This window comes from Thalassophryne amazonica, chromosome 5, assembly GCF_902500255.1.
Source record: "Thalassophryne amazonica chromosome 5, fThaAma1.1, whole genome shotgun sequence".
NCBI lineage: Eukaryota > Metazoa > Chordata > Actinopteri > Batrachoidiformes > Batrachoididae > Thalassophryne > Thalassophryne amazonica.
Window position 1 is genome coordinate 52,517,056 of NC_047107.1, and position 71,928 is coordinate 52,588,983.

At 41.0% G+C, this 71,928-nt stretch overlaps 4 protein-coding genes across 7 annotated transcripts in view; 3 read left to right on the forward strand and 1 right to left on the reverse strand.

The window, feature by feature from the left end:
* The window catches only part of aldh3b2 (aldehyde dehydrogenase 3 family, member B2), a 3,980-nt gene extending 3,881 nt beyond the window's left edge, over window positions 1–99 (forward strand). Inside the window, exon 9 of one of the 2 annotated variants that reach the window (XM_034170237.1) lies at window positions 1–99. This exon is cut by the window's left edge and continues 550 nt beyond it. The gene's annotated coding sequence lies outside the window, so the exon portion shown is untranslated. The other variant, XM_034170236.1, reaches the window with a different exon arrangement.
* An 8,087-nt stretch (window positions 100–8,186) lies between these two features.
* On the reverse strand, window positions 8,187–10,052 carry mmab (metabolism of cobalamin associated B). Of its 2 annotated transcripts, none has more exons than XM_034170241.1 (9): window positions 9,886–10,052; window positions 9,582–9,640; window positions 9,391–9,484; window positions 9,250–9,307; window positions 9,099–9,171; window positions 8,916–9,013; window positions 8,768–8,832; window positions 8,604–8,663; window positions 8,187–8,495 (listed from the first exon to the last, which is right to left on the reverse strand). In XM_034170241.1, exons 1-9 carry the CDS (start codon window positions 9,987–9,989, stop codon window positions 8,441–8,443), a joined length of 666 nt encoding a protein of 221 aa, XP_034026132.1. In that variant the 5' UTR covers window positions 9,990–10,052; the 3' UTR covers window positions 8,187–8,440. The 2 variants fall into 2 exon arrangements, with proteins under 2 accessions (XP_034026132.1, XP_034026131.1); XM_034170240.1 differs by having other exon boundaries at window positions 8,187–8,525.
* Window positions 10,053–10,168: 116 nt separating this feature from the next.
* Window positions 10,169–50,849, forward strand: mvk (mevalonate kinase). Of its 2 annotated transcripts, XR_004560740.1 has the most exons (11): window positions 10,169–10,498; window positions 34,101–34,248; window positions 35,274–35,418; window positions 38,523–38,678; window positions 41,828–41,931; window positions 42,096–42,141; window positions 42,290–42,380; window positions 44,388–44,507; window positions 44,603–44,756; window positions 49,985–50,212; window positions 50,275–50,849. XR_004560740.1 is itself a non-coding variant. In XM_034170239.1 (10 exons), the coding sequence occupies exons 1-10, from the start codon at window positions 10,421–10,423 to the stop codon at window positions 50,134–50,136; spliced, it is 1,194 nt and encodes a 397-aa protein (XP_034026130.1). In that variant the 5' UTR covers window positions 10,169–10,420; the 3' UTR covers window positions 50,137–50,849. The 2 variants fall into 2 exon arrangements, 1 of the variants encoding a protein (XP_034026130.1); XM_034170239.1 differs by having other exon boundaries at window positions 49,985–50,849.
* On the forward strand, window positions 22,282–25,485 carry si:dkey-56d12.4 (uncharacterized protein LOC799220 homolog). Its single transcript, XM_034170238.1, has 2 exons — window positions 22,282–22,644; window positions 24,228–25,485. The coding sequence occupies exons 1-2, from the start codon at window positions 22,317–22,319 to the stop codon at window positions 25,259–25,261; spliced, it is 1,362 nt and encodes a 453-aa protein (XP_034026129.1). The 5' UTR covers window positions 22,282–22,316; the 3' UTR covers window positions 25,262–25,485.
* Window positions 50,850–71,928: the final 21,079 nt, after the last annotated feature.

The following is a 71,928-nucleotide window of genomic DNA, read 5'->3' on the forward strand; positions in this document are numbered from 1 at the left end:
TATGTTGTGTGTGCTTCTATAAGAGTATATTCCAGTTACACTGGTCAACACGATTTTTTCTTGCATGGAACTTTTCAGTGGATTTTGGATAATTTGGGGGCACTGAATCCGAATCTGGTGTTAGTTTTTGCCAATCACATCACATCTTTGAGATATGAAAACATATTTTTCATATCAAGCATTGATGAAAAAGTCTCGCACACGACCTCGGCATCATAAACGATATTACGGCTGTTGTTCACATTTCGTGAACCTGTTTTAAAAACTATGCTTTTGAAGTTGCTTTTGTGCATGATTAGCAGTGTCAAACTCCTGAGTGAATGAGCAACATTTGCATAATCCATCAAAACAGAACATAGATTGAAACAAAACGCGGTATGACAGAGGAAATCAGAGCTCAGATTCGGATTCAGCACCTCAAAATAATCCTAAATCATTTCTCAAAGTCCATGCAAGAAAAATATTAGTTTTTTTGGCCTGGTGTAATTGATCAATAAAAAGTATTTTGCTGTGTTCAAAATAATAGCAGTGTGTTAAAAAACTGAGTAAAACTCTAAATCTTTATAACAGCTTTTATTTCCATACATGCAAATGTGTTGGGAACACTGTACATTCTATTCCAAATCAAAACATGAAGGAAAATTGATCAAATTATTACTTTACAGAAAGTGAATAAAAAGGACATTAGGCTGTTCAAAAATGGCAGGCTGCATTTTTCTTTCTGTGACCCTTATTACAACCTCACAGGTGGCCCTTATTTAAGGATGAAGGCAGCAAAATGTACTATATGCTGGTTTTAGCACATTTCTCTGAAAATCTTGAGTAAAATGGGTTGTTCCAGGCATTATTCAGAAGACCAGCATACTTTGATTAAAAAGTTGATTGCAGAGGGAAAACATATAAAGAAGTGCAGAAAATGATAGACAGCTCAGCTAAAATGATCTCAAATGCTTTACAATGGCAACCAAAACCATATAAAATGCATCTGTTCCTTTTGTTTGCCACGCCCTCTTCTTGGTTATTCTTCCGCACCTGTGTCTCACTGTCTAATCATAACTCATGTTATTTAAGCCTCATGTTTCTGCCAGATTGTTTGTGCTTCATGCCTGCATTTCCAGGCTTTGTTCATAGTGTCCAAGTTCTGTTGTTAATGTCCTGCCGTGTACCATCTGAAGGGGCGCCGCCAGCGATTTTGGGCCCTATAAAAAGAATTCTTACTGGGCCACTCCCCATATTATTTTGTCAGTATTATAACTGTATTAAGGGCCTCTCTGGGCGCCTAGCATCCTTCTACTTATTCTCCCCTTTTCGGTACCCCTGACTGTCTGATCACTTGTTTTTTGACCTCGCCTTCCGTCTGATGTTTTGGACACTTTTGCGTATCATCGATTGCTGTCCTGTGAACCAAACCCTGCCTGTTAATAAAGTCTTTTGAACTTACCTGTTTGTAGAGTCCTGCCTTTGTGTCCCAGCCAGTTTGTCTGAAACCATGACAATGTGAGCTCTCCACAGTTTGTGTGTGCTTGAAATTGCACAGCTTTTTGTCTTTTCTGCAATCTGCTGTAACCAAGTGCTTTTAATTTGACAGTGACGGTGGTGGAAGACAAACATAATATAACAGTGTATAACTCTTTTTTTTAACTTCTGCGCTGAACATACCTTTTTCTTTCTGTCACATATTTATTTTCTTTTAAATCTTTTAAGACCTTATAGTCTGCATGTGGTTTCCTCAGGTGTAATTTCCACTGAAAGGTGTTAACCCCCAAAATGCTCTGACTAATGTGTGAGGATGTTTGCGTTAGATAATATGATCAGATGTTTTTAATTGGTTTGATTAGTCTTCATCTGAGGGCAATCTGAGGGCTGCTCCACAGCCTGTCTAGTGGATTTTTATTTTATTTTTGCACCGTTGTCGTGCGTTCGCTGTTGCCGTGCGTTACTTGTGCTGCTTCATGGCCTGTCTGGTGCCTTAACTAAAGCACTCCTTCTGCTGAATCACCTCTAAATTATTTACACATTATTCACTTTGAGTGTTTTTAGAAATCCACTAGGTTGCGTAGCTACTAGCTTTTAGCCGATTTAGCATGGCGGCTTCTCCTGTCTCTCCCGCACTTTTCTGCTCTGGGTGTGAAATGTTTAGTTATTCCTCGGCCTCCTTTAGCAGTAACGGTACTTGTAATAAGTGCAGCTTATTCGTAGCTTTGGAGGCCAGGCTGGGCGAATTGGAGACTCGGCTCCGCACCGTGGAAAATTCTACAGCTAGACAGGCCCCTGTGGTCGGTGCGGACCAAGGTGGCTTAGCCACCGTTAGTTCCCCCCTGGCGGATCCCGGGCAGTCGGGAAAGCAGGCCGACTGGGTGACTGTGAGGAGGAAGCGTAGCCCTAAACAGAAGCCCCGTGTACACCGTCAACCCGTGCACATCTCTAACCGTTTTTCCCCACTCGACGATACACTCGCCGAGGATCAAACTCTGGTTATTGGCGACTCTGTTTTGAGAAATGTGAAGTTGGCGACACCAGCAACCATTGTCAATTGTCTTCCAGGGGCCAGAGCAGGCGACATTGAAGGAAATTTGAAATTGCTGGCTAAGGCTAAGCGTAAATTTGGTAAGATTGTAATTCACGTCGGCAGTAATGACACTCGGTTACGCCAATCGGAGGTCACTAAAATTAACATTAAATCGGTGTGTAACTTTGCAAAAACAATGTCGGACTCTGTAGTTTTCTCTGGGCCCCTCCCCAATCAGACCGGGAGTGACATGTTTAGCCGCATGTTCTCCTTGAATTGCTGGCTGTCTGAGTGGTGTCCAAAAAATGAGGTGGGCTTCATTGATAATTGGCAAAGCTTCTGGGGAAAACCTGGTCTTGTTAGGAGAGACGGCATCCATCCCACTTTAGATGGAGCAGCTCTCATTTCTAGAAATCTGGCCAATTTTCTTGGATCCTCCAAACTGTGACTGTCTAGCGTTGGGACCAGGAGGCAGAGCTGTGGTCTTATACACCTCTCTGCAGCTTCTCTCCCCCTGCCATCCCCTCATTACCCCATCCCCGTAGAGACGGTGCCTGCTTCCAGACCACCAATAACCAGCAAAAATCTATTTAAGCAAAAAAATTCAAAAAGAAAAAATAATATAGCACCTTCAACTGCACCACAGACTAAAACAGTTAAATGTGGTCTATTAAACATTAGGTCTCTCTCTTCTAAGTCCCTGTTGGTAAATGATATAATAATTGATCAACGTATTGATTTATTCTGCCTAACAGAAACCTGGTTACAGCAGGATGAATATGTTAGTTTAAATGAGTCAACACCCCCGAGTCACACTAACTGTCAGAATGCTCGTAGTACGGGCCGGGGCGGAGGATTAGCAGCAATCTTCCATTCCAGCTTATTAATTAATCAAAAACCTAGACAGAGCTTTAATTCATTTGAAAGCTTGTCTCTTAGTCTTTTCCATCCAAATTGGAAGTCCCAAAAACCAGTTTTATTTGTTATTATCTATCGTCCACCTGGTCGTTACTGTGAGTTTCTCTGTGAATTTTCAGACCTTCTGTCTGACTTAGTGCTTAGCTCAGATAAGATACTTATAGTGGGCGATTTTAACATCCACACAGATGCTGAGAATGACAGCCTCAACACTGCATTTAATCTATTATTAGACTCTATTGGCTTTGCTCAAAAAGTAAATGAGTCCACCCACCACTTTAATCATATCTTAGATCTTGTTTTGACTTATGGTATGGAAATAGAAGACTTAACAGTATTCCCTGAAAACTCCCTTCTGTCTGATCATTTTTTAATAACATTTACATTTACCCTGATGGACTACCCTGCAGTGGGGAATAAGTTTCATTACACTAGAAGTCTTTCAGAAAGCGCTGTAACTAGGTTTAAGGATATGATTCCTTCTTTATGTTCTCTATTGTCATATACCAACACAGAGCAGAGTAGCTACCTAAACTCTGTAAGGGAGTTAGAGTATCTCGTCAATAGTTTTACATCCTCATTGAAGACAACTTTGGATGCTGTAGCTCCTCTGAAAAAGAGAGCTTTAAATCAGAAGTGTCTGACTCCGTGGTATAACTCTCAAACTCGTAGCTTAAAGCAGATAACCCGTAAGTTGGAGAGGAAATGGCGTCTCACTAATTTAGAAGATCTTCACTTAGCCTGGAAAAAGAGTTTGTTGCTCTATAAAAAAGCCCTCCGTAAAGCTAGGACATCTTTCTACTCATCACTAATTGAAGAAAATAAGAACAACCCCAGGTTTCTTTTCAGCACTGTAGCCAGGCTGACAAAGAGTCAGAGCTCTATTGAGCTGAGTATTCCATTAACTTTAACTAGTAATGACTTCATGACTTTCTTTGCTAACAAAATTTTGACTATTAGAGAAAAAATTACTCATAACCATCCCAAAGATGTATCGTTATCTTTGGCTGCTTTCAGTGATGCCGGTATTTGGTTAGACTGTTTCTCTTCGATTGTTCTGTCTGAGTTATTTTCATTAGTTACTTCATCCAAACCATCAACATGTTTGTTAGACCCCATTCCTGCCAGGCTGCTCAAGGAAGTCCTACCATTATTTAATGCTTCAATCTTAAATATGATCAACTTATCTTTGTTAGTTGGCTATGTACCACAGGCTTTTAAGGTGGCAGTAATTAAACCATTACTTAAAAAGCCATCTCTTGACCCAGCTATTTTAGCTAATTATAGGCCAATCTCCAACCTTCCTTTTCTCTCAAAGATTCTTGAGAGGGTAGTTGTAAAACAGCTAACTGATCACCTGCAGAGGAATGGTCTATTTGAAGAGGTTCAGTCAGGTTTTAGAATTCATCATAGTACAGAAACAGCATTAGTGAAGGTTACAAATGATCTTCTTATGGCTTCGGACAGTGGACTTATGTCTGTGCTTGTTCTGTTGGACCTCAGTGCTGCTTTTGATACTGTTGACCATAAAATTTTATTACAGAGATTAGAGCATGTCATAGGTATTAAAGGCACTGCGCTGCGGTGGTTTGAATCATATTTGTCTAATAGATTACAGTTTGTTCATGTAAATGGGGAATCTTCTTCACAGACTAAAGTTAATTATGGAGTTCCACAAGGTTCTGTGCTAGGACCAATTTTATTCACTTTATACATGCTTCCCTTAGGCAGTATTATTAGACGGTATTGCTTAAATTTTCATTGTTACGCAGATGATACCCAGCTTTATCTATCCATGAAGCCAGAGGACACACACCAATTAGCTAAACTGCAGGATTGTCTTACAGACATAAAGACATGGATGACCTCTAATTTCCTGCTTTTAAACTCAGATAAAACTGAAGTTATTGTACTTGGCCCCACAAATCTTAGAAGCATGGTGTCTAACCAGATCTTTACTCTGGATGGCATTTCCCTGACCTCTAGTAATACTGTGAGAAATCTTGGAGTCATTTTTGATCAGGATATGTCATTCAAAGCGCATATTAAACAAATATGTAGGACTGCTTTTTTGCATTTACGCAATATCTCTAAAATCAGAAAGGTCTTGTCTCAGAGTGATGCTGAAAAACTAATTCATGCATTTATTTCCTCTAGGCTGGACTATTGTAATTCTTTATTATCAGGTTGTCCTAAAAGTTCCCTAAAAAGCCTTCAGTTAATTCAAAATGCTGCAGCTAGAGTACTGACGGGGACTAGCAGGAGAGAGCATATCTCACCCGTGTTGGCCTCTCTTCATTGGCTTCCTGTTAATTCTAGAATAGAATTTAAAATTCTTCTTCTTACTTATAAGGTTTTGAATAATCAGGTCCCATCTTATCTCAGGGACCTCGTAGTACCATATCACCCTAATAGAGCGCTTCGCTCTCAGACTGCAGGCTTACTTGTAGTTCCTAGGGTTTGTAAGAGTAGAATGGGAGGCAGAGCCTTCAGCTTTCAGGCTCCTCTCCTGTGGAACCAGCTCCCAATTCAGATCAGGGAGACAGATACCCTCTCTACTTTTAAGATTAGGCTTAAAACTTTCCTTTTCGCTAAGGCTTATAGTTAGGGCTGGATCGGGTGACCCTGGACTATCCCTTTGTTATGCTGCTTTAGACGTAGACTGTGGGGGGGTTCCCATGATGCACTGTTTCTTTCTCTTTTTGCTCTGTATGCATCACTCCGCATTTAATCATTAGTGATCGATCTCTGCCCCCCTCCACAGCATGTCTTTTTCCTGGTTCTTTCCCTCAGCCACAACCAGTCTCAGCAGAAGACTGCCCCTCCCTGAGCCTGGTTCTGCTGGAGGTTTCTTCCTGTTAAGAGGGAGTTTTTCCTTCCCACTGTTGCCAAGTGCTTGCTCACAGGGGGTCGTTTTGACCGTTGGGGTTTTTCATGATTGTTGTATGGCCTTGCCTTACAATATAAAGCGCCTTGGGGCAACTGTTTGTTGTGATTTGGCGCTATATAAAAAAAAAGTTGATTGATTGATTGATTGAATCAACAATCATGTCAATATTTAGACAGGTGTGTGATATGGAACATGCTGTCTGACAAAGGGCTTCTGCCCGAAACGTTACATTTAATTTCTGTTAAATAAAAAAATTTTGTCTGGGACTGTGGCTGTGCGGATCATTTGTTTTTTTCTTTCTGTATGGTAGAGTGGCCAGATGTAAGCCACTCCTTAGTAAAAGGCACATAGCAGCCCGCTTGGAGTTTGCCAAAAGGCACCTGACGGGCTCTCAGACCATGAGAAACAAAAATTCTATGGTCTGATAAGACAAAGATTGAACTCTTTGGTCGAACTAGGCACCATCCCTACTGTGAAGCATGGTGGTGGCAGCATCATACTGTGGGGATGTTTTTCAGTGACAGGAATTGTAAGGCTAATCAGAATTGAGGGAAAGATGAATGCAGTAATGTACAGAGACCTCCTGGATGAAAACCTGCTCCACAGTGCTCTTAACCTCAGACTGGGGCGACGGTTCAGCTTTCAGCAGGACAATGACCAAAAGCATGCAGCCAAGATATCAACGTAGTGGCTTCCGGACAACTCTGTGAATGTCCTTGAGTGGTCCAGTTAGAGCCCAGACCTGAATCCGACTGAACAACTCGGGGGAAATCTGAAAATGGTTGCGCAGCTATGATAAATTTGCAAAAAATTCAAAAGTTTTTTCATGTTGTCATTATGGGGTGTTGTGAGCAGAATTTGATGGAAAAAAAATAAATTACTTTTTCAAAAAAGGCTGTAACATAGCAAAATGTGGAAAAAGTGAAGGACTGAGTACTTTGTGGATGCACTGCACAAAGTAGGGTTGTCACCCATCCCTTAAAATACAGAATTGTCCTTTATTTGACAATTAATTGCTGCGTCCCGTATTGATTCAAGACGGGACAAATTATTCCGTATTTTCAGAAATGTCCTACACACACTCATCAAAACTGAATAATGAACAAAATAAAACACAGGAAATATTAAGGGTTGCCAATGTCTTCTCTGTACCTCATGTGGGGTCCTGTAGCAAGGACCCCACATGAGGTACAGTGGATAGACCTCAGACTTTCACATCTGGATCTCTGTGTGCTCACCTTTCTGGTCCTGTCACGGGTTGCCTGGCATGTCTACACCCGAGACTCCCCCACATCCAAAGAAGCAAAACGTTTGCAAATGTACAAAAGTGAGTGGGAAGAGTCGAACCCCTGGCTTGACAGTGTTAGTGCCAATGGGTACAAGGCAAACAAGTATTTTTATTTTTTATTTCCTCTTAAAGTAAAAATGTCCTCACTTTAAAGGTTAAAATTATTGGTCTGTTTTCCTTAATATTTATGTTTATTATTGTACACTTCAGTGACTGCAGTTTATCATTAACAGTTTTGTGTTAATAAAGCACTTCAAGCTTTAAGTATGACTAAATGCCTTTTTCAAAATGAAACGTACCACTCCTCGGGTGGTGGTAGTGGCCCTGATGAGCCGTTTTGGGCGTTCTTTATTTTCATTTCTGAAAGGTGGCAACCTAAGCAGAAGGATGTCTGTCTGTAAGTAGGTAAAGGGTGGATTTCAGTGAATATTTCCAAAGGTTACAGTATACTTGGATCATGGAAGTGTGCATGTTTTGAGACACCACCAGATATGACTCAAAATCTTTTCTTTATGCCATTTCAAGAATCAACCTGATGACATCACCAAGCTCTGTTTCTATGATATTACAACACCCACTGCTCTCTTTGGCCAACATTTATTATGTTTGGCTATTATCACTCTGGTTGGTGTCTGTGGTCTTTGAGTACAATTTCTAGTTTTTTCCTGTACAGTAACTTATCTTCATCCAAAGGTTTAGCCTTTAACCACAAAAAGAAGTAAAAAATAAACTAAACACTCACTGACATTTACATAATAACAATAAAGTGATTATAATCTTTGTATGGCCATCTTTACAACAAATGATTTAATTTAATCCTCACATGAGAATCCAGTCATTCAGGTCTTTTGTAGATTTTCTCCTCATTGCCTTCTTTCATGGCTGCATATCTGGCCACAGTGAACAGATAGTCGCTCAGTCTGAGTGAAAATGTTAACATTCATTAGGTGCATAACACAGGCCATGAAACGTGTTACTGATTTTGTAACATGTCCAACCTGTTCAGAAACTTGGCAACATCTGGGTCCACTTCCCCTGAACGGACAATGGAAGCAACACTGTAACAACAACAACGCAGAACTATAATAACCAACTAACATGATGAAGCCACATTATTTAAAATACTTTAAGACAGATGTTACAATCAAGAACAGGAGCTGACCTGCGTTCAGCTCTGCGACAAACTGTCCGAGCTACGTGCAAAGCAGCACTACTCTTTCCGCCAGACTGTGAGAAGAGACACATTAGTACTTCATAAATGACAATATTCACAAAGAACTCCATATTAATGGGTGCATGAATGGGCTTACTGGTAAAATAAAGCTTGTTAGTGGAGGAAGTTCTTCTGTAAATTTGTCTATCCAGCTTTCCAGGTCTGCAATTGGCTGAGTGGAAAATTTAGTCTTCTCTTGTAGGAGAGCAGAAAAGCAAATCAAATCAAAATCAAAGAAAGAGGAAACACTGGACCACATCAGACTTCATCACACACATACTTAGATGACTTTCTCTTGCAGATGATTTAGGAGTGGCAATACTGGAGCCCACGTCTTGCAAAACACATTGTATCTGGAATGGAAAAAGGACTAAATGCATTATTTTGCCAGCGTTAAACAATAATTATTAAATGCAACATGAAAGTCAAACCTTGTCCATCTGATGTATGAATGCATGGCCTTTGTCAAGGCAAAACTCTCTGGCCAACCTATAAAATACAAATGTAACTGACAACGTAAGAATGACTTAAATGAGATCTAAAATGAATTGTAACATCTGAATTGTAAATACCCTATAGCTGATGACAGCTCATCTGTGTTTCCCAACGCTTCAAAGACCTGATCTTCCTTTGGCCTCCTTTCTCCTGTAAATGTGCTTGTGTAACCTGTTAGAGGCAAAAGAAAACAATCAAACTTACTCATACGAGTACATACTGTAATGATTTATTATTATTATTCTTAAGTAAGAATCTGGAAAACAACCTTTGTCTCCAGTTTTGGTGTATATTTTGGGCACCCTTTTTTCTCCTTCTGTGGCACATCTGTCAGAGAAGTGAGAATGTCATTAGAACAGGTTGGCAAAATATGCTCTTATGCATTTAACGTACAACTTGCAAAATGAACTGATAAAATTACTTGATTAAAAGAAAAGTATTGCACAATTATTTCGATAAATAACAGTTTGAGCTGCTTCAATGGAAAGCCAAAATACCAACCTGTTTTACAACAGGGAACATAAACAAGACACTCAGCGCATTAAAACTGAAAACAAAAGACATACTCTTGCCTCTTTTGTAAGCCCGATATTGTCTGTGTCCCATGTTCACTAATAAACCTCCCTGTGCGTCCAACACATCGAAAACGTGCCACTTTCAGGAATAAAGACACCATGTTGTTGCGGGTTACAGCAGCTAAAAGCGGCTGATCGTGCAGTTTGATCCTCAGCGCTGTCCGTAGTTATGGGCGTGGAGGCTCGGTAACGCCATGGAAAACGTACATGCTGATTGGACCATCAAACGTATGCACACCATGCGCCGCGCTGATTGGATACGAATCTGCGTGTCTTTTCAGTTTGTTTTTAGCTTTAGCAATATGTCATTTCGCACCCTGTCAAAATTTCTGTGTTAAATTATAGTTGCGGCACAGTCTGTAAACTATATGAAGTCCTCCCATCGTTTGGCTTTTATGAAAACTATGACGTTTATGCTAGTTTTACTTTCTGCCGGTCCAGACGATGAAAAATGACCAAACTAGGTCGTATGTGAGGGTCAAACATTCCATCAGAGACACATTTTTGGACTGGACAGCGTTGTGTGGCAGAAATGACAGCGATGGAGTGCATTGTGTCTGCACCAGGAAAGGCGATCCTCCACGGGGAACATGCAGTTGTTCACGGAAAGGTAATTATTTTTTTTCTGAAATAAGGGGTGAGTCTGGCTTTTATGGAGCCCGCTTAGGGACATGGTGATTCATTTTTTTGGCCCAGATTATTGCGTTCTCTCGCAATAACCTAATATCATATTAAAGCTTATGCCTATCTAGAGCACACAGTGAGTGGAATCAGGTGGGGGGAGACTGAACGAATACACACACACACACACACACACACACACACACACACACACACACACACACACACACACACACACACACACACACACACACACACACACACACACACACACACACCAGACAGCAGGATTCATGAGAGAATGGGATGCCGTGAGATGAGGGAGTAAGTTGGTACAACTTGCACAGCTGTAAGACTCCGTATGAAATATAGTTTATTTATACAACAGTGATAGTAAGTAGCAACACTCGTGTGCCTTATGAACGTGTTTTTTCTTTTTTTTACCGTCCGTGAATCATGTTGCTGTCTGCTGTGTGTGTGTGTGTGTGTGTGTGTGTGTGTGTGTGCGCGCGCGCGCACAGTCCGATTTCCTCTATTATGCATCTCTGTTGATCCACTGGATGTCATTTATACCAAAATAAATAAATAAAAAAAAGTCAGTCCAATTTACAGTTGTACCCCAATTTCTTTAGTCAAAACCTATATTAATCATCTCCTTGGACGAAAACAATGCCATTTTGACCAAAAATGAATGAATGAATAAATAAATAAATAGATAAACATTTTTTTCAGTTGAATAAGTGTCTGGACCGGATTGGATAGATATTTAGACAGATATTCGCAATTTCAAGCCAATTTCCTATATTATGCATCTCTGAGGATCTACTGGATGTCATTCATACCAAACAAACAAACAAACAAAAAAGCGCAGAAGCAGTGTCTGAATAAGTAACTAGTAACCAACTTCACTCTGGTCCTATTCATCACCACTGACTTTGAGCTTTTCCTAATATCTTTAATGATCTTCTGGCTTCATAGATAAAGTATGAGTAGCAGCCACTCCTCCATCCATTCATCCATTTTCTTCCACTTTATCCGGAGTCGGGTCGCGGGGGCAGCAGCTCAAGCAAAGCCGCCCAGACCTCCCGATCCACACACACCTCCCCCAGCTCCTCCGGGGGAACCCCAAGGCGTTCCCAAGCCAGCCGAGAGACGTAGTCTCTCCAGCGTGTCCTGGGTCTGCCCCGGGGATTCCTCCCGATAGTAGCCACTCCTATTTGAAGCAAATATGAATAAATGTCATTAGAAAATGGCAACATGTTGCTGAATAACATCAACTTGTAGGGACGTGTATAAAAATTATGTCCCATGCCAATATAAAATCTGACTGTTAATTCAGAAAGAATCTGGCCCTAATCAATTCTCATAACTTCCTTATTATCAAGATATCTCCATGAAATTTTCAGGAATGATGGCTTGCCACCTCTTCTTCATTTTAAATGGTATATCATGGTATATTATTTCAACACTGACAGTCACTGGATTTTGGCGATCAACCAGAATCTTTGTGAAACACCCAATCCTTCTGAGTATCAGCAAAAATGAAGAGAAATACTTACTCTTTATTCCCTATACTTTGATTTTTTAAAATCCCTATTCTTCCTTCCTGTAGTTTTAAGTAGAAGTTTAAGTGACTTTGATGAAGCAAAAACAAGAAATCAGGTAACTTCTCTCTCCGATTGCCTGTGACGAAAATTCAAACATGAGGTGGGAGCTTTGTAATTCTTCTACGTCATTGACCTAAAAATAGACCAAGATGTTCCTCAAACAGCCAATAACAACACGAATCGCAGGGGACTCCCTGTGCGACTCCCAGAAATGCGGTCACATACAGTTATGCAGAACCTAATCGAGGCGCTGGCCTACTTTGTCCACATCCCTACATCAACATCTGGCAAATTGAACATCTGTTCCTTTGTGTTGTTACCAGAGATGTTTACCGACCAACCAGTGTGCATCAGTGATATATCATCAGTGTGCATCAGTGATATATCATGTTTCTTCAGGATCATTCATTTTCTGCCACTTACTAAGCAGCCCACCCACACTTCCCTATCCTCAGCCAAATCCTGTTGCTCTTCCCAGGGGATCCCGAAGTGTTCCCAAGCCAGCTGGGAAATGCAATCCATCCAGTGTGTACTGGTTCTTCCCCAGGGCCTCGTCCCAGTTGGTCTTGTTTGGAAGAACTCCTTAGAGATGACCAGGGGGCATCCTCACCAGATGCCCAAACCACCTCAGTTGGCTCCTTCTGATGCAAAGAAGTAGAGGCTTAATTCTCTGGTTATAAATTAAACTGATACAAGTCAGGCTCACTCCCTTTATCATCTTATTTCCTTTACAACCCAACAGGGATGTTTTAGTAGCCCCAAAAATGATATAAATTACTTAGCCACCCTTTCTCCCTTCACATGTAACTCCTGGTTATAATTCATTTTAATCTTTTTGCCTTCCGTTATCCACAGACTGCAGTTCTTCATGGATAAACATGCTTGCAGTTCCTATTGTTCCCAAACAGTCTCTAAGGGCGGTTGCCCATTGCCAATTTTTGGTTTCAATTGGGGAAAGTGGGCCCAGTTTGTTTTTAAAATAGTTTGCAAAGTTTATATTACCTACTATGTAGTGGTGGGCACAGCTAACCAAAAAGTTAGCTTTGATAACAGATAATCAGCTAACTGAAAAGTTATCTTTTATGAAGCTAAACCGATAAACCACCCAAAAAATTATCGGAAGCTACAGCTAACCGATAACTGATAACTTTCAGTATTGTCTCTGGTACACTTGCAACTAACAAGCTGAATCCCTTCTAGTAGCGTCAAAGACGATCACAGACCCAAATAATAAAACAGCATTTCTGTCTTTGTGCGCCCTGCCCACTGTTGGAAGCTCTTGTATCCTGCATACACTCAACAAAAATATAAACGCAACACTTTTGGTTTTGCTCCCATTTTGTATGAGATGAACTCAAAGATCTAAAACTTTTTCCACATACACAATATCACCATTTCCCTCAAATATTGTTCACAAACCAGTCTAAATCTGTGATAGTGAGCACTTCTCCTTTGCTGAGATAATCCATCCCACCTCACAGGTGTGCCATACCAAGATGCTGATTAGACACCATGATTAGTGCACAGGTGTGCCTTAGACTGTCCACAATAAAAGGCCACTCTGAAGGTGCAGTTTTGTTTTATTGGGGGGGGATACCAGTCAGTATCTGGTGTGACCACCATTTGCCTCATGCAGTGCAACACATCTCCTTCGCATAGAGTTGATCAGGTTGTCAATTGTGGCCTGTGGAATGTTGGTCCACTCCTCTTCAATGGCTGTGCGAAGTTGGTGGATATTGGCAGGAACTGGTACATGCTGTCATATACGCCGGTCCAGAGCATCCCAAACATGCTCAATGGGTGACATGTCCGGTGAGTATGCCGGCCATGCAAGAACTGGGACATTTTCAGCTTCCAAGAATTGTGTACAGATCCTTGCAACATGGGGCCGTGCATTATCCTGCTGCAACATGAGGTGATGTTCTTGGATGTATGGCACAACAATGGGCCTCAGGATCTCGTCACGGTGTCTCTGTGCATTCAAAATGCCATCAATAAAATGCACCTGTGTTCTTCGTCCATAACAGACGCCTGCCCATACCATAACCCCACCGCCACCATGGGCCACTCGATCCACAACATTGACATCAGAAAACCGCTCACCCACACGACACCACACACGCTGTCTGCCATCTGCCCTGGACAGTGTGAACCGGGATTCATCCATGAAGAGAACACCTCTCCAACGTGCCAAACGCCAGCGAATGTGAGCATTTGCCCACTCAAGTCGGTTACGATGACGAGCTGGAGTCAGGTCGAGACCCCGATGAGGACGACGAGCATGCAGATGGGCTTCCCTGAGACGGTTTCTGACAGTTTGTGCAGAAATTCTTTGGTTATGCAAACCGATTGTTTCAGCAGCTGTCCGAGTGGCTGGTCTCAGACGATCTTGGAGGTGAACATGCTGGATGTGGAGGTCCTGGGCTGGTGTGGTTACACGTGGTCTGCGGTTGTGAGGCTGGTTGGATGTACTGCCAGATTCTCTGAAACGCCTTTGGAGACGGCTTATGGTAGAGAAATGAACATTCAATACACAAGCAACAGCTCTGGTTGACATTCCTGCTGTCAGCATGCCAGTTGCACGCTCCCTCAAATCTTGCGACATCTGTGGCATTGTGCTGTGTGATAAAACTGCACCTTTCAGAGTGGCCTTTTATTGTGGGCAGTCTAAGGCACACCTGTGCACTAATCATGGTGTCTAATCAGCATCTTGATATGGCACACCTGTGAGGTGGGATGGATTATCTCGGCAAAGGAGAAGTGCTCACTATCACAGATTTAGACTGGTTTGTGAACAATATTTGAGGGAAATGGTGATATTGTGTATGTGGAAAAAGTTTTAGATCTTTGAGTTCATCTCATACAAAATGGGAGCAAAACCAAAAGTGTTGCGTTTATATTTTTGTTGAGTGTAGCTTGCAGCAGTGAAGCAGCTGAGAGGAGCAGCAAAGCTCAACTCTCTGCTCAATAGCAGGGTCGCCGTGAGGTGGAGCGCTTGGAAAATAAAGCAGTGCTGACTTATAGTCTTGATTTATAAATAAAATTTATATGGATAGAATAACTCCATTAATGTCAATTCTTTCATTTGTACAAAGTTAAAATATAACATATATCTTTGAATTTTAAATAATGCACTAATTCTGAAGTTTTGTAACAAACACAGACAGATGCCAAAGGGATTATGGGTAAAATGTGCCTCCGCTAACACTGATTGGTTGACTTATTAATTCTATGTAGATACCAACACATTAATGTGAGGTGTGTGTTGGTGTTTACATATAAATGTGCTTTTGTAAAAATGCCTTTTTTTATTTGTAAAAAAAGGCTTTTGCAAAACAAAGCCAAGTTTTGATAATAGAACACTGTAGAACACTGCCATCTACTGGTGCCCAGACGCTTAGTACTTAGGACGAATACTGCCATGAACACTACTGGCCAGTAGATGGCAGTAGAGACCGTGAAAACTTGGCAACAAAATTCCAGAAAATCCGTATCTGCTATGTTTAAGATGCGTGGAATGTAATAAATGCAAACTGAATTTCAGATATCTTATATATATTACTGTGGAACAAAGATGACAGACAGTGTTTGACATAAATAGGACTCTAAAGAGCAAACAAGAATGGATTGCAATGATTCCAATTGAAAATAATGAGAAGCAACCTGGGCTTCTTCTGGCATTTTTACATAAAACAAACACAATAACAACATCTGTAAACCCAGAGAATATATTCATGAGAGTTTTAGGCACAATATACAAAGAGTTTAATGCTGTTGCTCATGTGGAGCCTGATCAGAGCATCTCAAATGCATTTCTTCTGTCGTGAATGTACTGAGATTACCCATAATGCACCTGGACATAGCATGTCCACACTAAAACCTTCAAAATTAGTGCATTACTTTAAAACTAAAATGTATATCTGATATTTTCACTTTATAAAACTTCAGATGTGACGTTAATTTAAATAACTTGTCCAAAATTAGTTTGGTTAAAATTTTAACCATAAGTTAAAACTGTATACCTCTGGATGACTTGGGTGATATTGCTGGTGTATCAGTATGGGGTCAAAAAGAAATGAGCTTTTTTCTTTTTTGTGACCAGTTGTCCTTTGTCTGCAGAGGATAGAGTGGTTTCTTCTGGAACCAGCTCTCCTTTGTTTGTAGAAGATAGAACTGCACATCTACAACCCCTGGCAAAAATTATGGAATCACCGGCCTTGGAGGATGTTCATTCAGTTGTTTAATTTTGTAGAAAAAAAGCAGATCACAGACATGACACAAACCTAAAGTCATTTCAAATGGCAACTTTCTGGCTTCAAGAAACACTATAAGAAATCATGAAAAAAAATTGTGGCATTCAGTAACGGTTACTTTTTTAGACCAAGCAGAGGAAAAAAATATGGAATCACTCAATTCTGAGGAAAAAATTATGGAATCACCCTGGAAATTTTCATCCCCAAAACTAACACCTGCATCAAATCAGATCTGCTCGTTAGTCTGCATCTAAAAAGGAGTGATCACACCTTGGAGAGCTGTTGCACCAAGTGGACTGACATGAATCATGGCTCCAACACGAGAGATGTCAATTGAAACAAAGGAGAGGATTATCAAACTCTTGAAAGAGGGTAAATCATCACGCAGTGTTGCAAAAGATGTTGGTTGTTCACAGTCAGCTGTGTCTAAACTCTGGACAAAATACAAACAACATGGGAAGGTTGTTAAAGGCAAACATACTGGTAGACCAAGGAAGACATCAAGGCGTCAAGACAAAAAACTTAAAGCAATATGTCTCAGAAATCGAAAATGCACAACAAAACAAATGAGGAACGAATGGGAGGAAACTGGAGTCAATGTCTGTGACCAAAATGTAAGAAACCGCCTAAAGGAAATGGGATTTACATACAGAAAAGCTAAACGAAAGGCATCATTAACACCCAAACAGAAAAAAACAAGGTTACAATGGGCTAAGGAAAAGCAATCGTGGACTGTGGATGACTGAATGAAAGTCATATTCAGTGATGAATCTCGAATCTGCATTGGGCAAGGTGATTATGCTGGAACTTTTGTTTGGCGCCGTTCCAATGAGATTTATAAAGATGACTGCCTGAAGAGAACATGTAAATTTCCACAGTCATTGATGATATGGGGCTGCATGTCAGGTAAAGGCATTGGGGAGATGGCTGTCATTACATCATCAATAAATGCACAAGTTTACGTTGATATTTTGGACACTTTTCTTATCCCATCAATTGAAAGGATGTTTGGGGATGATGAAATCATTTTTCAAGATGATAATGCATCTTGCCATAGAGCAAAAACTGTGAAAACATTCCTTGCAAAAAGACACATAGGGTCAAAAAATAGTCCGGATCTTAATCCAATTGAAAATCTTTGGTGGAAGTTGAAGAAAAAAGTCCATGCCTCAGAGACTGCAAGCTGTTATAAAAGCCAGAGGTGGTGCAACAAAATACTAGTGATGTGTTGGAGCATTCTTTTGTTTTTCATGATTCCATAATTTTTTCCTCAGAATTGAGTGAGTCCATATTTTTTCCCCTCTGCTTGGTCTAAAAAAGTAACCGTTACTGACTGCCACAATTTTTTTCCCGATTTCTTATAGTGTTTCTTAAAGCCAGAAAGTTGCCATTTGAAATGACTTTAGTTTTGTGTCATGTCTGTGATCTGCTTTTTTTCTACAAAATTAAACAACTGAACGAACATCCTCCGAGGCCGGTGATTCCATAATTTTTGCCAGGGGTAGTACTAGAAAACATTTAACAGTTTGATACTCAACGGCAGATGATGTGGTTCTGTTGGGTTTATCACACTGTGACCTCTTATGTGTACTGGGCTGGTTTGGGACAGAGTATTAAGCAACTGGGATGCAGATCAGTGCCTCCAAATTTGAGACCATCGTCCGCTCTGGGTCAGGGTAGAGTTATTGCTCAAGAGGCAGAGTTTTAAGTATCTCATGATCTTATTCAGAAGTTGGTGTTAGTTGGAGGGTGAGATGTGTAGATGGATTGGGGCTGCATCTGATGCTTTGTGGATGCTGTATTGGACCATTGTGCGGAAACAAACAGCTTGGCAAGAAAGCGACTCTCATTTTAAGTTGATTTTTGTTCCTATCATCACCTACAGTCATAAACATTTGGTAGTGACTGAAAGAACAAGTTCACTAATACAAGCAGCTGAAATGAAATTCCTCTGGGTATCTAGGCTTACGCTCAGTAACATGGTGAGAAGCTCAAATATCTGGGAGTGACCTTGAGTAGAGCTACTGCTTCTTCACATGTAAAGGATTCAGCTGAGGTGGTTTGAGAATCTGGTGAGGATGCCCGCTGGACTTCTTCCAGGCATGTCCAACTGGGAGGAGGCTCCGGGGAAGACCCAGGACAGGCTGGAGGAATTATATTTTCCAGCTGACTTTGCAACACCTCACAATTTCCTGAAGAGTGTTAGAGGACTTCGCAGTATGTGTGGTCTAAGTGGTTTGGTCTACTGCCACAGCCGGTGGCAGAAAATGAACGAATGGGAACGTGCTGTACATGCTCATACTTTTCATGTTCATACTTTTCAGTTGGCCAACATTTCTAAAAATCATTTTTTTTGTATTGGTCTTAAGTAATATTCAAATTTTCTGAGATACTGAATTTGGGGTTTTCATTAGTTGTCATTTATAACCATGAAAATTAAATGAAATAAACACTTGAAATATATCAGTCTGTGTGTAATGAATGAATATAATATACAAGTTTCACTTTTTGAATGGAATTACTGAAATAAATGAACTTTTTCATGATATTCTAATTATATGACCACGTATGTACATATATTGCAGAATTGTATTTATAAAACTGGGACACAGAGTCAGAGATTTCTGACCCCTTGCCTATCTGGCTACATGCCTGAACAGTCTCTGAGTAGGATAACAACAGACACAGCAAGCAGAAAAAAATGATGTGGAAATTGCTTCCTGATTGTCCTGTAAAAAGGGCATTCACCTTATCAGGAAGTACTGCCACGTGGTGTCTCTCCTAGATTTTCCATTAACAAAGGCATTAAACAAGGTTGCCCTGTCTCTCCTTCTCTTTTCATCGCTGCAGCAGAGATGTTAGTAATTCTTATAAAAAAATTTAGGTTTTGAGAAACTTCATGTTTTAGGCAAACGGCTAGCCATCACCCAACTAGCAGATGATACGACCATATTCATGAAAGACAGCAATCAGTCAATAGAGTTTTACTCCAGGGCCTCTGGTCTGAAACTAAATCTCAGGAAATGTGAATTATTACCAAAACATGACTCTTCTTCACAGACAGTTATTTACCACATCCCTGTTAAGTCTGTAGTGAAATATCTTGGTGTGCACATTACCAAAGGCACCAGATCAGTGGAAAAATTTAACTTTTGAAAAACTAGATAAGTGTAAGATCAACTTAAATTTGTGGTCTCAGTGTGACATTTCTATTTTTGGTAGAATTTTTCTTACAAAAATGGAATGTCTCTCAATATTCATTTATCCAGCATATTCCATGTCCTTCCCTAAACCCGCAATTAAAGCTATAAACCAAGCTAATTTTAACAATATCTGGAGAAACAAATCACACTATCTTAGAAAAGGAGCAATGATTAGAGTGTGAGAATGGAGGTGTTAAAGCCATAGATTTTGAGTGTTTAGATGGTACAATTAAAATTAATTGTCTTAGATCTTTTCAGAAAAATGAAAAGGGATTTTGTTTTCATATCCCCTCAAATTTTTTTTTATGGATTTAGGCGGTATTAACTTCCTCCTTAAATGTGATTTTGACCCTAAAAACTGCCTATTAAACTTTCTTCCTTTCATCAACAAGTGTTACTTTACTGGAAATTAATATTTAAGCACAATTTTAGCCCCCACAACACCCACTCTGGAACTCCTGATATGTGTTATTTAGAGACAAATCGTTATTTTATAGGAATTGGTTGGCTCGAGGTACAGTGAGGAAAATAAGTATTTGAACACCCTGCGATTTTGCAAGTCCTCCCACTTAGAACTCATGGAGGGGGTCTGAAATTTTTATCTTAGGTGCATGTCCACTATGAGAGACAATCTACAAAAAAAAAAAAAATCCGGAAATCACAATGTATGATTTAAAAAAAAAAAAAAAAAAAAAAAAAAAAAAAAAATTATTTGTATGTTACTGCTGCAAATAAGTATTTGAACACCTACCAACCAGCAAGAATTCTGGCTCACACAGACCTGTTAATTTTTCTTTAAGAAGCCCTCTTTCTCTGCACTCTTTACCTGTGTTAATTGCACCTGTTTGTACTTGTTACCTGTATAAAAGACACCTGTTCACACACTCAATCAATCACACTCCAACCTGTCCACCATAGCCAAGACCAAAGAGCTGTCTAAGGACACCAGGGACAAAACTGTAGACCTGCACAAGGCTGGGATGGACTACAGGACAACAGGCAAGCAGCTTGGTAGAAGACAACAACTGTTATGATTATTTATTAGAAAGTGGAAGAAACACAAGATGACTGTCAATCTCCATCATTCTGGGATTCCATGCAAGATCTCACTTTGTGGGGTAAGGATGATTCTGAGAAAGCTCAGAACTACACAGGAGGACCTGGCCAATGACCTGAAGAAAGCTGGGACCACAGTCACAAAGGTTACATTAGTAACACATGATGCTGTCATGGTTTAAAATCCTGCAGAGCAGCAAGGTCCCCCTGCTCAAGCCAGCACATGTCCAGGCCCGTTTGAAGTTCACCAGTGACCATCTGGATGATCCAGAGGAGGCACGGGAGAAGGTCATGTGATCAGATGAGACCAGAATAGAGCTTTTTGGAATCAACTCCACTTACCATGTTTAGAGGATGAGAACAACCCCAAGAAAACCATCCCAACCATGAAGCATGGGGGTGGAAACATCATACTCTGGGGGTGCTCTTCTACAAAGGGGACAGGATGACTGCACAGTATTGAAGGGAGGATGGATGGGGTCATGTATTGCAAGATTTTGGCAAAAAACCTCCTTCCCTCAGTAAGAGCATTGAAGATGGGTCATGGCTGTGTCTTCCTGCATGACAATGACCCCAAACACACAGCCAGGGCAATTAAGGAGGGGCTCCATAAGAAGCATTTCAAGGTCCTGGAGTGGCCTGGCCAGTCTCCAGACCTGAACTCAATAGAAAATCTTTGGAGAGAGCTGAAACTCCAAACCTGAAAGATCTAGAGAGCTGTATGGAGGAGTGGACCAAAATCCCTGCTGCAGTGTGTGAAAAATTGGTCAAGAACTACAGGAACCATCTGACCTCTGTAACTGCAAACAAAGGCTACTGTTATTTCTACCTGGTTCTTTTTATGTAAAATTCTGCCCCTTACCAAAAAACAACCCATTGTATTCCTCATTTTGAGTTTATTCAAGGTCACATTAGAAACCAGGCCTGGGACACTCACAGACAGTGTCCATCTTGTGAAAGGCCCCTAAAATGAGTCATACAACACTTTTTATACCTTGCAGGTGTTAACGTGTGTGGTTTAGTCTCATATTTCTAATGTTACTGGCTCTCACCAACAGGGGAGCTCTCCCTGTATCTGAAACTTGGACAGATGATAGAGTAAAACTTAACATATTTCTCAGAACTTCCAAACAAATAACACAAATACTTAATAGCTAACATAAAACAAAGAATTAGTATAGCTATTATCGAACACTACTGTACCAAATATTAACATTGATTTTCACAGGTGTTCAAATACTTATTTGCAGCAATAACATACAAATAAATTATTAAAAAAAAATCATACATTGTGATTTCCGGATTTTTTTTTTCTTCTTCTTTCAATCACTTAAATTTATGAAGAAGAAAAATGGTAAAAAATTATATCCTTTTGTTAAAGACTGTAAACTTAATGAAAACCCCTAGAGTACATGTAACTTCTTGTTCCAATTTGTTTTTTTTTTCTATCCCCCCCCCCTCCCAGCGTTTGAAGTTTGCTGTGTGTTTTGTGTATGTCTTTTGTGCTTGAATTGTGTTATCAATGTTATTTTGTTGTTGAATTGTCAATAAAGTTGGCTTAATTAAAAAACAAAACCCTTATTCAGGAAGTCAGGGTGGACGGCTCCATTTTGTCAAGCAACTTCCGGTTTGCCACTGCGTCTGATGATTAGCTTCGTGGCAACACAGTACGCTAGAAGTCTCCAAACATGAGCAGCATTAATTGTTCAGTTCGTGGGTGCCACAACAACTGGAAGAAAAGGAAACTATCGCTTTCACAACGATGTTTTGAGCATGGAAAGGAGAGATCTGAGTGCTGTGGACCAGCATTTAACTTGTTCCCTCCTCCATCGAAAGACGAGGATCTCCGGTGCTGGCTAAAGGCGCTGAATTTGAAAAATCCACCCAAACGTCCCTATGTTTGTTCTTTTCATTTTGTGGAGAAAAAACCCACGCCACTGCATCCTTACCCAGAGAAGTGGTTGGGCTACAACGCTCCGTTGAAGAAGCCACGGGGGATGCTGGTGAGAAAAACGGGTAAGCTGTGTTTGTAGCATTAGCTGCTATCTAATTTACTCATTTTCTGGCGTTTGATGCAACTAAACACTACATGAAATAACACCATACGTATATTAACGTTACGTAATCTTGGCATTACGGTGGTACTACTTGTCGGGTAGTATTTTAACTTGATTCAAGGAGATTAGGCGAGTTATCAAATCAATTCAATTTTATTTATATAGCGCCAAATCACAACAAACAGTTGCTCCAAGGCGCTTTATATTGCAAGGCAAGGCCATACAATAATTAACGGAAAAACCCCAACGGTCAAAACGACCCCCTGTGAGCAAGCACTTGGCAACAGTGGGAGTTAATAAATGAAAAGCTGAAAACAAGTGTTTTTCGTCTAGAAAAGTACCCAGACGACCTACACTCATAACAAGGCCATGAAAGATCTCTATCAGTTGCAAAAAGTGGGTAGGGTGGGTTAACATTATATAACAACGTACATCTGAGTCATTTGGGGTGCATACAGTGCTTAACAAATTTATTAGACCACCTGTATTGTTGAGCTGACATACTGGACATCTTTAACAAGTCAGAAATTTTTCAAGTATATTTGAAAATTAAAACTATTGTTTCAATTTAGGAATGCAAGTAAATAACACAGCTTTTTTTATAAACAGCAAATTAAAAAAGTTAGATAACACAAATTTTATTTTGGCATTAAAATGTCATTTCAGTTAAAGAATATGCACATACAAGAGGATTAACCATTTCAGAAACATTCGCCCTATTGATGTATCCCATAATCCCTTGCACGCCAGAGAGTTGCTGCAGTCAAACAACATAGAGAGAATCCACATGACAATTGTAAATGAATATTATACTACAAAATGTACATTTTTTTTATGCTTTTTGTCACTTTAATAAGAGACTGCATGCATGATACACTGAAAACTTACTAAAGCAATTATAACAAATAACTCGTGTCTGCTACGTTTAATCTGCGAGGAATTTAATAAACGCAAACCTAATTTCTGGCATATATATTAGTCTTATTATAGGACAAACAGGGTTGTAAAGAACAATAATCAAGACGTTAAAGAGCAAACTTCACTTTCCCCCAGAAAGACATGATCAGGAAGCGAGCGTAGCTCACAGCAGCTCCCATTGAAAATAACGGAGAGACAGCCTGTGATTCTCCCATGTTTACATAAAACAAACGCAATAACAACGTCTATAAACCCAGAGAATATATTCATGAGAGTTTTAGGCACAATAGAAAAATAGTTTTATGTTGCGATGTTAATGGTGTTGTCCGTGTGCAGCTGTTAAAGTGCAGCCTGATCAGAGCGTCTCAATGCAATTCTCAATGGTACTGAGATCTCGCAGCGTGGCGACCTGTCTGACGTTTTGCGGGATTTGAAATGTCAGTAGGGCAAATAAAGCTGTTTTTGGTGATCACTAATACTGTTTGTTTATGGTTGCTGTGGCATAAACCTTAAATCAGGTGGTGGTCTAATAAATTTGTTTAAGCACTGGAGATTAGTTTTTCTTTTTTTCATAAAAAATTAATGTATAAATACAATACCTAATTACTGCTCTGTTTTCCTCAGGTGTATCAAACAGTAGTGAAGTGGGAGACACTGACACTCACAAAGAACAAATGTGTGACCCTCTGCTTGTGCCTGAACACAACTATGCTGCCAGCCCATTACTAGACCAGCCCCTTCAGTGTCATAAAGGAACACAGTGTTCAAGTCCAGCCGAAATTCACAGAGAACTGCTACGCACTGACCAACTCAGTCTGCTCTACACTGGTCTTTCATTAAAAGTTTTTTTGTTTATATCTGATCTGCTGACAAAAGACCACATCAGCGCCTTTCAGCTGGATGCCCGTGATCAGGTCCTGATGACGATTATGAAGCTAAGGCTGAACTTGCTGCAGGCCGACCTGGCGGAGAGGTTTCACGTGTCGCAGTCTGAGGTCAGCAGAATAACATCTCACTGGCTTGACATCATGGAGGAAAAGCTGAGGCGTTTCATCCCATGGCTTCCCCGAGACACCATTCTAGCAACAATGCCACAGTGTTTCAAAGATCAATATGCATCAACAACCTGCGTGATCAACTGCTCAGAAACTCCCCTTCAGAAACCGCATAATCTTGACTCTAGGCGTGAGTCATACAGTCATTACGATGGCCAAAACACGATCAAATATTTGGTGGTAATTGCTCCTTGTGGTTTGATAATGTTTATCTCTGCTGCATACGGCGGTAGATGCAGTGACAAATTTATTACTTCAGACTGCGGCTTCCTGGATTACCTGCGGCCAGGTGACGTGGTCATGGCAGACGAGGGTTTTTTAATATCAGATCTGCTGCATGAACGAAGAGTGAAGCTTATCATACCTGCATTCACCAAAAAAGGAATGCAACTTTCTGAGGAGGATAACACCCACACCAGGCGCATTGCAAACGTGAGAGTCCATGTGGAAAGGGTCATCAGGCGTCTGAAGAACTTTAGGATTCTTTCACAAACTGTCCCAATTAACTTGGCAAACAAATTTGATCAAATCCTCAAAATCTGTGCAGCTTTGTCCAACCTGCGTGGGGAGATCATCCATGAAGATGAAAAAGATGATTCGTGAATAGTGTTAATATTGTAAATTGTTTTTAGGTAAAAATTGTGCAACCCTAAAAAACATATAGTTCATTTACAATGCACCAGTGCCATTTTGACAAGGTAATTCCAGCATGTTCTATTGTTTTTTGCACAAGTACTTAGTGTTATTTTTAGATTCAATCAGATTTCTTCAGTTTTTTTGTCCAGTCTTAGTACTTGGTGTACAGTGGTAAAAATTAGAAAAACCTTTTGTAATTGCAGTATTGTATATGTATGTATGTATGTTATCTGAATGCAAGTATGCCACCCAGTGGACAACTTGTATCTGAGAATAAAATGGCTAATTTTTCTGGCAGAATTTTTTTTTTTTATTTTTTTTTTTTTTTAGTTTTTGTGGACATAAAAGTTAACAGCTAGAATAGTTATTTCTCACCTGTAAGATGACCTTCAGATGTTTAGGTTCCTAATGATATGTCTGACTACTAGAAAATAAGACAGCAGATGAAATAAACACTAATACAAGATAAATTTGGCATTAACCATTTAATAAGTTCTAATTTCTTGAAAGACTAAAAAACAAGTGGCCCTTACTTTTACAACATTATGAAAAAATAAGTGACAACAAAAACTGAATAGCTTTGTTATAATGTGCTGGTATGCAATGCTGGGGAATATGTCCATTTGGAATACTCATTTTAGTGTAACAATATGTAAGTAGAGTTACTTTTTTTTTTTTTTTTTTAACTGTAGAACACTGACTTTCCTAAAATCAAAAGAATACAGTAGTCAGTACATGTCAGATTCGTATTTCATAACATTCATAATCATAAAATGGAATGAATGTAACAGAACATGGTACGAAACAGTTTGACACAAGTATTTAATATTCTATAACTACACTCAACAAAAATATAAACGCAACACTTTTGGTTTTGCTCCCATTTTGTATGCAATGAACTCAAAGATCTAAAACTTTTTCCACATATACAATATCACCATTTCCCTCAAATATTGTTCACAAACCAGTCGAAATCTGTGATAGTGAGCACTTATCCTTTGCTGAGATAATCCATCCCACCTCACAGGTGTGCCATATCAAGATGCTGATTAGACACCATGATTAGTGCACACGTGTGCCTTAGACTGCCCACAATAAAAGGCCACTCTGAAAGATGCAGTTTTATCACACAGCATAATGCCACAGATGTCGCAAGATTTGAGGGAGCGTGCAATTGGCATGCTGACAGCAGGAATGTCAACCAGAGCTGTTGCTCGTGTATTGAATGTTCATTTCTCTACCATAAGCCGTCTCCAAAGGCGTTTCAGAGAATTTGGCACTACATCCAACCAGCCTCACAACCGCAGACCACGTGTAACCACACCAGCCCAGGACCTCCACATCCAGCATGTTCACCTCCAAGATCGTCTGAGACCAGCCACTCGGACAGTTGCTGGAACAATCGGTTTGCATAACCAAAGAATTTCTGCAGAAACCGTCTCAGAGAAGCTCATCTGCATGCTCGCCGTCCTCATCGGGGTCTCGACCTGACTCCAGTTCGTCGTCGTAACCGATTTGAGTGGGCAAATGCTCACATTCGCTGCCGTTTGGCACGTTGGTGAGGTGTTCTCTTCACGGATGATGCGAAGGAGATGTGTTGCACTGCATGAGGCAAATGGTGGTTTCACCAGATACTGACTGGTATCCCCCCCCAATAAAACAAAACTGCACCTTTCAGAGTGGCCTTTTATGTGGGCAGTCTAAGGCACACCTGTGCACTAATCATGGTGTCTAATCAGCATCTTGGTATGGCACACCTGTGAGGTGGGATGGATTATCTCAGCAAAGGAGAAGTGCTCACTATCACAGATTTCGACTGGTTTGTGAACAATATTTGAGGGAAATGGTGATATTGTGTATGTGGAAAAAGTTTTAGATCTTTGAGTTCATCTCATACAAAATGGGAGCAAAACCAAAAGTGTTGCGTTTATATTTTTGTTGAGTATAATTACAATTTCAAAGTGTTCTCCAAGAACTCAACAAACAAACTTAACACAATCTACAATATAGCTCACAAAGTACCAAGTGACCTTCCTGGTCCTCAACTGCCACAAAACGGAGGACATGTTTAAAATAAAAGGTTTTTAACTTTAGAACACTCCTGGAGCAGAATTCTTCATTGAACGGGACATGGAGCATCACTTGGATGAAGTCCAGATAAGCAACTTGCATGCTTTCAGCCCAGTGCAGAGCATGCCAAGTTGAACTTGGACAAAAAAAAAACAAAACTCGGGGACCATTCTCCTGTAGCTGAGGCACCCCATCCACCAGCTTCACATCATATTTGCTCATCAGGGTTTGCAATATCTCATTGGACTTAAAGAAGGGGCATTTAATTTCTAAAAGTTCTGCCTCTAAAATCCCATCAGGACTGGCAGACAGCCACGGTTCTTCGGGACAGAGCACACTACCTTTGCGTAACTGTGCCCCCACTCCTCTAACCACATGATAGCCAAGACTTTCTCAAGGCCATGTCTGGTGGCTGCATTTCCATGAAACCTAGGATGCACATGTGCCTTTAAGAAGTTGTCAGGGTTGGTTCTGACGGGAACATTTTTAGCAGAGCGGTGGTGATTCGCACTTGGCGTGAATCATGCCAGAGATGGGACATGCTCTGTTCTCGTGTGGCTTCCTCCAGCTTCTCACCACTGATGGCCACAAATTGATCATAGAATGACCGACAGCCAGGACAGGTGTTATTGCCATCATGGCCCTGATGAGGCAGAACAGAGGGCAAAAGTACTGGCTGGGACTGCATGGACACATTTGAAGAGCAAGCTTGACGGTGTGGAAGCGTTGTCATGAATGAATTGTTCTTTTAGCGCTTCCTGAGCATAAAATACGAGGTCGTTAGAAAAGTATCTGACCTTATTTTTTTTTTTTTAAAAACCATATGGATTGAATCACGGTGTGATTGCGTCAGACAAGCTTGAACCCTCGTGCGCATGCGTGAGTTTTTTCATGCCTGTCGGTTGCGTCATTCGCCTGTGAGCAGGCTTTGACTGAGGTGTGGTCCACTCCTCTCGTCTATTTTTTATTGCGAATAAATGAACGATTTGGAGCTTTGCTGCATCAATTTTTTTCCAGAAACTGTGAGACACCTCCAGGTGAACACCGTTCGAAAAATTAATATGGCTTTCAGGGACGATTTTATGGGAGATATCATTAACAGATTACAGGGTGTTACTGCCGCTTTAAGGACGGCCCACAACTGCTGAGAGCGCGGCGCGCTCCCAGCCCCACGACAGGCTCACACCCTGCTGGAACAACCACATCATTTCCAATGTGAAAGCTTTGTTGATCCGGGACCTCGTCTGACTTTCACAAAAAGGCAGAAGATGTGGACATCAGCACTTTTTCCGGCACATTCCAACGTTGAAATGAAAAGTGAAATGTGCCATTCATTTTTAAACTGGACGCTGTCTTGATCCGGTATGTCATCTGACTAGCACAGGAATTGTGAAAAGATGTGGACATCAGCACTTTTTCCGACATATTCCACCGTTTACAGGAGTTTTTTTCATGGAAAGAAAGCGGAGGACGCGCCACAGAGCGTCCATTACGCAGGACAAAACCACCTCGGTGTTGGTCTCAGGACAGCTTCAGGTGGATTTCAGAAGGATTCCGGTTGCTTTCCAGTCGTGTGAATATCCGATTGTGACTTGTGCATGAGCTGGACATGCCAGAACATGTCCCTGTGAGACTCATCAAGGCGTTGCTTGCGCGAGCGGCCTGCACCGCCACACGCGGAATCCTCCACACGTCTGTCTTAATGTGCCGGAAAAGTGCTGATGTCCACGTCTTTTCACAATTCCTGTGGTAGTCAGATGACATACCGGATCAAAGACAGCGTCCAGTTTAAACATGAACGGCACCATTTCACTGTACAGGGAGTTTTTGTCATGGAAAGAGAAGCTGCTCCACCGTGCGTCGCGGTGCAGCCGCTCGGCGCAAAGCAACGCCGTGCTGAAGCCTCACGGGACATGTTCTGGCATGTCCAGCTCATGCACAATCACGATCGGATATTCACACGACTGGAAAGCAACCGGAATCCTTCTGAAATCCACCTGAAAGCTGTCCTGAGAGACCAACACCGAGGTGGTTTTGTTCCGCATAATGAACAGAGCCGTGGCGCGTCCCTCTGCTTTTCTTTCCATGAAAAAAAAACTCCTGTAACGGTGGAATGTGCCGGAAAAAGTGCTGATGTCAACATCTTCTGCCTTTTTGTGAAAGTCAGACGAGGTCCCGGATCAACAAAGCTTTCACGTTGGAAATGATCTGGTTGTTTGTGTGGGGTGTCAGCCTGTCGATGGGGGCTGGGAGCATGCCACGCTCTCAGCAGTTGTGGGCCGTCATTAAAGCGGCAGTAACACCCCGTAATCTGTTTAATCCCCATAAAATTGTCCCTGAAAGCCATATTAATTTTTCGAACGCTGTCCACCTGGAGGTCTGTCACAGTTTCTGGAAAAAAATTGATGCAGCAAAACTCCAAATTGTTCAGACATTTATTTGCAATAAAAAATAGACGAGAGGGGTGGACTACACCTCACTCAAAGCCTGCTCAGAGGCGAATGACGCAACCGTCAAGCATGAAAAAACTCACGCATGCGCACGAGGGTTCAAGCTTGTCTGACGCAATCACACGTGATTCAAATCCATATGGTTTTTGAAAAAAATAAGGTCGGATACTTTTCTAACAGACCTCGTAGAGGGGTGTTGGGTAGAGGTGGCTGATTTGGTCTTGTCTCTGCAACAAAGGTGTCACAGGCTTTGTGGTGAGTGAAGGAGATCTCTCTGAGAGGTTTGGGTTCAAGGCTGCGCTGAGTCCCCTTGTTTCACTGGCACTACTCAACTGTGCAGGCTTGTCCAGTGAGGCAACTGGACACGGCATTCTCCACCTAACAGAGCACAGGTTTATATTGTGGCAACAACATATACATTCATATGCATAATACAAAGGGGGGGATACAGACACTCACTTGTACTGAAAACAATGTTACGTGGCCTTACCTTTTATAATTTTCAAGGTAAAAAGTGATTTGACTGACTAAAGTTAAGTTGCCTGTATAAAATCGGATTGTGCAGCAGTTATTTTTTCCAATAATTGTCGCTGACTTTGCAACTTCTCAATATATTTAAGAAATAAATCAAGGCCAATATAATACAACCCCAATTCCAATGAAGTTGGGACATTGTGTAAAATGTAAATAAAAACAGAATACAATGATTTACAAGTCCTCTTCAACCTATATTCAATTGAATACACCACAAAGACAAGATATTTAATGTTCAAACTCATAAACTTTGTTTTTTTGCAAATATTTGTTTATTTTGAAATGGATGTCTGCAGCACGTTTCAAAAAAGCTGGGACAGTGGTATGTTTACCACTGTGTTACATCACCTTTCCTTCTAACAACACTCAATAAGCATTTGGGAACTGAGGACACTAATTGTTGAAATTTTGTAGGTGGAATTCTTTCCCATTCTTGCTTGATGCACGACTTCAGTTGTTCAACAGTCTGGGGTCTCCGTTGTTGTATTTTGCGCTTCATAATGCGCCACACATTTTTAATGGGCGACAGGTCTGGACTGCAGGCAGGCCAGTCTAGCACCCGCACTCTTTTACTATATGAAGCCGCGCTGTTGTAACACGTGCAGAATGTGGCTTGGCATTGTCTTGCTGAAATAAACAGGGACATCCCTGAAAAAGACGTTGCTTGGATGGCAGCATGTGTTGCTTCAAAACCTGGATGTACCTTTCAGCATTGATGGTGCCGTCACAGGTGTGTAAGATGCCCATGCCATCACAGATGCTGGCTTTTGAACTTTGCACTGGTAACAATCTGGATGGTCTTTTTCCTCTTGTCCAGAGGACGCCACGTCCATGATTTCCAAAAACATTTGAAATATGGACTCATCAGACCACAGCACACTTTTCCGCATTGCATCTGTCCATTTCAAATGAGCTTGGGACCAGAAAAAGCTGCAGCATTTCTGGATGTTGTTGATGTATGGCTTTCACTTTGCATGGTAGAGTTTTAACTTGCACTTGTAGATGTAGCGACAAACTGTGTTAACTGACAGTGGTTTTCTGAAGTGTTCCTGAGGCCACTTGGTAAGATCCTTTACACAATGATGTTGGTTTTGTAATGCAGTGCCGCCTGAGGGATCAGAGGTCACGGGCAATTCAATGTTGGTTTTCGGCCTTGCCACTTACATGTAGAAAGTTCTCCAGATTCTCTGAATCTTCTGATTATATTATGGACTGTAGATGATGGAATCCCTAAATTCTTTGCAGTTGAACGTTGAGAAACATTGTTCTTAAACTGTTGGACTATTTATCCACGCATTTGTTCACAAAGTGGTGATGGTCACGCCATCTTTGCTTGTGAACAGCTGAGCCTTTTGGGGATGCTCCTTTTATACCCAATCATGACACTCACCTGTTTCCAATTACGTGTTCTTTGAGCATTCATCAATTTTCCCAGCCTTTTGTTTCCCCTTCCCAACTTTTTTGATATGTGTTGCAGGCATGCATTTAAAAATGAGCAAATATTTGCACAAAAACAAAGTTTATCAGTTTGAACATTAAATATCTTGTCTTTGTGGTGTATTCAATTGAATATAGGTTGAAGAGGACAGTTCTGGACAGGAGCAGACAGCAACAGCAAAAAGCTAATTTCTATCAAAGTCCTTGTCACAGTGTTAGCTGCTCTCTCTTGAGGTGAACTCTAAACTAATAGAACAACTTTTATAATCAATTCAGTGCCTAAAATGTGTCTAGCTTCTAAAATTAGGCATAACATGACCATAATGTGATCATTTACAATTTATTTTCAGTAGTGTCCCTAAAATACAGGCTTCTAACTGTCCAAATATTAGCTACTTAGCATAACAAATCACAACACAGGGCATCGAGAGGACATTACACTACTGTTTACTGAGAGAAATGTAACCTAGCTGAGATAATATTTGTGGTAGATATAAAGTCATGTTTTGTTCAAATTAAGATACCTTCCACAGTAATGTAGTGGCATGACTGCAGGACCGTCCCAACCCAGGCCAAGTGAGAGGATGTGCTGGCTGGACTTGGGCTGACACTGGCTTTAAGAACAATATTTCCCTGTTCTTTATGCAACAGAACACGGACAACTTTACCGCTATGTAAATGTTGATAGGCTTTGGTGCTTTTATAGTTCCTTATAGCCAAACTGTCCACGCCGAGTGACAACACAAAGTAGTAGTAGTAGTATTTATCGGCATACATGACTGAGGGCCACTTTTTCATGTCATCTTCCCACTCTGTTATGACCTGTGGGTGAGCCAGTCATTCCTTTTGAGCTTTTCAAAAAGGTTTTTGTTTCTACCCATGTAATGACTTCCATTTTTCTATATTGAATACATTGCTCACCGGAAGTCCTAAGCCTCTGTTGTAAGAGTGGGCGGGGTTGAATACGCTGAATAGCACATGTGCCACCCATCAGAAACAGATTTTGTGCTTAATTGAATCAAAGGAGAGTGAAATACAGCCACAATTCCAATGAAGTTGGGACGTTGTGTAAAATTTAAATAAAATCAGAATACAATGATTTGCAAATCCTCTTCAACCTACATTCGACTGAATAAACCACAAAGATAAGATATTTAATGTTCAAACTGATAAACTTTGTTGTTTTTGTACAAATATTTGTTTATTTTGAAATGGATGCTTGCAACACATTTCCAAAAAGTTGATGAATGTTCAAAGAACACCAGGCTCTGACATTAAGCTTTTTAGTGTACTTGTCCGTAGGACAGTAACCCTGGCAGTTTACTTGTCCTATACGAAAAGCTGGTTGTCCGGACAAGCGAGCGCTGCAGGCGCGAGCCGCGTAAAGCGTGCCAAAGGCAATGGCGCATGCCACCTAAGGGTGTCTGGGGCATGCTACTGTGGAAGTACTGAAATTACACTTTTTCATAAATTGCTTCTCTCCTGTGTGGGTGGTAAAATTCAAATTTCAATGGTTTTAGATGCATTGAAAGCAAGAATAATAGACAAACAAAATTACACTTATGTTGTAATATCAAAGTTCTTTTTTGTATTTTTCTGTCTATGTTAAGAAAATAAATAACATTGAAAAGTTTAAAAACACATTAATATTTGATGGACATAGCATTTGCTCTCTTCTTTAAAAATGACACACTGTACCTTTAGTCCAGTAAGAATTCAGGCAGAGTCATGTTGTCATGTTTTGTCAGTTTTGTCATGTTGACAGTTTAGCTTAACTTTTTTGAGTGGGATTGCATATTTATTAAAAAAACAACAACACAACAACAACAACAAAAAACAGTATAACCCCTAATTGTCTTGTTTGAACAAGAGCTAAATCTGAACTGATTTGACTGTCAAATCAAAATCAATTTTATTGCCACGTAAGTTCTCACGTAAGTAATTTGATCGGGTGTCATTAGTGCATAAACAAAAATAATAAAAAGAAAATGAAAAAATAATTCTTTAAGAAGTAAAGGAGTAAATCTGCTCTTTTAAAGATGAATCCTGAATGAAAAACTTTCTGAATCAGTTTTTCACACTTTACTGTTTACTGTTTACTACAGTGATATGCCACCTTAAAGTAGAGATTACATATCGCTTTTATTGAATTCCCTCCAGAATGTTGAGACTTGGATTAAGAGACATGCCAAATTGCTGATGTTCTAAGTCAGAAGGAGGTCACATTCAAATATTACTGTGTTGTGCCTTGTGCAATAATGTAAAAATGTGAAAAATATGAAACATAGTAAATATTATCATTTTTGATGTCACAGGTGGCCCTTGCAGTGGCTTTAAATCTGAGAACATACCTCCGGTTGAAATCCACCTCTACTGGTAAAGTTTGCATCAACCTCCCAAATATAGATACATTCCAATGCTGGGACCTGTCTGAACTGAAGCAGCTTCTTCCTGATAACTTTGGTAAGGAATGATATATGGTTCAATTTATACATTTATACGTTTATTTATATTTATACAGCACCAAATCATCACATAGGTCACCTCAATGTGCTATACATGTGTAAAGTCTAGACCACTCTCTCCCAGAGAGTGGTTTGTGGGACACTGGTGGTCCATGAGCGACCCCTAGTTGTCCTTGGGCATATTGGCAGAATAACACATTTGTATTAGTGTCACGTTCTAACTTCAAAGTGTTTCTCAATGTTTAAAAATGATTTCAAAGTCTAATAGATCATAGAATATGTGGGCTATTGTCGTTGTTAAATCAACTTGTATGTAAATCCAAAAATTTGGTTTTGAATTACATGCTTTGTGATGTTAGCATCACAAAAACATACAATTGACAAACGTGATGCCAGGTATGGCCATTTTACAATGTTTAAGTTGTAATTTGTAATATGCTGTTGGAGTGGTAAGCAGACCTATTGTTTTTGGATATTTGGGGAATTAGGTGGTCTGCAAGTTGTTCTTGTTTTTTTTTTCCATTGTTTAAGTGGTCCTTAATCTGAAAAGTTTGAGAAACACTGGTCTAGACTTTACCCACCCCTTGAGCAAGCACATTGGTGACCGTGCTATGGAAAAACTCCAGTGTTTTTTCATTATAGGAAGAAATGTCAAGTAGACACACTCAGTGAGGTGGCCATCTGCTTTAACCATACTGACAAGAAAAACAAAAACACAAGGTTGACAGAACATGCAGTAATAGAAATGTTGGAGCTAAACAACCATATATAGTCCAGTGGTCACACTGACGGGCTATTTGACAAACATGATGTCAAGATTAGAGTCCCAGTGAAATGGACTGCATTAGTAACTCAGTGGCTGTGACAACACCTGTAGTGCTTTTCCTAGGCTTTGTAAAAGCCTAGGTTTGTATGCAGTGAGTGACTAGATTGAATCGACTGTAGTATGGAGTTAGGTCAAAATTAGATTGTATTATAGTTGCTGTGATTTCAGTTATTGGTCTTGTAACTTAATTTTAATAGGTAATAGGGAGGCGGACAAACGTCTGGATCCTGAACTTATGAAGAGACTGCATGAATTTGGCTCCAGAAACAGTGGAAACCTGGATGGTTGCAACGTGGCTGTTTTATCTTTTCTCTGTATCTACCTGGGCCTGTTTGGATCAAGGTGAGATAAGACCATTATGATGGCAGTTGAGAATGGCAGTCTTTTTTTTCTTTTTTTTTTTGCCTGTTCCATACATATATTTTCAAAATTTGTCAGTAGCAAATGTTTAGGTAGCAGTCATACAAGTCGTTCTCATTCATTTAAAAGTGGTGGTGTTCCATACTGACATTGGGTAACCAGCCTGTCCCATAAAAACTGAGTCAGCAAGTTCATCAGACTGGAAAATTAAAATCAAAGGAGTAATAGGGTTTATCACATTTATATCTGTTTTATCACATTTATAGAGTGGACTATTAAGAACACACAGGCTATCCACTGTTCAAAGAGTAGGTGTCACAGCCATCTGGTGTGGCATCAGGGTTCCAACGAGATGGGTCCAATTCAGCCTTCATTTCTGTATCAGTACTGCGTGAGATTGACACCAGAAAATCCCCAATTTAAATTCCCTTCAGATTGGAAAATCACTCAGGGCCCTTTTGCAATGTCCTTAATCCCCAAGTTGCTCCCAGTTTACAGTTGAGTGCCTTGCACACATACACACTCACATCAGTGTATGTATGGATGGGTGAATCTGACACATCATTGTAAAGTGCTTTGCTTCAGATGGAAAGTGCTATGGAACTGCAGTCCATTTGCCGCTTCATGTAGATAAGATTCATAACAAATCCCAATAGTTAAAAATTAATCAAATAACTGAATTGGGACATGAGAAATAAAATTAATTGTCCTGTTGTATGTTGCCATCACAGATGAGTGCTTTGACCTTACAGGTCTACGATATGGAAAGAAGACTATCATGTTGGTTGTATGAATTATAACGAATGAGATAGTTTGTTATCAGGTGGCGCAAGTAGCTGGTGTGCTTGCTTCCCAAACAGAAGAGTATCCAGTGTAAAATGTGTGCCAAATCAGGATGCATATGGCCATATTGGCTCTGCTGTGGTGATCCCAATAAAACAAAAGGAAAAAAGGGAGAAGCCAAAATCTGTAAAGCCATAGTTTGTATCTTACTCTCAGGCCACCAGTTTGAGACCTCTGCTGGACTGGTAATGAGTGCCTGTCGGATGTAACTGTGATGTATGTGCTCCTCCAGCATGGAATAAGCTACTAAAACTGATCATGTGTTTGAGTGAGAGTTACAATTTGTAGTTAAACCTTGCATAATGAGGCTTATCAGATGGCTTGAAGTATTTCAGATTTTGATGTCTTCTGGAAGCGATTGCTTCTATTTTCATTCAGCATCAAACAGTAAAATTGTGGGTGTACTGGCATCATTATGAAACCAGTTTGCATTTCCAAGTAATGTCCTTTGTTGCTCTGACATGGTTCTCTTGTTTGAAAAATAGACTTATTTCTCATGCTGGTGAGTACAGGAGGTAAGGGCCATTTCCATGGCACTATGAAAACCTGTCCACCTGGAAATGAAGATGATGAAGGGAGACAGGCAGACCGGATGTTAGGTTTGGTGACTGTAGCAGCTAGGAACCATGAAGATGGTCGGGAACATTGGGGGTGCAGCTTGTCAGGAGGTTTAATCGAGGCAGATGCGGTGCTGGCATGTTGGAGAGAGGTGATGAGTTCTGACAGGATGACCACTAATGAGAGTCTGGCAATGCGCCACACTTCAGCCTTTAACAACTCCGGATGTGTTTTCCCCTCAAGAGATGAGCTGTGCAATTAGTTTAGAGTATTGTGTCTTTCCAAAGCAGCTTCCTTGACAGACATTGTCAGTAGGTTTGTGGTGTATCTGTGTGTGTGTTCATAATCATGTAATCTTTGGGGTACAGACAGTGGCATAATGAGCCAACACCGGGTCCTAATGAAGGATTGTCAAGGTGCCCCCCCCCCCCCCCCCCCCCCCAGAATGCATGCTGATGTAGTGTCAGCTACGCATAGACACCACAACAATTAAAAAAAAAGTCAAATGCTTTGTTTAAAAGATAAAAGCTATGTGTGAGCAGTGATCTGACCACTCACAATTGTGGTTGAAAGTTTTCATACACTCATCATGGGCATGAATGCCATGGTAATTTTTGGCTTTTAATGATATCTTTGAAATGTTCTTTTGTCAAACTTAAAATGGCCCCAAGGTTCGTTACACAGGACTGAATGTTGGTATTCCAGGGGCCTAGGATATCAGCAGAGCAGGGTGTAGAAGTGTTTCCTTCAAACAGGATAATCTCTGTCTTGGATTGATTAAAATTTAGTAGATTACCGCTCATCCATGATTTGACCTCACTCTAACAACCCAATAATGGCTGCACAGGGTCATTACCTAACGACCTTTGTGGCAGGTAAATCTGGACATCATCAGCAAAGCAATGGAAAGAAATTTGACATTTTCAAAAAGCATCACCAAGGGGCAACATACATATACAAAAGAATAGGGCCTAGAATGGAGCCTTGAGGGACTCCACAGGTCAGTGGGGCCACATCTGAAGAAAAGTGACCAAACTGCACAGAGAATGAATACATAGTATCCATCTATGAATTACTTTAATACTGGGTGATGCTTTCAGAGCAATGGATAAAGCCACAGCAGCTAAGGTGAATTGTTGGAGGCTTACAAAATAAAAATGATTCCTTGTGTGCATGTGTATGTACTCAGCACTAACACAGAGCATTTAAAATAAAAAGCCCCCTCCCATACAGCCGCCCCCGAATGCAGTATATTTACATGTTGCATACACGAGGTACAAGATATTCATCTTAAGTACTTACTGGAATTTGATCCAAATTGTGGAAATTTCTGTGTTTACATCACTGCTGGAAGTGTAATGCATTCAATTGAGGAAAAAAGTAAACCATCTGTTTTTCCTGAATTAACAACTTAGTTATGTTAGTTATGTCATTGAAAAACATTGCTGTTGTGAGGCACAACACAATCCGGCTTCATATATGAAAGTGTTGTGAGCCCCTCCTTCAATATATATTTCCAATACAGACGTATTTTCTGCTTAGTGCTAGTTATGCCACAGGGTTCAGATAATTCATTCATTTTCTAAATCTGCAACAGCATTAAGTTGCATGTGCAGTACACAAATATGTATATATGTATTTTTTTTAAATTTCCATATATGTATACTTTTTTTTTTCTTTTTCAGAGAGTTGCCCAGTCTGACTGTATCTGTTTGGTCTGAGCTGCCAACTGGAGCAGGACTCGGGTCAAGTGCTGCATACAATGTATGTGTTGCTGCAGCCCTGCTCTGTGCAAGAGGAACTATTCCTTCTCCTCTCAAAGACTGGAATCACACTGTAAGGTAATGATGTTACATTAATGGAAGGTGTCCATTGGGATTACTGCACTGACATGTTGAAGAATCCCGAAGACTATGCACTGAAAAGTGTACTTCACTAAAACAAAAAATCATGTCATGTGTATGACTTGTAATTCCCAGAAGCAATTTAAAAAGAGTTTTGAAATGAATGGAATATTGTGGACTTCCTATATTATAATAGCCAAGTGGCCTCTGTTTGCATGTATGCATGTGTATTGGCTTTGATCATGGAGAAACTGGGGAGAGCTGATATTTGCCGTTTGGTATGCTTATGTATTTTGGGTCAAGGATTAACGTGTGAAAACGAAAGTTGATAAGACTAATATTTTTGAACAATTAAGGGATATTAGCTGACAAGAGTGAACAAGTACACTGTACTGACTGCTTGTGACTACTATGAGGCGGTGGGGACCCCACAGCAGCACTCACTGCCCCTCAGTGAGAACAGATTGTATGCGTGCTTTCACTTTTGAGTCGGCAAACACCAGGAAAGTCTGCAATGACACCAGGAAAAGTAGCTAGATTTGTCGCTAGTCGCTTTTGAGAAAATAAGTTGTCCAGAGGATTTGGAAAGTCTCCAGATTTAGCAAAAAAGTTGCCAACTTCACAACACTACCCACGGGCAACACGCTAGTTTTAATTCTAAGCTTATACAGTTAGGACATAAATATTTGAATCATGAAGAAGTCAATATGTCAATTACAGCATATTAGAGTTGAAAGGACACTGAATGTGAACCCAAATTGCAAACTACCAGCTTAATATTTTTTGACAAAAAAAAATCAAGCAAACACTGTAGGAATTACAACAGTATGGACCCCTATTTTTAAGGGCCCAAATATAATTGGACTTTACTCAGATGCTTTGTAGCAAAATTGCCCCCCACCTCATTGCATTTGTAAGTTGATAACAGGTGTAGAGTTTATTTAAAATTTTGCATTTGTGATCTGTAGCTGTTAACTATCAACAAGAAGTCCAAAGAGCTGTCAGGGCCAGTGAAGTATCAGTGAGAAACCCAAACAAACTTACCCCCAAGATTCCAATTACATCTGTCTGGTGAGCCCAAGGAAACTGTGCAGTGTTTTCTGGCAATAAAAGAAATCACTGGAGAGATCATGATTTACTCTCAAACAGTGTTTCCCAATCATCGATTTCTATTTACTCACTAGCTGGAGATCCAGGGTGATCTGCTCATTCACTGGCTGTTGCCAGAGCGCCGCCATCTTGGTTAGCGTCTAACAACCAGACATAAATAGAAATCATTGTGGGCATGATCAATGTTTTTCACCATAAATCTGCATTTTCCATGCTATTACCGTGCTGTTACATTTATTCAAAAACAGTCCCACATTTGTACAGCCACTGTTTATTAAAACAAATATGGAAGATGATCACACTATTTGTACAATAGACTTGAATGAATTTGTTAGCCCCAGTTCAGATGATGTACAGAGTTCACCTAGAGTTATGAATTTTGTTGATGCTATCCCGACCACTGAAGTCATTATCTTTTTCAAGACAGAAAATAATACAATCAGTTTGTCAAACAGAAACATATATGAACACATTGTATCTGCCGTGACACGAGCTACTCGTCTGATCCTTAATTAATTTCATTATGAAGTTAAAGATGGGAAATAATCAGGGGTGAAACTAAGAGCTTCACGCGCTGGCATCATATTAAAGATATTAATATAAAGACTGCGCTTAACCCACCTGTGGCCCCGCTTGTACGCAGAACTCAAGTACAATAAATAAAATGAAACAGCCACGTTAGCGTCAGGGGATACAATTCCTGGTGGGGATAACTACTTTGGCATGACACCGGCCACTTCTGTCGGTACTGATGTTTTCCTCTTGTTTGTTAACTCTGATAGTGTGCGCTCCACTCCAGCGGGATCTGAAAGCACTACATTGGGATATGTAGTATATCATAGAGAAATGAATCTCATTCGTGTATATTCTTATATTAGTAGAATATACAATGTCAAAGTGACTGTCATATGACTGACCAATCTGAGAGAAAAACATTTCCATTCTATGAATTTGCTCTTACAGAACATCTCAGGATGGAAAACCTGATGTGAAGAAAAAACTGAGGCTAATTAAAAAAGGGATAAATTGAAACTTAGACTTCTAATTGAATCGCTAAACGAATGGTGAGATATTTATCATGACAAAACATTCGGGCAGTAAAACATAAGTCACTATTTTACAGAATATAGATCAACACAAAAATCCATCGTTTTTTAACCTTTATTCAGCAATTTTAGTAATTTCCCCACATCATTTATATTACATATAATACACACATGAAAGCTCACTCCACAATCCTTTGTCAGCTTGTCGCAGCACCCAAACGCTGCACAAAACGGCATTTTCAGATCACTTTAATCCGAGTTTAAGTCAGCGAATCATCTATTTCTATTTAATCTAATGCCTGACGATGCCTAATAACGCTATGCAAGATGGAGGCTGCCTAGCAACAGCTCACGCACCCTGCTCAGTGTGCCGCTCTTGCTGGAGCGACATCTCTGCTATTTTGGCATTATGGGATAGCTCGCCGGACTACTGTCTCCTAACTCAGCACTGAATTTGCTAATGTGAGAAGATGCTGCTGGATGAGTGCGAGTATATTGACTTATAATTGTGACCAAAGGACCTTTGTGGCTGGGACGGTGGTGGGATCAAACCCCGGACTGCTTGAACTAAAGACCAGAATTCTACCAGGTCACCCAAAGGGGAATTCCCCATTAGCCAAGCTAGTGGGAACGTCTTTTCAATCCGGACTTCATCTTGCTACATAATCATTTAGGTGTAAAAACACGCTAGATACACAAGTTCTTGTGCCAAATATACTCCTTATGTTTTTGTTACCCATGAAAACGCACTGTCATCGCAAATACAGCATTATTTGGGAACTACTTTTTGTGCAGGAATTCATCAAGCACGTCGGCCGCGGGAACGTACTAACACAGAATATACAAAAACTGTATAGTTGTTCAGCCAAAATGAGTGTGTCCACTTTTAGCTTGCCATAAGCTAAGCTACTGCCATCTAGTGGATCTAATAGAAGTCGATGTATCTGAAGAAAGAAGTTGATGAAACTCAATGCATTTTGTTAAGTGTAGGTGGTGCCAGGAGGATATGGAGTTGATCAACAGCTGGGCTTTCCAAGGTGAGATGATTATCCATGGCAATCCTTCAGGTGTAGACAACGCTGTTGGGACGTGGGGTAAGGCCTGAAATGATCAAACATATGGTAGGGTACATATGGTGTTATGCCACCTTTTGTCTCTATGGGCACACAAAGCTCTTTAAGGAACACCTAAGTATTTTAAAGCTACTGATGATTATCGTTTGATTATCTGTTTAATGATTTTATTCTCCCTAATGTAGGTGGCATGCTGAGGTTCTTGGATGGGAAGATAATACCACTAAGCCAGTACTGTCAACTCCTATATATTGAATTTTATAGTAAATTGTTTAAAATGTATTTCCTCACAGATTACAACATAAAGTAGCACTAATGCATTCTCACAGCACCTGAACAGTACTGCTACATGAACTTTAATTTCCTCCTTTACTTGCAGGGTGCCACTGCTAAGAATCCTTCTCACTAACACCAAAGTACCACGAAGCACCAAGGTACTTGTTGCCAAGGTGAAGGACAAAATTAACAAGGTACTAAACGGTTTCTTCCTCCCTTGTGTGATACTTCCCGACACTGTAATTAATATAATGGGTGGTACTTTTACATGTCAGATGCTCGAGAGCCTGCTGTTGAATGCCTTCATAAAATATTGAAATTAAACTCTTAGCCAGCACCCCTGTGTGCTGTTGCCTTGGTGACACCAGCAGGTGTGCAGATTTGTTCTTCAAGACAGAGTGGCCGCCATGGTGTTGTGGCAGTGTTGTGATCAGAATGTAGCAACACCAAAGTCAAACCAGCCATTTTATAGACCATGTTTGTGTGTAGTCTTTCCATCATATAACGACTGATTTTATTTATGTTTTGGAAGTATGTGTGACAGGGAAAAGTGAATTTTTTTTAAAGCCAAGCACAGTGTGTAAAATAGCTGCGTCTGGTGCCATCTGTTATTGTCTACTTCTGGTGTGATGGTGGTGAGCTTTGCCACTGGGAAATACAGCACATTCAGCAGAAATCTGGAGAACTGACAATAGAAATATGATTTCCCGCACCGTTGAGCATGGGATGTGACAAAGAATCCATGAATATGCATGTGCAATCATTAGAAACACAGCTTTATCTGTATGTACTTAGAAATAAGGATTTTGTCTTAATTCAACCATGTAATGCGAATTGGCCTGGTATTACCCAACACAAACTGAGACCAAAGTTCACCAGATGGTTTTTGGAATATCAACAGAACAGAGAACTGGACTAGATATGGCTAGATCATTATTTGTTCTTCAAGGTTTGTGAAAGATACCAATGGTTTCCAAGAAAGCACAAAGAACAAACAGTACCCAGAGGTTTATTTCCACAAACTTTGCAAGGCAAATATGATCCCAATACTGTTATTGGGGTGGGTGGGGGTATCTTAACCTTAAGATAACATTGGGAAATGAGGCCCACATTTAATCACAAGTTAGGTGTGCTCTGACTTAATGTGCTAGTTCTACATGTTATAGTTCACTGCACTCACCACTGTACGGAAACACCCTTCATCTGGCTTGGCAACCACTCAGGGAAACCCGTGTTCTTTCCCTAGTTCAGGAAAGCTTCCATTTCTGTGTTGCAGTCAGGTGAAATGTAGTCATCTCCTTGCTTTTACAGTTGCTGGGGTTCCTTGGCACTGAGGCACATGCATGCTTGTTCATGCTCAGCGAAGCACACCACATGGCCATAGTGTCAGACCCGATGTTCCCTCACAATGCAATTAGTACACCTCATCTGAGTTTCACTCACGCCAAGGTTACTCAAGGAATCTCTAGAGAGACCTAGTACCTAAAACATCCTATCATCATCTTGGGTTTTTGCTCTGACTATAGTCCAGAAACACTAGGACATTTTAAGATTTTGACTTTGTCCAGCGATTTGATTACTTTATAATTCACCCAAGATGTTTCTTGACCTCAAAGGCTGGTTCCCAGAGACATGAATGCCACTGTTGAGATATGTGGGTAGCAAAAATCCCTACTACTGTTTGTTCTGCTTTAGATCAGTATGCTGTGATGTAAACTGCTTATGTTGCTCTTGAATCTCTATAGAATAAGAAGCCTGAGCCACCAAGGTCAGCCAAGAAGATTATTGCTGCTATTTTCTGGGGTAGCAGACATTTATGTTGGTTACATACGAGTTAGTTCTTCAGTCAATGCTGAGTCTTACACAGGCTTTCTGTGATACCTGTGATAGTCTATCAAAAAGACATGCAGAGGTAAAATCTATTATGGCAGCCTTCTCCACCATGACCAAATTGCCATGACAGCTGTAGAGGAGTGTGGATATATGGACCATTGCCCCACCGTCCCCGTTTACATGACCCAGGTCCCAGCAAGGACCACCTACTTCATTTGAAGGAGCACCTTCACAGAGGAAAATGTAGATCTCCTGAAAAAATGGGAAACACATGCATGCATGTTAATGTTTAAATTTCAAGTTAATAGTATTGATTTCATGACAAAGCTGAGATTGTTGATTTCTTTCTTTCTGTTTTCCTCATGTAGTTTCCCTCTATCATGTGGCCTGTGCTTGATTCGGTTGATGCCATATCTGGTACTTGTGAGAAAGTCCTCTCAGAGATGACCTGCAAGCCTATAACAGGAGAGCATTACAATATTCTGGAGGTACAGAACATTTTTAATTTTTGCAAACAAATTTTGTGTTACAAATACATAACACCAGACAGGTATTGACGATAATTGTACCATATCACTTACAGGAGCTCATTGACATTAATCAGCACCATCTGATAGTGATGGGTGTGGGACACCCAGCTCTGGACACAGTGTGCCGGATCACACTAGCAAGAGGGCTTCACAGCAAGCTAACAGGTGCAGGTGGAGGGGGGTGTGCCATCACCCTGGTGAGACCAGGTAGTGTTCATTGTCCCATATATTTGTACTGAACTCTGCTAAACACACAGTTTATCCAAGTGAACATGCCATGCCAGTGTTTTCAGTGTTATATAGATATATACACTCAACAAAAATATAAACGCAACACTTTTGGTTTTGCTCCCATTTTGTACGAGATGAACTCAAAGATCTAAAACTTTCTCCACATATGCAATATCACCATTTCCCTCAAATATTGTTCACAAACCAGTCTAAATTTGTGATAGTGAGCACTTCTCCTTTGCTGGGATAATCCATCCCACCTCACAGGTGTGCCATATCAAGATGCTGATTAGACACCATGATTAGTGCACAGGTGTACCTTAGACTGCCCACAATAAAAGGTCACTCTGAAAGGTGCAGTTTTATCACACAGCACAATGCCACAGATGTCGCAAGATTTGAGGGAGCGTGCAATTGCATGCTGACAGCAGGAATGTCAACCAGAGCTGTTGCTTGTGTATTGAATGTTCATTTCTCTACCATAAGCCGTCTCCAAAGGCGTTTCAGAGAATGTGGCAGTACATCCAACCAGCCTCACAACCGTAGACCGCAGACCACGTGTAACCACACCAGCCCAGGACCTCCACATCCAGCATGTTCACCTCCAAGATCGTCTGAGACCAGCCACTCGGACAGCTGCTGAAACAATCGGTTTGCATAACCAAAGAATTTCTGCACAAACTGTCAGAAACCGTCTCAGGGAAGCTCATCTGCATGCTCGTCGTCCTCATCGGGGTCTCGACCTGACTCCAGTTCGTCGTCGTAACCGACTTGAGTGGGCAAATGCTCACATTCGCTGGTGTTTGGCATGTTGGAGAGGTGTTCTCTTCACGGATGAATCCTGGTTCACACTGTTTAGGGCAGATGGCAGACAGTGTGTGTGGCGTCGTGTGGGTGAGCGGTTTTCTGATGTCAATGTTGTGGATCGAGTGGCCCATGGTGGCGGTGGGGTTATGGTATGGGCAGGCGTCTGTTATGGACGAAGAACACAGGTGCATTTTATTGATGGCATTTTGAATGCACAGAGATACTGTGACGAGATCCTGAGGCCCATTGTTGTGCCATACATCCAAGAACATCGCCTCATGTTGCAGCAGGATAATGCAGGGCCCCATGTTGCAAGGATCTGTACACAATTCTTGGAAGCTGAAAATGTCCCAGTTCTTGCATGGCCGGCATACTCACCGGACATGTCACCCATTGAGCATGTTTGGGATGCTCTGGACCGGTGTATACGACAGCGTGTACCAGTTCCTGCCAATATTCAGCAACTTCGCACAGCCATTGAAGAGGAGTGGACCAACATTCCACAGGCCACAATTGACAACCTGATCAACTCTATGCGAAGGAGATGTGTTGCACTGCATGAGGCAAATGGTGGTCACACTAGATACTGACTGGTATCCCCCCCAATAAAACAAAACTGCACCTTTCAGAGTGGCCTTTAATTGTGGGCAGTCTAAGGCACACCTGTGCACTAATCATGGTGTCTAATCAGCATCTTGATATGGCACACCTGTGAGGTGGGATGGATTATCTCAGCAAAGGAGAAGTGCTCACTATCACAGATTTGGACTGGTTTGTGAACAATATTTGAGATAAATGGTGATATTGTGTATGTGGAAAAAGTTTTAGATCTTTGAGTTCATCTCATACAAAATGGGAGCAAAACCAAAAGTGTTGCGTTTATATTTTTGTTGAGTGTAGATAATCAATTAAAGTTGTCCAGAAATTTCCGGTTTCTGGATACCTCTATTTATACGATACATTGGGTTACTTGCTGTAACATTTGTGCTAATTTCTCTGAGTTTTATTTAATCTTTTAGTACGATCAGTTCCAATGAACTTGTCATGCCAGAGCTGTGTAAATGACATGTGATTGTCAAATGCCACTTGTGTCTAAACCTGGGCTCATGTGGATAGTGACAGAATAAATAACACCCCAGTGTACCATATAAGTCTATGTGCCTTGCCCATAAATGTCAAAAGTGTCTAAACAGAGTGGAGCATGTTGCATATTTACCTACTGTGGGACTATTAAAGGAATATCATTTTAAATGAATGATATGATATTAAAGTGTGTAATGTATGAAATATTTCAGCAGTTACTGAAAACATGGGCTTGGATGACAGCAGACTAACTGCACAGGACTCGTACTACAGGTCCTAACCACTCATAGATGTGTGCACCTACGTGAAAATCCAAGATACACAAAATTTGGTAAATCCGGGAAGTTCTCCAGAATTGCTCATCCACATATATGACTGAATCTGTTGGATCTTGCATGAGGCTTGCACTGTTATGATAAAGTAACATGTTTGACTCATGACAGATCGTATTTAAGATTAACTGACTCAGGCAAAAGGCAAGATCAAAACAGGCGAGGGTCATACACGGCGAGAAATCAAACTATGGCAGAAAACACACGAGAGGCTTGGAACGAGGCAGTATGCACAACGAACTAGCAGTGAGTGGTGGAAGACAAGGGGTTAAAAAGCAGAGGATAATCAGGGCGTGATGAGATACAGGTGCAGGAAAGAAGGCATGGCTGAGAGACAAGAGTGGAGTGACGGGTGGGCGTGTCAGACCAAAGCAGCAAAAAAGAGGAATGTGACAGAACAAATGTTAAACGATTAGGAAATAATGATACCTAAAATCCAAATGTGAGAAATCGAATAAACAAATGAAAAGGCAGAAACAGAACAACAGAAAATTAAAGGCTGGATCTAAACTAGAACAGAACTCAATAAGTGGCTGACGTGTGACATAATTCTCAAAACCTAACTTGATAATACAGAATGACTAAATAGGAAACAGAGACTAAACTAGAACCAAACAACGCGGGTGAAGTGTAACAAATCATAAAACCAAGACCAAAGTGTAAGAAACAGAAAATGAACACTCAGGGCCAGACAGAAGGACCAAAACAGGGAAACGGACAAAGACTGGGGGACAAAAGCAGATTCTGGGCCGGTCCAGGGCTAAAACATGACAGTGATAATCAGATAGAGTTCCAGGAGTTCCCAGAAAATCTCTGATCCCTGGCTAAGGTACTGTTTGCACTCTAGTGGGTGCTGCTCCAGTTGTTTGATTTGTTTGTTTCAGCTGATGCATATAAGAGATTTTGATCCCCAGTTTTTAGGCTGTATTCCATCCTCAAATGATTTGCCTGATAATAAATTCAGCTTGATGTGGGAGGTTTGTTGACTCAAGCCGTCAGGCTCCTGCTGACAACAAACACTGTGTTTTCTTCAAACACTCCCTCAGTGATCTATTCTGAAATGATTTGAGTGACAGGATATGATGAGAAGATCATTTGCAGGTAGTAGAGTGCAAAAGATTATGAACAAACTTTTAAATTATTCTTTGCAACAAAACAAAAGCAAAGAAACTGTGACTTTGGTGGCTGCCAATACTTCCTAAACTGTAATGTTTAAAATTCCTTAAGTAAATTTCCAAGTGTTTTTTAGTTGTTCTGTAAACAAATGCTTGTGTTTATCTCCAATACCCGTCAACTCTAAAGTCCTCAAACTCGTTTGACACAAAGTCATTCCAGCGGCGGTACCTTGGATCCTCTGAAGAGACCTAATACCAAAGACATCCAGTCTAGTTTGTCATGACTATTCAGAAATTCAAATAAACATTAAATTTGTAACTATATTCCTGCACAGCTGTGTCAAGTGCTAACCTCTTGTTTGTTTCCAAACCAGTTCCTCTTCCCTTTAAAGCAAGCACATGTCACATGTTTGATCTGATCACATCTAAAGAGCATTTTGGCATTTTCACCTTCAGCCAGTGGTGGGCAGAGTCTAAAAGTTAGCTTCAGTAACCAATAATCTGCTAACTGAAAAATTAACTAAACCAATCAGTTGCTGAAACATTTACCAGAAGCTACTGTTAATGGCTAACTTTTTTTTTGGTATGATTTCATGTTTGATTTTTTTTTTAATCTCTAAAACCCTAAAAAACAGACCTTAAGAGCTGAAGCGCAAACATGGAGGTTCCCAAAAAGGTTTAGCATGCCAAGATAAGATGATCAAGATATCCACCCATTCATTTTCTAAACCCACTTACTCCAGTTAAGGGTCACTGAGGCGCTGGAGCCTATCCCAGCAGTGATGGGGCGTGAGGCGGGGTACACCCTGGACATTACGTCAGCCTATCACAGGACCACATATAGCCAGGCAAACACATTCACACCTGCACTTATGGTCAATTTAAAGTTTCTAATTCACCTAACTTGCATGTCATTGGATGTGGGAGGAAGCTGGAGCACCCAGAGGGAACCCACACAAACACGGGGAGAACATGCAGACTCTACACAGAAAGGCCACAGGCCACCTTGCTGCCCCTGATCAAGATGTACATAAATAATAAAATGAACGAATGAAATTAAACAGCAGTTTTCATTCAACACACAATTTAGAATGTAGAATTAAGAAGAATGAAGACATAAAAATACACATGGAAAATAATTTTAATCTAATTAATGCATTTACTCTGGCTTGGCCTTGAGCCCTTTTAAAACCATCCAGCCTCTCTTATTGAGAGAGAAGCTCAGAAAGATGGGGTGGCTCCCTCCCTCAGTGCCTGGATTATGGACTTCCTGACAGGACGAAAACAGTTTGTCAGTCTGGAGAACTGTGTCTCTGGGACAGTGGCGAGCAGCACTGGGGCTCCACAGGGGACTGTTCTCGACCCCTACCTGTTCACTCTGTACACAGCAGACTTTAATCACAACTGTAAGTCTTGCCATGTCCAGAAATGTTTGGACAACACAGCCAATGTGGCATCTGTGCAGAGAGGGCAAGACCAAGGAGATGGTCTGTCTGTCTCTCACCCCCCTTCCCCCCAAAGTAAATGCTCTTTGCCTTGGGCTCATGTCATTTTTGCTTGTTGGATTAGTGTATAAGCTCCAACAGGAACACACACGACTTTAAGGTTTACAAACATTTTTAACTTTTAAACTCATAAAAATGTTAGTTGGCTTTACTTTGCAGAACTAAATTTAGTGGAAGCTAACTGGTCTGCTAATGGCTTCCAAAGTTAGTTGAAAAGCTGATCTGATAATGAATACGTTAGCTTTGCTGTTTAGCTGTTAGCTGATTAACTGAACTGTGTCTATCACTGCCTTCATCCACATGTGTTCAGTTACATTTTTTTCTTTGTAAGTGCCTGACACATGACTTGTTTGTTTTGCTAGAAACAGATGGCTCGGTTCTCCAGAGCATGGTACAAGACTTGAAAGACTGCGGCTTTGACTGCTGGGAAACAAGTATTGGTGGTCCAGGTGTTCAGCAGCACGCTCTTCTCTCTGTTAAGGAGGAAGTTCTGGAAATTTTAAACCGTTACTGACATCAACCTGTGAGTGTTGCCTCAAGATCTTGGAACTGAATGCTGAGTGTGTTGGCTACAGACGTTTTTCCAATTCAGCTGATGTAAACATCTGCATTTTTCCACTGAATTACTAGTTTTTCTTTATTACAGTTGGAAAGCACAAAATCGGTGCTGCTACTGGATGAAATTTCTCATTTCAAACATTTGCTTGTCCTTCGGGTACAGTTTTGTTGCGTTTTCTGTATTGAGCTTTTTGTCCAGTAGATGGCATCAAAATTTCAAAAATTGTTTTGTGGAATGGGGTGATTTGATGTAAAGTGCTTCTGATAATTTGATTCATGTGGAAGTTAAGCATTGCCAGAATTAATTTGCAGCACCATCTAAATGTATAAAAGCAGCAGAGCTGACCCATCTTAATGATTTATATGATTATCAGTCATTAATCTTTTCTGGTGATGAAAAATACCTTCTTTTTTTCAGTGTTTGAGGTGTACGCTGACGGCCCATTATAATGTAAAATCATCAAAGTAAAATGTAATGTATGCTTCTCATTGTATGATATAACAGCTTTAAAAAAATGTGCTCCACTTTTCTTATAACACAGATCATGTGCTTAAAAATGAAAGCAGTTTTAGTAGTTTTAATTCAGAATATTCAAATGATACCTAAGTGTCTGCTAATGGTTTGTGAATAAATGTGCCTCTGCATCTGTTGGGGTTTATTTCAGCGTTCTACACGGCATGCTTTGTTCGTTTCTGTGCTGAGTGAGTAAATGTCTGCCTTGTTTTTGCTAACAGAGGATGGGGTGGTGGTGATGGTGGTGGTGGTGGGGGGGAGCAGCAGGAGTGTGGGGCCTCTGTGGAGCCTCTGGATTAGCGTCACTATAAAGTGAATCAACAACCAGCGTCCTTCTGTGAGTCACACATTTGTAATGACACACACACGCACACAACATCTTTACCCAATTCTTTTCCACCTAATCACTCATCCTCCTGAGCATTTCAAAATATGCTGCAGATACTGAAGACTGATCTGTTTAGAATATCCCTGATTTGGGAAAAGGTCATTGTGGTATTCAGGAGTTTTGAATATCCATCACTTTTTATTTCTTAAATGTCATGAAGATTGACTCGCATGAATCTGGCAGTGTACGTGAACAAACGACATTAGTCACCCTCTCTGCTTTTCTGCCTGGCGCCCCCTCTGTCCCCTTGAATTGTGTCATCTTTATGTCAGGGCAGCCCCCCCGTCAGCACACTGCACAGTTGCCCCTATCCCCTGCTGGAATTTAATTACCACTGCGCTTTTCAATAGACATGGCATTGACAAGGGGAGGGGGACAACCGCGCCTGTTTCATTTGAAGCCTTTATTTCTTTTCTGTCTTATTCTCTTTTTACCCCTTCAAGGCACAGATGCTTTTTTTTAAATCAATGTCACCTTCTGTTTCTTTCTGTTGTGATGAATAGAATGTAAGGAGGCCCTTAGATTATTTCACATAACAAAGGGCGTGAGGAAACTGGTCAGAAAGATGCGATGAAAACAATATGGTGTCCCGGGAGTCACCAGACGCGGTCGAATCATTTAACGTTTAGTCTGGGTGGATCAGTGTGGGAGAGGAGAGGATGTATAATTCATTTTGTTCAAGAGGGAGGAGTGAAATGTTAAATGTGAATTTGCTGAGTGGTCATACTCACTGTGGCACATTCCTTCTGGTTCCTCCACAGACTGGAAAAGTGCTTGTCAAGCGCGATTAATGTTGAGTACAGAATTAGACCTGACTGACGAGATATGTTGCTGATGGCAACGGATTTTACTAACAGGGCTTCAGTGTGTGTGACTTCAGCCAGGATTCTAAGATTCAGTTTATATACTCTGGATGTCTCTGCATCACAGTAGGTTTTCGTTCATTCATTTTCTTAACCCACATAGTCCAGTTAAGGATGACGGGGGGACACTGGAGCCTATCCCAGTGGTAGGCAGTGTACACCCTGGACAGGCTGCCAGTCTACTGCAGGGCCAAGACAGAGTGAACCCACACAAACACAGGGAGAACATGCATACTTCATACAGAAAGGACCCAGTCAGAAGCAAACTTGGGACCTTCTCGCTGTGAAGCAGCAGTGCTAACCACTAAGCCACCATGCTGCCCCACACAGCATGTTGTGAGCTTAAAAAAATAAATAAAAAAAGTGGCTTTATTGTATTTTATCATCTCTTTGTCATAAGGTCAAATAGAAATGCGCTCTGCAGGGAAGATCTGTGTGACTGTCATCTCCCAGCATTCATATATCAACCCCGTGAGTGGCTCTCAGTCACGATGGGCTGTGTGATGATCCCCTTGGGGCTGTTTGCCCTTTTGCTCAATGAAGGGTGGCGGATGGTGATAGTGGCTGAGGTCAGATTAAGACAGCAGGGTCTCTGTCAGAAAAGAAGCAATATTGATTTCACCACCATGGATTTGTCTCATGCATACAGTGACAAAACATACAACTCTAAAACAACAAAAAGTTGGCACAGTAGGAAAAATGCTCCAAAAAAAAAAAAAAAACAGAATGGGGTGCCTTAGAAAATCCATTCACACTCTAGTATTTTGAGAATACCTCGGAATATATAATATGTTTAGCTAGCAGATGTCCCTGTGGCAAACAAGTCAATGGTATAGTTCTGCAAATCTGAGTTTAGAAGCAAGAACTATGCATTTGCAAACTGCTGAATGTTTACATGCCGGTACTCTGGAGTTTAAGGCAGGGATGGTGGCCAAGTGGTTAGTGTGCTTGGTGTCAGTGCAGAAGGTTCCCGGTTCAAACTCCACCCCTTCCACATTTCTCCATGTAATATGGAGCTGCGTCAGGAAGGGCATCCAACATAAAACTTGTGCCGAATCAACATGCAGACCCACTTTGGCTCTGCTGTGGCGACCCCGAGTGAAAATAAGGGAGCAGCCGAAGGGACTTACTTTTTACTCAGCAGTCTAATGCTGTGGATGGCATTAACATAAATATTATGTCTGTCTGGGGCCACAGGCCTCCAACAACTATTGTGCCACAGCCAAGATGTTTTATCCCTGTAAACCTCTTCACTCCAACAAATGTCACTTCTGTTTAACCTTACAAACTAATTAAAAATATTGACAGTGTTTCTCTCAACATCAGGTCACTGTCCACCAAGTCGTTGATGGTGAGTGATCTGGTGGAAGAGCATGAATTAGATATACTGGGTTTGAGTCAAACATGGTTGAAACCTGAGTTCTGCGTAACACTGAATGAGGCGTCACCCTCTGGGTATTCTAATATTCAAGCAGCCTGAGATGCCAAGGAGGGGCGGCTCTTATGTACAGGTCAGGTTTCTGTCTTACACCTAAATGGAGTTGTAATTATAGTTATTTTGAAACTTTAGTTTTTAGCTCATTTATCTTGTTACAAAGGGTCATATCCTGTTGAATGATCTCACTTCGTTTTGGCCGATCATGTTGTACAGGCCTCCAGAACCTTATGATAATTTCTTGAATGCCCACACTGAAAAGGTCCAGTTTTGGGAGATGATAAACATTATTCATTATATGTGTTAACGACCTAAATGATTTGTTATGCAGAGCTTTTCTGTTGCTGTACACTGACCTACTAACAATCTGGTTAACATGTTGGATTTGATTGTGGCTCGATGTGTCAATGGTTTGCTCTGTTCCTCACCAAAAAATACAAAAAAAAAAAAAATCATTTTCTGGTTAAATTTGTAATTTCACTTTTGGGCCCATGAATGATGAAACAGAGCTCATATCTACACAATATATTAGATCTACATCTCTAATACAATGCAAAATGAAATTAGCAGAGGTTCTTGGGTCACTCTCTGGGCAGAATGGCTGTGTTTATCGCTGTATTTTCTTTGACAATTTTAATTTCTCTCTATGTGGTCTCTTAGACTTTGTGGCACCTGTGCAAATTATAAAGCGCCAGCATCAACAGCAGATGCCCTCGTTTGATGATGATCTGCAAGCTCTCGGGCGTACATGTGGGAATTTGGAATGTAGATACCGGAGGTAGCATATTACAACTGGCATGACTGGTTTGCTTGTTATAAAAAAATGGCCTTGAATGCTGCCAGCATGTCATATTTTTACATGAGAAACAAAATTCTCTGGTCTGATGAGACAAAGATTGAACACTTGGCCAGGGGCCATGTTTGGAGGAAACCAGGCACCATCCCTACAGTGATGCATGGTGGTGACAGCATCATGCTGTGGGGATGTTTTTCAGTGGCAGGAACTGGGAGACTAGTCAGGATTGAGGGAAAGATGAATGCAGCAATCTACAGAGACATCCTGGATGAAAACCTGCTCCAGAGCACTATTTACCTCAGACTGGGACGACGGTTCATCTTTCAGCAAGACAATGACCCAAAGCACACAGCCAAGATATCAAAGGATTGGCTTCAGGACAACGCTGGGAATGTCCATGAGTGGTCCAGCCAGAGCCCAGACCTGAATCTCATTGAGCATCTCTGGAAAAATCTGAAAATGGCTGTGCACCGACGCTCCCCATCCAACCTGATGGAGCTTGAGAGGTGCTGCAAAGAGGAATGGGCAACACTGCCCAACCCAAAGATAGTTGCACCAAGCTTGTGGCATCATATTCAAGAAGATGTGAAGCTGTAATTATTGCCAAGGCTGCATCAACAAAGTATTGAGCAAAGAGTGTGAATACTTATGTACATGTGATTTCTTATTTTTTATTTTTAATAAATTTCCAAAAAAAAAAAACAAACAAAACTTTTTCCATATCATTATGGGTTATTCTGAGTAGACTTTTGAGAGAAAAAAAATATTTAACTTCATTTTGGAATAAGACTAACATAACAAAATGTGGAAAAAGTAAAGCACTGAATACTTTCTGGATGCACCGTATTTTTTTTTTTTTATAAATTTCCATGATAAGTAACTACTGTGTCATGATCACACTGCCAAATCAGCTTGTTGACATCATGTATCTGTGCAGTAGACAAATGAATAAAATGTTGTCATTTAATCTTCCGAATATAGCTCATAAATTTAAAAAGCCTACAGTCCGACAGTAGTGCTGTGAAAATAGAACAAAGTGTCACTTTTGCATTCTTGTTAAATTTCTCTAAGGAAATACATTTCAGGGAAGGTTTCCATTTGAAGGAATGGTTTCTTTGGAATCCCAAGCTAGAATTACATGTTCTTGTTAATGAAATGTTTTACTGTACAGATCTACTGGAGCTGTATTACCATCACCTTTTTGAGATCATGTCATAGTGTGACTCCCAATCTGCATTCTGTTCACCGTTATGGAATAGTATCTTGTCATTGTATCAATCCTGTAATTGATTCTGTGAAGTAGAGGGCACCTGCAACATACTCTGTCATCCCTCAGTGCCCAGAGCTCTCTTGTTTAATTGCAAGCTAAGACCCAGTTTTTCCTTGTTGCCTTTGAAAAGCCACATTGATTTTTATACTACCCTTCATCCTTGCTGTGCTCCTTTTTAAGACCAAATCCCTTGTGCCAAAGCTGCCCGGAATGTAGTGGTAGGAAATCTGTCACTGCTTTTTCACAAGGTTTCCAGGTGCAGTCCAGACATGTTAACAATAAAATGAAAGCTGCACTCTGCCCGTCTGCGTCTCATTTGGGATCAGTTGAGATAATTTACAGTGCATCTGGAAAGTATTCACAGCCCTTCACTTTTTGCACATTATGTTACAGCCTTATTTCAAAATGGAGTAAATTAATTTGTACCCTCAAAACTCTTCTCACAATACCCCATAATGACAACATGAAAAAGTTTTTTTAATTTTTGCAAATTATTATTATTAATAATAATAATAATAATAACTAAGAAATTACACGTATGTAAGGTATTCACACCTTTGCTCAATACTTTGTTGATGCACCTTTGGCAACTAATTCCAGCCTCAAATCCCTTGAATATGATGCCTGCCACAAGCTTGGTGCACCTATCTTTGGGCAGTTTTGTCCATTTCTTTTTGCAGCACCTCTCAAGCTCCATCAGGTTGGATGCGTCGGTGCACAGCCATTTTCAGATCCACTCTTTTGATATCTTGGCTGTTTGCTGTGGGTCATTGTCCTGCTGAAAGATGAACAGTTGCATCAGTCTGAGGTCAAGAGTGCTCTGGAGCAGGTTTTCATCCAGGATGTGGTGAAAGCATCCACCTTTAACCACAAAAAGGTGCTTTCCTTTTTTCGTCTTCTTGGTCTTCAGACGTGTTGGCGTGTTGTCAGACTGCACTCTACTGGTGGTTGGCTCTCACTGCGGTATTGTATCACTTCCTGTTCCGGAGCACAGCAGTGTTTTGCTGTATCTGTTAGCTGTTTAATCTGCGTAGTTAGATTGATCTAGATAACTAGATAACGATTTATTTCACAGTGTAATCTTCACGTGCCTTAACTAAAGCACCCTCTCTGCTGAATCACCTCTAAATTACTTTCACATTCTTCACTTTGTGTGGTTTTAGGAATCCGCTAGCTTAGCGCAGCTACTAGCTCTTAGTCGGTTTAGCATGGCAGCTTCTCCTGTCTCTCCCGCACTTTTCTGCGCTGGGTGTGAAATGTTTAGTTATTCCTCGGCCTCCTTTAGCAGTAACGGTACTTGTAATAAGTGTAGCTTGTTCGTAGCTTTGGAGGCCAGGCTGGGCGAATTGGAGACTCGGCTCCGCACCTTGGAAAATCCTACAGCTAGCCTGGCCCCTGTATTTGGTGTGTACCAAGGTATCTTAGCCGCTGTTAGCTGTCCCCCAGCAGATCCCGAGCAGCTAGGAAAGCAGGCCAGCTGGGTGACTGTGAGGAAGAAGCATAGTTCTAAACAGAAGACCCCTGTACACCACCAACCCATTCACGTCTCTAACCGTTTTCCCCACTCGGCGACACACCCGCCGAGGATCAAACTCTGGTTATTGTCTCTCTGTTTTGAGAAATGTGAAGTTAGCGACACCAGCAACCATAGTCAAATGTCTTCCGGGGCCAGAGCAGGCGACATTGAAGGAAATTTGAAACTGCCGGCTAAGGCTAAGCGTAAATTTGATAAGATTGTAATTCAGTCGGCAGTAATGACACCCGGTTACACCAATCGGAGGTCCTAAAATTAATATTGAATCGGTGTGTAACTTTGCAAAAACAATGTCGGACTCTGTAGTTTTCTCTGGGCCCCTCCCCAGTCGGACCGGGAGTGACATGTTTAGCCACATGTTCTCCTTGAATTGCTGGCTGTCTGAGTGGTGTCCAAAAAATGAGGTGGGCTTCATAGATAATGGGCAAAGCTTCTGGGGAAAACCTGGTCTTGTTAGGAGAGACGGCATCCATCCCACTTTGGATGGAGCAGCTCTCATCTCTAGACATCTGGCCAATTTTATTAAACCCTCCAAATCGTGACTATCCAGGGTTGGGACCAGGAAGCAGAGTTGTAGTCTTACACACCTCTCTGCAGCTTCTCTCCCCCTGCCATCCCCCCAATACCCCATCCCCGTAGAGGCGGTGCCTGCTCCCAGACCACCAATAACCAGCAAAAATCTATTTAAGCATAAAAATTCAAAAATAAAAAATAATATAGCACCTTCAACTGCACCACAGACTAAAACAGTTAAATGTGGTATATTAAACATTAGGTCTCTCTTTTCTAAGTCCCTGTTAGTAAATGATATAATAATTGATCAACATATTGGTTTATTCTGCCTTACAGAAACCTGGTTACAGCAGAATGAATATGTTAGTTTAAATGAGTCAACACCCCCGAGTCACACTAACTGTCAAAATGCTCGAAGCATGGGTCGAGGAGGAGGAGTAGCAGCAGTCTTCCACTCCAGCTTATTAATTAATCAAAGACCCAGACAGAGCTTTAATTCATTTGAAAGCTTGACTCTTAGTCTTGTCCATCCAAATTGGAAGTATCAAAAACCAGTTTTATTTGTTATTATCTATCGTCCACCTGGTCATTACTGTGAGTTTCTTTGTGATTTTTGAGACCTTTTGTCTGACTTAGTGCTTAGCTCAGATAAGATAATTATAGTGGTTGATTTTAACATCCACATAGATGCTGAGAATGACAGCCTCAACACTGCATTTAATCTATTATTAGACTCAGTTGGCTTTGCTCAAAATGTAAATGAGCCCACCCACCACCTTAGCCACACTTTAGATCTTGTTCTGACATATGGCATAGAAATTGAAGACTTAACAGTATTCCCTGAAAACCCCTTTTTGTCTGATCATTTCTTAATAACATTTACATTTACTTTAATGGACTACCCAGCAGTGGGGAATAAGTTTCATTACAGTAGAAGTCTTCTGAAAGCGCTGTAACTAGGTTAAGGATATGATTCCTTCTTTGTTATGTTCTTCAATGCCATATACCAACACAGTGCAGAGTAGCTACCTAAACTCTGTGAGTGAGATAGATTATCTCGTCAATAGCTTTACATCCTCATTGAGCACAACTTTGGATGCTGTAGCTCCTCTGAAAAAGAGAGCCTTAAATCAGAAGTGCCTGACTCCTTTGGTATAACATACAAACTCGCAGCTTAAAGCAGATAACCCGTAAGCTGGAGAGGAAATGGCGTCTCACTAATTTAGAAGATCTTCATTTAGCCTAGAAAAAGAGTCTGTTGCTCTATAAAAAAAGCCCTCCCTAAAGCTAGGACATCTTACTATTCATCACTAATTGAAGAAAATAAGAACAACCCCAGGTTTCTTTTCAGCACTGTAGCCAGGCTGACAAAGAGCCCGAGCTCTATTGAGCCAAGTATTCCTTTAACTTTAACTAGTAATGACTTCATGACTTTCTTTGCAAATAAAATTTTAACTATTAGAGAAAAAATTATTCATAACCATCCCAAAGACATATCTTTATGTTCAACTGCTTTCAGTAATGCTGGTATTAGGTTAGACTCTTTCTCTCCGATTGTTCTGTCTGAGTTACTTTCATTAGTCACTTCCTTCAAACCATCAACATGTCTATTAGACCCCATTCCTACCAGGCTGCTCAAGGAAGCCCTACTGTTAATTAATGCTTCGATCTTAAATATGTTGGCATTTACAGGCTTTTAAGGTGGCAGTAATTAAACCATTACTTAAAAAGCCATCACTTGACCCAGCTATCTTAGCTAATTATAGGCCAATCTCCAACCTTCCTTTTCTCTCAAAAATTCTTGAAAGGGTAGTTGTAAAACAGCTTACTGATCATCTGCAGAGGAATGGTCTATTTGAAGAGTTTCAGTCAGGTTTCAGAATTCATCATAGTACAGAAACAGCATTAGTGAAGGTTACAAATGATCTTCTTATGGCCTCAGACAGTGGACTCATCTCTGTGGTCGTCCTGTTAGACCTCAGTGCAGCTTTTGATACTGTTGACCATAAAATTTTATTACAGAGATTAGAGCATGCCATAGGTATTAAAGGCACTGCAGTGGTTTGAATCATATTTATCTAATTGATTACAATTTGTTCATGTAAATGGGGAGTCTTCTTCACGGACTAAGGTTAATTATGGAGTTCCACAAGGTTCTGTGCTAGGGCCGATTTTATTCACTTACATGCTTCTCTTAGGCAGTATTATTAGAAAGCATTGCTTAAATTTTCATTGTTACGCAGATGATACCCAGCTTTATCTATCCATGAAGCCAGAGGACACACACCAATTAGTTAAACTGCAGGAATGTCTTTCAGACATAAAGACATGGATGACCTCTAATTTCCTGCTTTTAAATTCAGATAAAACTGAAGTTATTGTGCTTGGCCCCACAAATCTTAGAAACATGGTGTCTAACCAGATCCTTACTCTGGATGGCATTACCCTGACCTCCAGTAATACTGTGAGAAATCTTGGAGTCATTTTTGATCAGGATATGTCCTTCAATGCTCATATTAAGCAAATATGTAGGACTGCTTTTTTGCATTTGCGCAATATCTCTAAAATTAGAAAGGTCTTGTCTCAGAGTGATGCTGAAAGCTAATTCATGCATTTATTTCTTCTAGGCTGGACTATTGTAATTCATTATTATCAGGTTGTCCTAAAAGTTCCCTGAAAAGCCTTCAGTTAATTCAAAATGCTGCAGCTAGAGTACTGACAGGGACTAGAAGGAGAGAGCATATTTCACCCATATTGGCTTCTCTTCATTGGGTCCCTGTTAATTCCAGAATATAATTTAAAATTCTTCTTCTTACTTATAAGGTTTTGAATAATCAGGTCCCATGTTATCTTAGGGACCTCATAGTATCATATCACCCCAGTAGAGCGCTTCGCTCTCAGACTGCAGGCTTACTTGTAGTTCCTAGGGTTTGTAAGAGTAGAATGGGAGGCAGAGCCTTCAGTTTTCAGGCTCCTCTCCTGTGGAACCAGCTCCCAATTCGGATTAGGGAGACAGACACCCTCTCTATTTTTAAGATTAAGCTTAAAACTTTCCTTTTTGAAAAAGCTTATAGTTAGGGTTGGATCAGGTGACCCTGAACCATCCCTTAGTTATGCTGCTATAGACTTAGACTGCTGGGGGGTTTCCCATGATGCACCCAGTGTTTCTTTTTATTCACCTCTTTTTGCTCTGTATGCACCACTCTGCTTTTAATCATTGGTGATTGATCTCTGCTCTCTTCCACAGCATGTCTTTTTCCTGATTCTCTCCCCTCAGCCCCAACCAGTCCCAGCAGAAGACTGCCCCTCCCCGAGCCTGGTTCTGCTGGAGGTTTCTTCCTGTTAAAAGGGAGTTTTCCCACTGTCACCATGTGCTTGCTCATAGGGGGTCATTTTGACCGTTGGGGTTTTTCTGTAATTATTGTATAGCTTTTGCCTTACAATATAAAGTGCCTTGGGGTGACTGTTTGTTGTGATTTGGCGCTATATACATAAAATTGATTTGATTGATATGATTTTGATGTCTCTGTACATTGCGGCATTCATCTTTCCCTCAGTCCTGACGAGTCTCTCAGTTCCTGCCACTGAAAAACATCCCCACAGCATGATGCCGTTTGACAAACTTCAGGCGGGCTACCATGTGCCTTTTACTAAGGAATGGCTTCCACGTGGCCACTCTACCGTACAGGCCTGATTGGTGGATTGCTGCAGAGATGGTTGTCCTTCTTGAAGGTTCTCCTCTCTCCACAGAGGGATGCTGGAGCTCTGACAGAGTGACCATTGGGCTTTTGGTCCCCTGCCTGACTAAAGTCCTTCTCCCTTAATCACTCAGTTTAGATGTGCGACCAGCTCTCAGAAGAGTCCTGGTAGATCTGAACTTCTTCCATTTAAGGATGATGGAGGCCACTGTGCTCATTGGGACTTTCAGAGCAGCAGAAATGTTTCTGTACCCTTCCCCAGATTTGTGCCTTGAGACAATCCCGTTTCAGAGGTCTGCAGACAATTTCGTTGGCTCCATGCTTGGTTTATGACATGCACTGCTAACTGGGGGACCTTACATGTAGACTAGTGTGTGCCTTTCCAAATCATGTCCAGTCAACTGAATTTACCCCAGGTGGACTCCAATTAAGTTGTATGATGATCAGTGATCAATGTATGTGTCAGGCTTTGTGGTCAGGAATGGCAGCACACAAATGCAAGACTCAAACTCACAGCTCTGAAGTTCTGGTACACAAGTAGGCAGTCCAAAAAGAGCAACAGTACAAAAAACATCAGGCAGTAGGTGTGGTCGAGAAAACAGGCAGGTGGTCACCAAACAAAATGAGGCAAGCAGGACTAGAAAAAACACAGGATCAGAGCTGGAAGTGAAGGCACAAGGCGCATTGATCTAGCAAGGAAACAGTGAACCAAGTGAAGCTTATATACACACAGGTAATGAGCTACAGATTAGGAACAGATGTGAGAGAAAGCACCAGACAGAGGCCAGACAGAGAGAAACGCCCACCACCAAGCACCAAGAGACAGACAGGAGTGATAGAGACAGAGAACCCAAAGCAGGGAAAAGACCAGCAAGAGAACTCACAACCAAAGAAAACAGTCAAGCAAAAATAACAAAATCGGAATACAATGTACAAAGTCCAACCCCTGACAGTATGGTGATAAGTGGAAACAGGATGCACCTGAGCTCAGTTTTGAGCTTTATGGCAAAGGTTTTCCAAATACACTGTCATCTTGGAAATGTACTTTTCAGGACAGGAGGTTCAGCTCCCCCCTTCACACACTTTAGGTTTGACTGAAAATGTCCAATTTTGTGGGTTCAATGTAGCGGTTGCCATTTGTAATCTCATGCATGTTCCAAATAGCAGTTAGGTTTTCTACATTTAGCCAGAGTTTCAGGGACCAAAAAAAATGGCTTACATGGTTTTTAACTGATTCCTTCATGAAAGCAAGGTTGAAATGTAATATTTCCTGTTAAAATTTGTAATGTAATAAAATATGGCAGTTGCTCTAAAATAAATGAATAAATAGTGTCAGGCTGCTGGGTCGTGGGGGTGGTTTTGGTGTTTGGTTTGTCTCTTTTTCTACTTTTTTGCTTGGGTTTACTCTGTCCTGTTGTCTCTTGCCTTTTTCTCTTGGTTCTTGGTGGCGGGTGTCTCCTTCCATCTGGCCACCCCCTGGTTGTGGGTGTTTCCGTACACACCTGTTCTGTGTTGCTGTTAATCACTTGGGTGCTTTATAAGCTTCACAGTTTGACTTTTTCCTTTGCCAGTTTGATGCGCCTTGCACCTTCTTACCAGCTCTGTTCTTGTATCCTTGCCTTGCTTTGTGTGCCTCCTCGGTTTATGATGACTACCTGCTTGTATTTTGACCACGCTTTTTGCCTGATGTTCTGGATCCTGTTGCTTTGTTTGGACTGCCTATCCGTGTACTGACCTAAGCCTGTTTACCAAGTAAACTCTTTTCTTCTACTGAGCTGTGTTCCTGCATTGTGCATTTGCATCCAGCCTGTCCTGCCTTTCAAGCCTGATAGATCGAACTGGTCAACGATGGACGCAGCAGACGCAGATTCGTTCCAGCAAGCGGTAAGCCTCCACAGCCAGCAATTAGCGCAAAAGGAGGACCAACTTGTTGTCCTGAATTCTGGACTCAGTGTGCTAGCCAAAAGACAAGATACGTTCATGGACACAGTAAGTGCTCAGACGGAGCAGCTACTCATTGCTGTTAAACATCAGGCTGCAACCCGAATGACTCCTGCAGCTTCAGCACATTTGGGAGCGTCAGTTGCCCCATCGGGTCCCATTCCTGTACCAGAGGTCTGCAGTCAACTTTCGCGACCTGAACTTTTTTCTGGTGTGTCAGTGGATGTCAAACCCTTTATCACACAATGTGAATTGCACAATGTGAATTGAACTGATGGCACCATTGTTTCTGACTGAGCGGTCGAAGATAGCATTTGTCATCACGCACCTTACCGGTCGGGCGGCAGAGTGGGCTACTGCTGAATGGAGCAGAGACTCGCCATCTTGCTCCTCCTTGGCAGCCTTTACCAAATCCCTCCAGCAAGTTTTCCAGCGCTCCTCTCCTGGGCGTGAGGTGGCACGTGAATTGTTGAGGCTGAAGCAAGGCCATTGCCGAGCGGCTGACTACGCGATCAACTTCTGCATTCTGGCCGCAAAGAGCGAGTGGAATCCCGCCGCCCTCCAAGATGTGTTTTTTCAAGGATTAAATGAAAGCATCAGGCGCCAGCTCATTGCGACAGATTTGCCGGAAGACCTAGACAACATTATAGCCTTGGCCATCCACACCGATCGCCGACTGTCGGAGCACCCTCGTCGGGAACGCCATCACCTCTGGACCACGATGGGCCGGCCGCCCACTTCCGGTCATCCGAGTGCCCTCCCATGCAGGTAGGGAGGGCCCGACTCACCCCAAGGACTGTGCTACTACTGTGGTCAACCTGGTTATTTGCTGGTACATTGCCCAGTCAGGGGTGCCCCGGTGCGGCCAAGAGCGGTAGTGTGGGTGAGTCAAAGCTCAATTCACCCCTCATTTCAATTTATTTTTTTCAATTTATTTTCATTTATATAGCGCCAAATCACAACAGAGTTGCCTCAAAGTGCTTCACACAGGCAAGGTCTAACCTTACCAACCCCCAGAGCAACAGTGGTAAGGAAAAACTCCCTCTGAGGAAGAAACTTCAAGCAATCTAGACTCAAAGGGGTGACCCTCTGCTTGGGCCATGCTACAAACATAAATTACAGAACAATTCACGGACAAATATACAAGAAATGCTATTGGCGCACAGGACAGGAGGATCGCCAACACAAATACAACGCCCATCTCTGGATGGAGCTGCACCTTAAACATAGAGAAAAAACAGGAATCAGGCATCAGAAAGACAAAAATACTGTATAATTTGCCAGCATTAAACAACAAGAAAAACAGAGAAATACTAAGGTGATCGCCGGCCACTAGCCCTAAACTTCACTAAAAGACCCAGAATTTAGGTTAAGTTGAGGCCGCAGCCCACTCCAATTACTAATAAATGAATTAAAAGAGTAAAAAGCGTAAAACAAAACTGTACCAGTATGCTAGCCATATGAAAGGGAAAATGTGTTTTATGTCTGGACTTGAAAATCTCCACAGAATCTGACTGTTTTATTGATGCAGGGAGATCATTCCAGAGAACAGGGGCACGATAAGAGAAAGCTCTGTGACCCGCAGACTTCTTATTCACCTTAGGGACACAAAGTAGTCCTGCACCCTGAGAACGTAAAGCCCGGGCCGGTACGTAAGGTTTAATTAGGTCAGCTAGGTAGGGAGGTGCCAGTCCATGAATAATTTTATAGGTTAGTAGCAGAACCTTAAAATCTGATCTCACTGGGACAGGAAGCCAGTGAAGGGATGCCAAAATGGGTGTAATGTGGTTGTACTTTCTGCTTTGTGTCAAAAGTCTGGCTGCAGCATTTTGAACCAATTGGAGACCCCTAATGCTAGACTGCGGTAAACCAGAAAATAGAACATTGCAGTAGTCCAATCTAGAAGAGATAAATGCATGGATCAGGGTCTCATCATCAGCCATAGACAGGATGGGACAAATCTTCTCTATATTTCGCAGGTGGAAGAAAGCAGTCCTAGTAATATTTCTAATGTGGAGGCCAAAGGACAACGAAGGATCAAAAATTACCCCAAGGTTCCTCACTTTGTCAGTGTGATGTATGACACCCGAGCCGAGGCTGAGCTGTGGTCAAATTGATGCTGATGTCTCACTGGACCAAGAACCATCATTTCAGTCTTATCTGTGTTTAAAAGTAGGAAGTTTCTAGACATCCAACTTCTCACTGCTGCAAGGCAATCTTCTAAGGATTTTATGTGAACGAGATTACCAGCAGTTATCGGCATGTATAACTGAGTATCATCTGCATAGCAGTGAAAGGTAATCCCAAAACGCCGCAATATGTGCCCAAGGGGTGCTATATAAAGGGAGAAAAGCAGGGGGCGTAAGACAGACCCCTGTGGAACCCCAAATTTCATGTCACTAAGATTAGAGGTAGTGTTACTGTACAAAACACAGTGAGTGGTTGACTGGTCAAGTATGACGTCAGCCATGCAAGGGCACTCCCAGTAATCCCAAAATGATTTTCCAGCCTATCATATAGAATATGATGATCCACTGTATCAAATGCAGCACTGAGACCTAAGAGCAGCAGAACCGTAGTGGTGTCCGAATCCATTGTAAGCAGAAGATCATTCACCACTTTAGTGAGAGCTGTGTTTGCGCGCATGCACACACACACACACACACACACACAGATGAGAAGGGCAGATGAAGTGGGAGCACAGAAGGAGAAGAGAGGAGGAGATGTGACTGCCCTCCCCAGAGTCCCAAGCCAACATATATACATACATAGATTGCCTTTTATATACGCGTATACAGGCATCACATCACTCACTTTAGTCCAAAAACCACATAGATTATGTGTACACACAATGTGTACATCACTCCCCCAATCCCTTTCATTTATTTATTGTTGTCATTATGGTTATATAGGAAAAACTGAAACTAGCTGACCAGAGAACAAATGACAGTAACTAAGTATCTGTAAATGGGTAAATTAAGACTTGTTTGATCTGAGCTGATAAGGCCTAAGAAAAACCTCACATCCTCATCCCATCATCAAAGACGACCTTTTATTCCACCTTGATTACATGGCAAATGAAGCATTATTTTTGCTTCATACGAAATAAAACCATCTCAACATCATCATGAAGGAAAACATGCTATTCTAGGTTGTGACATCGAGATCAAAGAGTGATCACGATCAAAGGTCTACGATTGGGATCAAATTACAATTCCAAGATTAGCTGTGAAGGATGAATGACCAGTATCAAAGGTGAGTGTTCAGGGGTTAAATTAAAGAGGACTGTGGAGCCTTGACAATGGTAGGTACTCAAGGTGATCTTACAGTTTTCAGTGTAAACCAAGAGAGAAAGGCCCTTTCTGTTTCTAAACACCATATTTTTTGACAAGCAGCAAGTGACACAATCACAGAGTTACGTAGAGTCATAAACTCACATGATTCAGGAAATGGGTCAGGTCAAAACCTTTGATTGTGGTCCGACAGTTAAGAGCCAATTTTTATGAGTCAGGCAGGCTGTGATAGTGACCAACTCAGATTTTGCTCAAACTTTGGTAACTGGATGCACCTTCCACCAAACGAACATACACCAAAAATTTTCGTGAGATTCCCTACGGTGACCTTGTCAGGTGTCATCAAAGTTCACACCCAGTATGACTTAAAACTGGAATTTGGTGAACAGGGAAGTTTTAGCTCTTACATGGAATGCATTCAATCCCCAAAGTACTTTTGTGATCTAAGTATTATATGAGGACAGTTCTTCAAAATAATCACTAATTTGGGTTGGGGGATTGAACGCATTGACTATGGGGGCGCTTCAAGGGGGCGCCAAGGTTGTATGAAAAACACAAATTTGACCACTTTGGCGCCGCCTGGTGGCCAATGCATACAATTCCCCACTGATTTTTTTTTGTTGTTTTAAAGAGGACAAGTCTTGCCCTTTTTAATACAATAAACATCTTGCTGGGGGATTAAATGCGTATTGAGTAATAGCCTTCACAAATATCAGCATTTCTGAAAATTTGTCAACTTGAAGCGCCCCCTATAGTCAACGCGTTCAATCCCCCAACCCAGATTAGTGATTATTTAGAAGAACTGTCCTCCTATAATACTGAAATCACAAAAGTACTTTGGGGGATTGAACGCATTTCATGTAAGAGCTGTCTAAAACTTCCCTATTCACCAAATTTCAGTTTAAAGCCATTCTGGGTGTGAACTTTAATGACCCCTAGTGAGGTCACTGTACGGAATTTGGCCAAAGTTTTTGGTGTATGTTTGTTTGGTGGTGGGTGCATCCAGTTACCAAAGTTTGAGCTAAATCTGAGTTGGTCACTATCACAGTCCCATGTAAACTGCCTGATTCTTATAAAAATTGGCTCTTATATAGCCAGAAATCTAAGGCAGAGAAGTTAATGAGAGCCGACTGTAAGTATACTCAACAAAAATATAAACGCAACACTTTTGGTTTTGCTCCCATTTTGTATGAGATGAACTCAAAGATCTAAAACTTTTTCCACATACACAATATCACCATTTCCCTCAAATATTGTTAACAAACCAGTCTAAATCTGTGATAGTGAGCACTTCTCCTTTGCTGAGATAATCCATCCCACCTCACAGGTGTGCCATATCAAGATGCTGATTAGACACCATGATTAGTGCACAGGTGTGCCTTAGACTGCCCACAATAAAAGGCCACTCTGAAAGGTGCAGTTTTGTTTTATTGGGGGGGGATACCAGTCAGTATCTGGTGTGACCACCATTTGCCTCATGCAGTGCAACACATCTCCTTCGCATCATCCGTGAAGAGAACACCTCTCCAATGTGCCAAACGCCAGCGAATGTGAGCATTTTCCCACTCAAGTTGGTTACTACGATGAACTGGAGTCAGGTCAAGACCCCGATGAGGATGACGAGCATGCAGATGAGCTTCCCAGAGATGGTTTCTGACAGTTTGTGCAGAAATTCTTTGGTTATGCAAACCGATTGTTCCAGCAGCTGTCCGAGTGGCTGGTCTCAGACGATCTTGGAGGTGAACATGCTGGATGTGGAGGTCCTGGGCTGGTGTGGTTACACGTGGTCTGCGTTTGTGAGGCTGGTTGGACGTACTGCCAAATTCTCTGAAACGACTTTGGAGACGGCTTATGGTAGAGACATGAACATTCAATACATGAGCAACAGCTCTGGTTGACATTCCTGCTGTCAGCATGCCAATTGCACGCTCCCTCAAATCTTGCGACGTCTGTGGCATTGTGCTGTGTGATAAAACCACCTTTCAGAGTGGCCTTTTATTGTGGGCAGTCTAAGGCACACCTGTGCACTAATCATGGTGTCTAATCAGCATCTTGGTATGGCACACCTGTGAGGTGGGATGGATTATCTCAGCAAAGGAAAAGTGCTCACTATCACAGATTTAGACTGGTTTGTTAACAATATTTGAGAGAAATGGTGATATTGTGTATGTGGAAAAAGATTTAGATCTTTGAGTTCATCTCATACAAAATGGGAGCAAAACCAAAAGTGTTGCATTTATATTTTTGTTGAGTGTAAATATCCTGGTAACTTATGAAGACAAATTAGAACAATAGTGTCTGAATCCAAGCCTGAGACGACTTGACAGATGATGGTGCAGTGATCAGGCGTGGTGGATTGGTAAAAGAGAAGTTTCTGAAATTACATCGATGTTAGATGGGTGGGATAAACAAAAAGCATACGCACTCATTTGTTTATTCATTCATTTTCTTTACTCAGTTGTTCCAGTTAATGGTCAAGGAGGAGCTGGATTCTACCCCAGCAGTCACTGAGCAAGAGGTGGGGTACACCTTTGACAGGCCACCGGTGTATCACAGGGCATAGTCATTCATAATTTAATAATACATTGCAGTTATAAGACAAATAATCCAAACAAGAATGATTTTGTAATCAAATTTTAACCTGCACTTTAAAATTTGGCACTGACATCTGTTCCGTATATATGTGCATATCTAAAATATTCTGAAATCAGATTAAATTTCCATTAATTTGTGAAGGAGCTTATCTGACATCCATACTTTGATCTTATTTAGAATTAGAAATGGGTTCTGGTGATTGCGCTGGGATTTCAGCCAGTTTGTTGGATTCAGTTTTTCCTCCTCCTACAGAGGGTGATTTTAAAATGCGATCACATGACAGGTTGTGAATGATGTACCATTAAAATGTCTACCAGATGTACTTAAAACCACAGCTTTTAGGTTGATAAATCATGCCACAAATGGATACATAAAGCAGTTAGAAACAAATATTCCATCTCCAGCTATCTCCAGTCAGATAGTAATGGATGTTGTTCTTTGCAGGCCTGTCTGTCTCTCTGCCTGTCTCCCTCTCTCCTCATAGACCTCCACACCGCTGCAGTCAGGTAATTACAATGGGACAGGTAGGAGTGTTCATATTTCATCAGCTGCATTTACGATAGCATCTAATAATCCGAAAGCGTTGCAAAATTGGTATCTTGTTGCTCATGCATTATGAATGAGTAACTGATTGCTTTTTTGCGTAGATTAGCAATCATTTCATACAAACCTTGCATATTTAAAGGAAAAAAAACAGTACCAGGAGGGTTCTGTATTATTTTTCTGAAGAATTTCCGGTGACACATCTTGCTACTTTATAAGATCTATCAGATGAAGGCACGTTTTTGCCCTTACCCTTCTGTACCGTACTCCTGCTTTAGCTCTGATTTATTTCTGTATGCATACTGTCATGTGGGGGGGTTGTAGTGTAATTTTCAGTTCACTTTACGAGTGATTGCTCACTTAGTGAATACATTCAGCATCTGCAGTGTTGTGTTCTTAGCCAAGTGGTTGAGTGTTGCTGAGATTCTTTGGTTTCAGACTAAACATTTTTGAGCTGAGAAGCGCATCGAGGTCCTGTTAGTACCTCTGAGATTGTGTGTCTGACGTATGGATTTCAGTGACCTCTGGCTGTCTTGGCTCAGTTTGGGGGGACGTGTGAGAGGATTGTGTGATCTGGTGGTTAGGAAAATAGGCTGGTGACTGGTTGACAGTGTAAACTCCCTGGTGAGGTTTATGTGGTTCTGTTGTTTCCTGTCAGGCAAATAGCTCCTGCAACGGTCTCAATTATACCCACAGTCCAGGAAAATGTCAACTCTGATTTCTTTAACTACAGAGGCTTGTATAAATGTGTAAGTGGATTGTTGTAGTGCTACAAACCAACAAATAGTTGGATCCATAAGCATTTGGAGAGTGATACAAATTTTTTTTCAAGGGGTTAAACAAAAACATGATGTTATATTTTGGAATTACAATCACTTTTACACAGCCTATTTCTGGTCAATTCCCTACTCTGTAAGACAGCCCGTCCTGGTGTAGGTTCTGTAAGAGAGATGGACTGTTCAGCCATTACAGTGCGTCTGCTCCATCTTCATATGAGACGCTAAAGGGAAAATCTAAATTCAGCATTTTTCTGAATAAGCAACTTCGTCAATTGACTGTCTGTTACTGCCACCAGTTGTGGTTGTGTTTTCACTGTTGTTTGTTGCGTGCCTGCACTGAAAAAAGAGGATGTTTGAACCAATTTTAAAAAGTGTTACAATTAGTAAAAACCTGAATGAATTATGTTGTTTGAACTTAAGTTTGAAAGTTAAATCAACTCTCACTTACAAACCTAAGTTCAAACAACTTAATTCATTCAGGTTTTTTACAAAATGTAACACTTTTTTAAGTTGGTTCAAACATTCTCTTTTTTCAGTGTGGCCGTCAGCAGGATTATGCAGAAAGTAGCAAGCGGATTTACATGAAATGGAGTGAAGGGGTTGAGGACAGGACAGAGACAAACATGTTAAATTTTGATGCAGAACAGGTTGAAAGTGCATGAATTTTGATTGATTTGATTGATAGATTTTTTTAAATAATGCACGATACCCATAGTCGATAGTCATCAGCGGTGTGATAATGTGCACTCAAAAAAAAAAAAAAAATGTGAGAAGCAAAAAAACAACAACATGGGTGTTGTTGGTTTTTATGTTACATGAACGTAAGTCTGAGATGTAGCTTTTATGATATGAAATCAAGTTTTATAGGTGAACACATTCAAATCATGTAGTTTTAACATATGCAACAACTTAAAATTTAACTTGCTTATTGAACATAATAAAATTATGGAAAGTATTTCCACCCAAGTAAAATGTGTTAATGTAGCCAGAAAAAATTTTGCTGAGTCACCTAAATGTAAATTTGTTGGGTCAACATGATGAATTTGTGTTACCCTTACTTAATTATCATGGGTCAGGCCAACTAGATTTGTAAGGGTAAATGTAACAAAAACCAGTAAGTCCCTTTGCTGCTCGCTTGTTTGCGCTTGGGGTCGCCACAGCAAATCCAAGGTGGACCTGCATAAATTGTGCTGATCCAACACAGCAAAGTTAAGTTGACATGTAACTACTATTTTAAAAGTAGTTGTAACTACTTACAGGACAGGGGTGGTGGCCAAGTGGTTAGTGTACTTGGTTTCAGTATGAAAGGTTCCCGGTTCAAACCCCACCCCTGCCACATTTCTCCATGTAATATGGAGCTGCATCAGGAAAGGCATCCAGCGTGAAACTTGTGCCAATTCAACATGCAGACCCACCTCAGATTTAGCTGAAGGGACTTACTTTTCATTTTTGTTACATTTACCCTGGTAAATGTAAAACCATGGTAATTAGGTAACAGTAATGCAAATACATCATATTGACCCAACAAATTTACATTTAGGTCACTCAGCAAAATTGTTTCTGGTTAAGTTAATGCATTTTACTTG

Bases quoted from the DNA above. Each gene is read 5' to 3' on its own strand.
- mvk (XM_034170239.1), top strand. From the start codon at position 10,421: ATGACAGCGATGGAGTGCATTGTGTCTGCACCAGGAAAGGCGATCCTC. The intron at 34,249-35,273 runs GTAAGGAATGAT...TAATTTTAATAG, and splicing joins GCTTCTTCCTGATAACTTTG to GTAATAGGGAGGCGGACAAA. The intron at 35,419-38,522 runs GTGAGATAAGAC...TTTCTTTTTCAG, and splicing joins CTGGGCCTGTTTGGATCAAG to AGAGTTGCCCAGTCTGACTG.
- mmab (XM_034170240.1), bottom strand. From the start codon at position 9,989: ATGGTGTCTTTATTCCTGAAAGTGGCACGTTTTCGATGTGTTGGACGC. The intron at 9,641-9,885 runs GCAAGAGTATGT...CTTCTCTGACAG, and splicing joins ATATCGGGCTTACAAAAGAG to ATGTGCCACAGAAGGAGAAA. The intron at 8,526-8,603 runs GTTGGACATGTT...ATTTTCACTCAG, and splicing joins GTTGCCAAGTTTCTGAACAG to ACTGAGCGACTATCTGTTCA.
- si:dkey-56d12.4 (XM_034170238.1), top strand. From the start codon at position 22,317: ATGAGCAGCATTAATTGTTCAGTTCGTGGGTGCCACAACAACTGGAAG. The intron at 22,645-24,227 runs GTAAGCTGTGTT...TGTTTTCCTCAG, and splicing joins GATGCTGGTGAGAAAAACGG to GTGTATCAAACAGTAGTGAA.